This window comes from Cyprinodon tularosa, unplaced genomic scaffold (assembly GCF_016077235.1).
Source record: "Cyprinodon tularosa strain WSP-4 unplaced genomic scaffold, ASM1607723v1 ctg107, whole genome shotgun sequence".
In the NCBI taxonomy this organism is placed as follows: Eukaryota; Metazoa; Chordata; class Actinopteri; order Cyprinodontiformes; family Cyprinodontidae; genus Cyprinodon; species Cyprinodon tularosa.
The window spans coordinates 731,709-803,797 of NW_024037860.1; the positions used below are offsets into that span (position 1 = coordinate 731,709).

Genomic DNA, 72,089 nt, shown 5'->3' on the forward strand with positions numbered 1-72,089 from the left:
AATTAATGGTAAACCAGCAGAAAAAAGAAAAGAAAAAAAAACACTAAATAATGAAATCGAACATTGATCAAGTAAAAGAGGGAATCTATACGAGACTGAAAAAATGAGACTGCTACCTTTTAGGTATTTCTGTATATTTAGGGCTACATTTGAGGATTTTCAGCATTTTAAAAGCAGTTCTGACCAAGCTCAGAAAACAGGATGCTTTCACTGGACGTATCAATTCAGGTATTATGATGCACTTGTGGCGTCAGCTTACAGCTTTATTGAAGCCCAGATATTAAGTTAAAAAGTCCAACTAACCTGATTAAATGTTTGGTGTTTTATTTTGATCTGCTGAAAAGTCCTCCTTACTCCTGAGGGGCAGGCCATTAATATGTAGTACAGTGATTGTGATGACACTGCACATTTACAGGCATTAGCTTTAAGCAGCTGTGAGAAATAAACAAAGCAACTGAGTGGGTCACAGTGTGTTTATTTGTCTAAATGATAATGAACATGTTTACAGTAACTTTTGCTTTACTAAATAAAAAGGACTGAAGATAGAAACACAGTTTTTTTTTTTTCATTCAGACATCCTATAACACAATACTTTAATAGTGGTCAAAAATTTTGAGAATGAAATAACACAATATAAACAGGAACTAAAAGAAGAAGAAAGGATTCGGGACAGTTAGGAAGAAGACTTTGCACATTCTGTGACATCAAGCCTCCTGCCGCTCCCGCATCTTTTTGCCAGATTCTGCAAAGGAACAAAACAAATGAGTGTTTGATGATTCAGGGGGAAATGATGTAGAGGATGAAACACAATAAGTTTTACCTCTGCGGCTCGGATGATGCTGTTTGGAGACTGGAGTGCTGCCAGGTCCGTTAGGATCCTTTTCAGGTCGATGTTGGACGGAGTTTCTGACAGAAGGAAAGGAACCACAGGTCAGTTTCATACAGTGATCAACGAACAAACTGCCTTTATTTATTTCAGCTCATCTGTACCTGGTTCAGGAGATGGTTGCGGCTTTAGCTGGAGGTACGGATGCTCCAACAGTTCTGCAATAGAGATTCTCTCTCTTGGGTTTCGTATCAAGCACCTCTGAAATATAAAAAATAAAATAAAATAGAATAAAGCGGAAGGAACATCACCATGAAAACATTCAAACTCCCCCAACCGTGTGTTTTATAAGAGTTTTACTCCATGCACAGTAGTGCATCTACAAAATTCAATAAACTTTATTTGCATTCCACAAATCAAGCCCATATATGATGTCTCACCTTCAAAACGTCAAGCAAATCCTTCTCTTCGATCACAGGAAACTCAATCTTATGAGAGGGATCGATGATGGCGTGCAGCTTGACGATTTGGTTTGTGATGCTCTGGAAAGGGGTTTTCCCATAAGTCATGGCGTAGAGGATGCATCCAAGGGACCACACGTCACCTTTAGGGCTGATCTGTACAAAACCATTATTATTCCCATGTTCGATTCTTACTTCATACCTAAAACCAGCTAAACAAAGATTGATACCTTTGAGCGAGCTTTTCCTGGTTGAGATGAAGTGTCCTTGATGGCTTCAGGAGGCATGTAGTTCAGGGTTCCAACCTGTAAGATAAAAAAAAAAAGGAATTGAGCCATTTCTTTTAATTCCTGATTGTATTAATTTGGCCCATGGATTCTGCATCATGTTTCTGTTCAAAATAAGTTTCTAACGTCTCATTAAGATGCTGTTTCATCCTGTACATAATCGCAACTTTCAGACGGTGGATTAAACAGACAGAAATATCACCTACTTGGGAATTTTTCATAATGCTTGTTTCGTCGGGCTGGATTCTGTTGGCGATGCCGAAGTCGATCAACTTCAGTGAAGCGTTGACTATGACAAAATTAGCTGGTTTCAAGTCACTGTGGACGATACCTTCACAGAGTACATAATTTATAGGTTAAGACTACAGTGAAAAGACAAAAACAGAGCAACAGAAGCTGAAAATAAGAGAGAGAGGAGAACCATGTTGGTGGATAGTGTGGACGGCCTCCAGCATGTTCTTCCAGTAGAATTTCCTCTCTAGTGGGTTGACAGTTTTGCGGTTTCGTAACCAGGTGTTCAAATCCAAGCTCCCGCACTCCATCACCATGTAGATGCAGTTGTTGGTTATTTCACTGCAAACAAACATGCAACCATCAGAACTCTACAGCAGAGTAAACAGAGCAATCAGTGCAGAGAAAAGGTAAAATGGAGGATATGTAGAACAACAATCTTGTGATTTCTTCACACAGTAGAAACCATTTTCACCTATGATTCATCAACAGCTGTGAACTTACTAATCGTAGAGCTTTATGATTTGGTCGCTGAACTGCTGCAAGTGGTTCAGGTGCTCGATTTCATTTTTGTAACTTTCTATGGTCTGAGCATCTGCGACCTCCAAATCCACATACTTCACAGCAAACAGCCTCTTCTTGTGGTCGAGGACCTGGTAGACCTGGGAGAAAAAAAAAAGAAAAAAGTCATAAAGATCGACCCAACTTCAGATGAGTTATGTTTTACAATCATCTTTAATTAAATGTATATTTTTTACCTTGCTGGAGCCGCCACGACCAATCATCTTCAGGATGAAGAACTGATTTCCTTTTATGGTGATTGATTCGTTTGAAATGGAACTGAAGGGAGCCTTGAAAAGAAAACAGTCCATATATGTTATATTTGAACAGTGAAGAACAGGGGTCTTCAACGTTTTCGAGGCCAGGGACCCCCAAACTGATGACGAGATGGAGTGGTGACCCCCAAATTTTATATATATATATATATATATATATATATATATATATATATATATATATATATATATATATATATATTAGAGTTGTCAGGATACTAAACTTTTCAACTTGATACCGATACTAAGTAAAATATTCGATACTCAATATCATTTTCAATATCACAAGGATAAAAACAACGACTCCAAAATTTTTTCATTAATAATAAATAAAATAAACAATATTTTGAGGTTGTATGCTGTGCACAATATTAAGCAAGCTTGATAAAAAAAAAACTTACAAAATTAACTTTAAGTGTTCCTTCCTTGGCTATGCTTTACACACATAACAATGACACTAGCCAAACCAGTTATAAAACAAAAATAATTCTCAGCAGCTGAACCTCTTACAGAAAAAAGTCTGAAACCGAAAAGTGCACAGAATTATTCAATCACACAGAGTTCAGAAAGTGCATTTTCCTCTAATCTGCGCATAAAATGAATGACTGATTAGGTACCACTGGTGGTAGCACTGTATCGATAGTTTTGAAAATGAGTATTGTATCCGGATACAAGTTTTCAGTATCAATACTTTTTTGAGTATCGATACTTTTGACAACCCTGATACAGATATAGAAAGACACAAAGATACAGATACAACAGAAGAAAAAGACTGTTCCGGAACAGAACAACCGCTTCGAAACAACAGAAGAAGATTGTTCCAAAACAGAACAACCGTTTTGAAACAACAGAAGAAGAGTGTTCCGAAACAACTGTTTTGAAACAACAGAAGAATGAGATTGTTCAGAAACAGAACAACAGTTTTGAAACAACAGAAGAAGAAGACTGTTTCGAAACAGAACAACCTTTTTGAAACAACAGAAGAAGAAGACTGTTCCGAAACAAAACAACCTTTTTGAAACAACAGAAGAAGAAGACTGTTCCGAAACAAAACAACCGTTTTGAAACAACAGAAGAAGAAGACTGTTCCGAAACAAAACAACCGTTTTGAAACAACAGAAGAAGAAGACTGTTCCGAAACAAAACAACCTTTTTGAAACAACAGAAGAAGAAGACTGTTCCGAAACAAAACAACCTTTTTGAAACAACAGAAGAAGAAGACTGTTCCGAAACAAAACAACCTTTTTGAAACAACAGAAGAAGAAGACTGTTCCAAAACAGAACAACCTTTTTGAAACAACAGGAGAAGAAGACTGTTCCAAAACAGAACAACCTTTTTGAAACAACAGAAGAAGAAGACTGTTCCTAAACAAAACAACCTTTTTGAAACAACAGAAGAAGAAGACTGTTCCGAAACAAAACAACCTTTTTGAAACAACAGAAGAAGAAGACTGTTCCAAAACAGAACAACCTTTTTGAAACAACAGAAGAAGAAGACTGTTCCAAAACAGAACAACCTTTTTGAAACAACAGAAGAAGAGTGTTCCGAAACAGAACAACCGTTTTGAAACAACAGAGGAAGAAAAAAAAAAAAAAAAAAAAAATAGATATATATATATATATATTAGGGCTGCAACTAACGATTATTAAAAAAAAAAAATCGATGAATCGGCCGATTATTTTTTCGATTAATCGGACAAAAAATATTTTTTACATTAACCTCTTTATTCCAAAATAAACATTTTAAACAGAACAAACAAGCACACAAGTAAAGGTTGCTCATTAACTGTACTGGTGCAATATGAAAAATAAATGTTTGTGATAAAACTACGCAAACATACATGAGAAATGTGGCTGTACATCCACAAAATATAGGGTACTTTGTTTCATAAAGTGCAAAAAAAAGACATTTTTGTTTTTAAAAGCCCCTAACAATTCAAACAATAGGTCCCCCCATTTCAACAAATTAGTTTTTTTTTAGACTAGAAGAGTTCTGCCTTTTAAGACAGGAAAGTATAGCAGTTAAAGTTGCTACTTGAGAAAATACTGAACCATAGAGATAAAAATAGCCCTGTGATTCAAATTATAAATTGTATTTGGAATAAAAATGAGAGAACTAGGGGTGCTAAAAAACACATCCTCCAAAGACAGATATTTACATGGAAATGTGGCATATAATTAATTGACATATTACTGATCTTGCTGGATTTTATTCTGCTTTACTTCCATAAATTGCAGGATCTTCTTTACTTTATCTTTGCCAGAAGATTTAAACTTTAAAAGCCTTGCCCTCATAATTTGCAAGTTAATTTATTTATAAAGAAAATATAAACGCTGCTTAAGGTAATTCAAATGATATTAAAAGTAAAATAAGTAGCCAACCTAATCACTGTCTGTAACCTACTAACAAGGTAAGGAAAGCATCAGATGAGCTACCTGAGAAACTAACGTTACATTTCCCCACTTTAAAGCTACAGTGTGTAATAATTACAGGGATATAGTCAGAAATGTAATATATTATACATAACTATGTTATTTATCTTCATCTACGAGCTCAGCCTCTTAACCTAAATATTTGCGTTGCCTTACAATTTGTTATTTATAATGACATAGGAGCGGGTCTCGCAGCCATGGAGGCAGACATCTTTGCGCTACGGCAGCGCAGAGCCAACAAACTAGCGATTGCGAGATCGCCCCTTACACTCGAAAGTAACTACGGCAAGTTGAAAGAGATGGTACTGAAATCTATACCCTACACAGACTAATGAAATACTATCTTTAAAATTATCTAAACAAACCTCATCACTTGAGAAGGTAGGTGATGCGGACGTCGTGGAGGACATTTTGTCCCGTAACGCTCGCCGTACTGTTGGGGGGGAGAAGCGGTGGGGGGGGGATGTTCATGTTGCTGCGGTCTGCAGCCTGGACGTTAGATGTCGCTGAAAATTACACTCTGTAGCTTTAAAACGAAACAAACATGGTGGTTCCGTGCCATGTTAATTTGTTTTGACAAAAGTTGCATGTTACGACTTTTTTCACTTTACAAAGCGCAGGCTATTTTAATTATTGTGATCAGTTTGCACCGTCAATCCTGGCGCATTCGCGCTTCATTTGCTGTCTGGACGCTGAGGGTAAACATCCTGCGGCTCTGACTGAAGCGCTGAGAGGGACTCCTGCGGGAGAACGGGGTTGGGATGGGGGAGGCGCCCCACGGCAGAGTAGGAACGATACATGCTTTCACGTAAGAGTCTCCAAACCCCGCCAGTGACACTGAAAAAGTCACCAGATTTGTCGCTAGTCGCTTTTTTGCAAAATAGTCGCTGGAGGGGTCTGAAAAGTCGCTGAGTTGGCAACACTGCACCTGCGGTGCTGGCTCGCTCTGCCGTATTTTTTTTTCTTCCCCCGTTTCAGTCAAGTGGATGTGATGACGGCGGCGGCGGATGACGCATTAATCGCGCGACACAACTAATCGATGATGAAATTCGTTGCCAACGCTTTTAAAAGTCGATTTTTATCGATTCGTTGTTGCAGCCCTAATATATATATATATATATATATATATATATATATATATTAGTGCTGTCAATCGATTAAAATTTTTTAATCGCGATTAATCGCATCAATGCCTGAGTTAACTCGCGATTAATCGCATTTTAATCGCAAATTTTTTTTCTGATTGAAAATCATTTAAATACTCTCGATGACATACAAAAAATACATACAGGCTAGGTTTGTGCCAATGTTCTTTTTTTTAAATGAAAACAGGTCACAGACACTGATTTATGCCATAGAAACATATGGCAAGAAGATGGGGAGGCATGTAGCAAAAAATAACAAATATGTAGCCAAAAAAAAGGCCCTGAAAACAGGCTGATGTAAAAGACAGTCTTTACAGTTAATACAGTCTTTTGAACAAAGACAAGCATTTTACCCTGCTGCTATAAAATGTAGTACAGTTAACATTAGATGTTAATTAACCAAGATAATAATGAACAATTTTCAATCAATACATCAAAATCAATAGACCGACATCACTAGATGGAGGTAGTCTATGAAAGTTACTTTTCAGACTCTTAACAAAAATGAGAACACACACACAAGCACCCACCCACCCACACACAGACACACCCACCCACACACACACACGATACCGACCTGTGACAGCAAGAGTGCCGTAGCAGATTCCATTTCACCTCAGTAATCTGTTTTCTCAGCGTATTTCAGGTTGCTACTAGTTACCAGACACTCAACTTGTTTGTTGGTGGTGGGGCTTAAAGAAAAGGCACTAGCGTCACCCAGTGTATGAGCGTCTTTTTTCCTTGAGGAGCTCCGCTCTTGAAGCCTATGAGAAATGCATACACTGGGGGAAAATAGCCCCGCCTCCCCGCAGGCTGCAGCGGGATGTACTTGGAAAATTTTACCATAAAACCACATAGCGTTAATCTCACGTTAAAAAAATTATCGCCGTTAAAATGGCCTCGCGTTAACGCGATAATAACGCGATAATTTTGACAGCACTAATATATATATATATATTGTATGAAATTGCTTATCTGCGTTAACTGCTGCACACACAGACGACCTGTAGTCTGAGCATAAACCAGGCTAAAGACCATCACCGCTCATCACCCTGATCAAACACACACCATCCTCATGCTAAAATATGATGGCGGCAGCATCATGCTGTGGGAAGGCTTCTCTATTAGCAGGGACAGAGGAGCTGATCAGAGTCAACAAGAAGATCTAAGGAGCTAAAAGCAGGGCATTTCTAGAAGATAAGCTGTTAAGAGGTGGGAAAAGACTTATCATCCTGTAAGATAATGACTCTTTAAAGGGGTCATAGAATGATTCTATAGGGTATTTGGTGCTGGTCATCATACAGTGTATGCCCGGCTTAAGGTGAGGTAGTGGTGCAGGAGCAAAGACTCAGACTGATGCCATGGGCCATACGTCTTCCTCCAGCTCTATTTCAAATAAAAGTGTAAAAAAAAAATGGAAACAAAAACACAAAAACAAAACAAGGAGCCTATTTTTGTGTCCGTTTGCTAGAAACACACGTCAAAGAATTCTAGCTGTGACCGCATGCCAATGTGTTATCCCTACCATCCAACAATGATGCAATACTTTCTAGTTGGCCCATCACAAACATTTTTGGTTTTAACAGGACAAAATGCTTTTCTGATAAAAATTTGTATTTGGATCTCTGTTTTATTTTGAAGGAATTTCTACAAAGGAATATTATATACACGCAAATACTTATCATAGGGGAAGAGTCTGTGAAAGGCCTTAAAAAGCCTCACCTGTGGAGTCTGGAGGCCTGATGTGTAGCTCAGAGGTGTGCAGGGCTGCTGAGCCGCTTCAGCTCTGTGAGCCGATACTGCAGAGGTGGATACCTCAGGCCCTCGCTTGACAACAGGAGTAATGAAGCTGAGAGAAATAGAATGACAAACATTCATTCAAGGAACACTAAAATGTTTCTAAAAAGCACACAATTTCCTTTAAAAACCTAAGCCTACATAATTCAGATGCTGAATGAAGGCAAATTAAGAATTTACTTGTTTGCATATGGGTACTTGAATCCATTAGGTGTCTGACAGACTGTTTGGGGGTTCGCTGTAGATGGAGGATGGATGGAGGGAGTGGGAAAAGACTCCAAAAGACGTGGAACAGGTCGGGGATCAGGAGGTGTAATCCGTTTATCCTAAAGAAGAAAAAGGTTACTCAATTCAGCAGAAAGGATTCAAAAGTGGAGAAGACTAAATGAAATGTCTCCTCGGACCTCTGGAGAAACCCGTCGGCTGACCAGACTAAAGATCTTCTGCTCCGATTCAGGCTCCTTTCTGGCAGGTTTAACCGGTTCCACTGAGTTCTTCACAGGGACCCGAGCAGGAAGCTGAACCTCCTGGTTTCCACCGAAGGTAGGGCAACTTTCTGCGACATCTGCTGCGAAGGATTATAGATTTAAAAGGTAAAAAAGAAAGATGTAGAATCCTGCTTCACAGTTAAGCAAACAGGCGTTCATCTGGTGAAACTTTACCTGTTGGTGAGTCCTCCTCCATAGGGGGAACCAGCTGTTTTTCTCCAGCTTTCAGGTTGCGCATGGCCATTTCTAGGAGTTCGGCTGGTTTGGCATTTAACACCTGAGCTTTTTGCAAAATGGAGGAGGCTTTGGACACATTACCTAAAAATAAATAAGGAGGCAGACGAATGGGAATCTTCAATACACACCATTATAGGTACTAAGAAGAAATCATTTCAGAACCAACTGCCTTTCATGTGTTCTGCTTTTAGAGAAAAAGCAACAAGGTGCAGCATATATGGCTCCTTTTTAATCAGAAATGATACCAACTGTAAGTTACAAAGCTTTAAAGGTAAAAGGTGACCATGACTTTACTGAGTTGGACTGCTTACCGTCGCAGCCTGTAAACACCTTAGCACTACACGGTTTGTGTCTGATAGCCCTAACAGTTAGCACTGCAGACAACATTTTTGTCCCATAGTTTGTAAACACTTTATAACTGCAGCCAACATTTCTGTCTGACAACCTGAACTATCTATATATATATATACATATATATATATATATATATATATATATATATATATATATATATCAGTGCTGTCAAAATTATCGCGTTATCGCGTTAACGCGAGGCCATTTTAACGGCGATAATTTTTTTAACGTGAGATTAACGCTATGTGGTTTTATGGTACAATTTTCCAAGTACATCCCGCTGCAGCCTGCGGGAAGGCGGGGCTATTTTCCCCCAGTGTATGCATTTCTCATAGGCTTCGAGAGCGGAGCTCCTCAAGGGAAAAAGACGCTCATACACTGGGTGACGCTAGTGCCTTTTCTTTAAGCCCCACCACCAACAAACAAGTTGAGTGTCTGGTAACTAGTAGCAACCTGAAATACGCTGAGAAAACAGATTACTGAGGTGAAATGGATTCTGCTACGGCACTCTTGCTGTCTGTGTACGCTGCAGGTCGGTATCGTGTGTGTGTGTGTGTGTGGGTGGGTGTGTGTGTGTTCTCATTTTTGTTAAGAGGCTGAAAAGTAACTTTCTAGAGCATAGACTACCTCCATCTAGTGATGTCGGTCTGTTGATTTTGATGTATTGATTGAAAATTGTTCATTATTACCTTGGTTAATTAACATCTAATGTTAACTCTACTACATTTTATAGCAGTAGGGTAAAATGCTTGTCTTTGTTCAAAAGACTGTATTAACTGTAAAGACTGTCTTTTACATCAGCCTGTTTTCAGGGCCTTTTTTTTGGCTACATATTTGTTATTTTTTGCTACATGCCTCCCCATCTTCTTGCCATATGTTTCTATGGCATAAATCAGTATCTGTGACCTGTTTTCATTTTAAAAAAAGAACATTGGCACAAACCTAGCCTGTATGTATTTTTTGTATGTCATCAAGAGTATTTAAATGATTTTCAATCAGAAAAAAAATTTGCGATTAAAATACGATTAATCGCGAGTTAACTCAGGCATTGATGCGATTAATCGCGATTAAAAAATTTTTATCGATTGACAGCACTAATATATATATATATATATATATATATATATATATATATATATATATATATATATATATATATATATATATATATATATATATATATATGCTCCCAATCGGTAGAATGATTAGACAGCATGGAATTAAAATCCACTGCAGCTAAAACTTGTGTCTGATAGCTTGTACGGTAAACATGTTAGCATTGCAGCTAACAATTGTTAGTAATTCTGATTATGTGCTTATGTTAAACTACTTTTGTTAGTAGCACCTGTTATCACAGCATAGAGGCCGTAGCAGCTGGACCTGACTTGCTACTGGCCCATTCTAGGGTCTCCAGCAGTCTCTTGAAAAATTGAATAGACCTGTTTGTAGAGGAAATGCTTCATGCTCTGTGTTGGGATGATCAAACTAACACTTGTCTATATTAAAAAAAAAAAAATTTGCATTATTTTTCAAAACATAAATTATGGCAGTGAGCGGTTATCTTGTCAACCCTGTGGCATATATATTTTTTTATTTTAAAGATTTTTTGTTTGTTCCGCTTTAGTTTTTACGCTGTTCACAATAGTTCAAACTTTTTAAATCTGAACTTTTATTAACGATTCAAAGATGCCAAGTGGATGGTCTCAAATCCTGATGATTTTTATATCAGGAGTTATTATATTATATATTTAAAAAGTGTAGAAGAGCACTATGATTACATTAAACTGGCGTCTTTAAATATATAACCAAAATAAAACACACATTTTAAAATTTTGTAAAACTTTAACACAAAACCTACATTATGGACATATTTGAAAGGAGTCTAACAATTATATTTGACAGTCTACATCACGACGGGAAAAAAAAAAGAGATCTAAATGATTATGCCACTTAAGAGGTAAAAGCATAAATGTTAAAAGTACATTAGCCTCTTTCATAACTGACCTGTTTGAAATGATTTTTTTCATTAAAGGTACCCTATTTCAGTTGAGCCAAAATTAAGAGAGTACCTTGAGAAATCTCAAACTGGGCATGAGCAATGTGGACAAAGGCAAAGCCCTTGCAGCTGGATCTCGCCATTATGAAGTGGTCCTGTGCCACATCTGGATCTTCAATCCTACAGAAGAGAGAGGAAATGCTTAGTTATTAGCAATGTGTTCCAATCTAAAGACAAGTAGAGAAAACAGACCAAAATGTTCCGAAAATATGAAACAAAGAAATAGCAGGGTTATTTTGCTTATAAAATAATAACAAAAGAAAATGTGCCATATGAGTTGAAGATGTATAGGGATGCAGACTTTTTCACTTCCAATACGATATTGATACTGCCACTTAGAGAATTGACTGATACCCATATTGACCCGATACAATGTCAAAATGACTCATACCTGCTTTTATTACTCATTTTATCGTGCAGTGTGTAGGGCTGGGTATTGTTCAAAAATTTTCGGTGCCGGTACCAATACCGATACCTTCACTTCCTGAACGATACTTTTTTCGATACCAGTTTTATAATATCAATTCGAAGAAAAAGAAAATTACACAACATAATAAAGTACAAATCTTGAGTTTTATTTTAAGCTCTGATTTTTCCATTTACATTTTTCCTCTTACATAAAAAAAAAAAAATTCTGTGTCTAATATTCACTGTTACATTGTGAGGACCTTTTTACTTAGCAGTTTTTCTTTAGAAAAATTAACATGTCTGCTTTCTCAGGAGACAAACAAGCCCGTTGAATGGGATCCTACTGACAGCGCACCGCTGGTATGTGGGGGTCTGAGCGGCTCTGACAGAATATTGGACGGCAGGATGAACTGACTGCACTGTTTAAGTTTTCAGGTGGATTTTCCCACTTAAAAACATAATAAAACTACTTAATTCCCACTGATCACAGCAAATATAGCTGCAAGGCAAAGAAAGGATAGAGTAGCTCCGCCCAACGCGCGTCAGAGCCACTTTTCAACCGCGCAGCCAGAGCAGCAAAGCTGCTTCAGCTGCGCGTCAGAAACAGGTACAAGCAGCAAAAAGGAAGCAGCAGACGCGATTTTGCTGCTCTTGCTGCGTCCGGTGTGAAAGCAGCATGATTCACTCCGCTCTGGCTTTGCTCTGCCCACGGGCTGCTGAGAGGAGGATGGTTGCGGTCCGCTCTTCTTGCAGTCAAACACCGAGCAACTTTCTGCTCTTAAATTGTTTCCGTGCACGATGTATTGAATTGCGCACTATTAGCATCAGTGTTAATAAAGTGGAGCCACACTTTTGATCTGGGGGGCATTTTAAAGGGGTTCCACGACGCTCGCAACCAGTTCACAACAGATACACATAAACCCTGGCTGTAGGCGTGACCACGTATCTATTTTTCCTGGATGACGCAATCACGTTAAGTGTTACAGCCAATCACCGAAACTTGGTACCGAAAGATGAGGCATGTTTCGATACTCTGTAGAACCGAAGCATTTCGGTCGGTACCATAAAAGAACCGATGTTCGGTACCCAGCCCTAGCAGGGTTTTAGTAAAGGCTTGATTAAGTGATATCACTAAAAGTGAAAACAATCTTCAACAACATTAGGTAAGAGAACAATCAACTCATTTGATATTAACGAATAACAGAAACTTTAAACAGAAGCAGAGTGTTTTTATCAGCCTGACAATATCCATGATTTTGGATGCAGGCCTATAAAATCCGATATTAGGTTTTCAATATTGTATCGATATTTGTTAGAATAATTGTATATAAATGTATCTGTGTAGTGTTATCATGCATAAAGCTGTGTGCTATGTGCATGTGTTTATAGCCATCTTTTCTGAAGTATACTGTGATTTGTAGATTTGCTTTTGGGGAGGTGTGGTTGATCTACGAGCAGCACTCGACCTGCTGAACTTTGGTAAACAGCTTCCACAGCTTAAACTTTGACTGATTCCTGAGCTTTAGAGGACATGTTTACTGAGACTGCAAGTCTGAAGTCCTTATGCGTTTCCCCCCCGTGTAGTCTCAGAAGGGACCACTGATTCCAATAAATAGCCAGGAGAACGCTGAGACTGCAGAGTGGGTTAAGATTTGTAAACTCCGCTGTCTCTTCCAACTCTCCTCGCGAGTAAACTAAATTAATTGTCTCTGGACCTTCTTTCTTTCCCTGCATGTATGTATGATGTTTTAGGTGCTTAGACCTGGCAATATTCAAGATTAATAACGACTGGGACATCCCTAAAAATGTATAAATACACAGAATGTCCTTCGTTTGAGATTCATTTTAGGCTTACTAAATTAGACATAATAAAAATTTGAAAGGTCTTTAAAGTCTTTCTATTTTGGTCAAATTGAGCAATGTTTGGCATTCTTAAGGCTGATTTATTCTAAGAAACCAGGTCGTCTGCATGTCTGTCACAGTTAACGCAGATAGGCGCCCACCCCTTCCGCAGACACTCTGCTGCACCTCTCCAAAATTGTAGGTAGCTGCAGACAAGAGGCCTCTGGTCAAATCTACATCTGCTCTACACTATGCACATTTCTTGTTTGGTACCTTACCGGCTTGTTTTGTTTGTATGACCACCATTGTGGAAAACAGCACGTGAAGTTGGACCAGGTAGAAAAGCGAGGTGCGCGAGAACGCTGGGACCCTTTTCCCACCTGGAGCCCCGCTCTTTTTCACCCTCATGTCCCTCCAGTGTCGCACAAACTTGCCCCCACTTCCTCACCACCACGGCCGTATCTAGACCCACAGCTAGTTCGTGATTGTCCCTTTAGACTGGTGTAATATAATGAGTTATTGTGCATTCAGGGATGGACCAAAATAATTCACTCGATAGATATCCATACCCTCCTAAATTGAGAATAATTTATTTTTGTCCATTTTTTTCTTTATAAAACAAAGTGATGAAAAGTGTTGTGTCAAAAGACAAACTGCAGCAAAAGGTGGTTTTAAAAATCAGAAAGATAATGGAAAGCCATGAAAGACTGAGGGAAAACCTGCTTCATCTTATCTACCATGCACCATTCTAATAAGATGTATTTTGTAGCTATAACTGGTGATATCCTGAAAAGTGTGAATACTTTTTCAATGCAAAAAAAGGTGTGTTTAAATAAATGTTTCTAAATTCAGAGCCACTCTGTGTGTTTTAAACCCCCTAGCCAGAACCCCTCATCAATAAAATTAGTTCTACTTACCCCTTCAGTTCTGCATATTTGACAAGTATCCTGGCATAGCTGCTGTTTTTGCTGTACTGTCTGATTGGAAATCGGGCAAAGATGTCCGAGCAGCAGTCTTTGAGCTTATTGAGGAGGCTGATGTCTGTGTGAGGGTTTCCTCTTTTCTCCAGGTTCATCAAGTACTTCCAGCATGACTCAGGAGAATTGGAATTGAGGATTTGTTCAAAAGTGGCAGTCATATCTGCAGAGAAAAATGACATCAGGAAACATGACTCATTTCCACCGCTCCTTCAAGTTTGCATGGAAAGTAAACATGTTGGATGTCAGCATATTGGTAAAGAGGTCGGTTTTTTACCCTCCATTTTTGAAGATTCTCTCACGTTGCGACTTTGAAGGAGTTTTGTGGTGGAATCTGCCTGCTCCTCCCACTGGCTCTGATCCGGACTGCGAGCTGGTATCTTCTAACACATTAAATTCTTATGCTACAAACCATCTTTGAACTGAAGCACAAGTTTGCCCGACCTACAAAAATCAACGTTACTCACCTGATCCCTGACAGCATCTCTGCCTTCAGCACTGTTCCTCGAGAAAGAGATTGCGAGTCCAGAGCTCCTATTTGAACCAGATGTTTGTCTGTAGATAAATAACCAGATAACAGGTTAAAAAATAAAATTTTCTATAAGTAAAACACTGAAATTTCATAAACATTAAATGGAACCATTTTAGCTTGGATCTATTTTTGTATGAAGTGCTTCACAAAACTATTCACAACATTTACAATTTGACAATCTGCAGATTACATTACAAAAAACAAACATGGATATTTTTAGGTGAATAAGCAAAAAGCAGAACAAGAATGAAAATAAAATGGTTTGTTTTTAATTTCCGCACCCACCCCCGCAAAAAAAAAACATCTGTTTAATAGGGAGGCTTATATTAAACTGTAATATAAGATTTAATATTTGAATTTCACTAACAGTCTTTCATTGTACTTCTTCACCTGCTTTCTGCAGAGAACACAATTCTTCTTCTGAAAGTACTTTAAATATGAAATTATTACATACTGTTCAATACATGAAAAGTGTTTTAATTAATAGTAATTTTATTTGAATGTGCTTTACTTGAGGCATCCATGTTTGTCAAGGAACACTACTGCCACCTTATGGTCTATGACATCACGGTGTGGTATCGGCTGTTGAGCAAGTCCCAGTGCTGTATCTGGTGTTTGTCACAACGCGCTATTATCCAAGTCATTTTGAAAACGTTCTTCTTCCAAATGTTGGCTACATATTAAGTGTTTCTTCTCTGGCCAGAAGTTTGATGGCAAATCCTCCCACGTCAAGTTGGCAATTCAACGACGAAACCGCCCGTGGTGGATCAGGAGTCAAAAAGGTGAAATGACACGCTAGCACGGTTCCTCGCCTCCTATTGAGGGTCCAAGATACTACAGCTCTCAAGGCGGGAATTACGCAAACAACAATGGCAGCACCCATAACATTTCGGAACTTATGTGCCTGGTTAGCCGCCCAAATTTCAATGAGAGCCTCGGTCTTGGCATCATCCCAGGTCGCACCACGCTCTTTAGATGCCATTTATTGTTAATAAACTGAGAAGTTTGTGGTGTGCACAGGTGGAGAGATCTTTGAATTGCAAAGCCGGACATGGCAGAAAAAAAAACGCAAAATGAGTCAGCTGACTGAGTAGGAGATCCCTACTGTTGAACCACTAGATTTAGAGCCGTCCGTTTTTTTTTTTGACACAGTCCAGTTCAGTTCCATTTAGAGTCAACAGTTATCTTGGTTACCATGCTCACACCGTTCTCGGCACGGTTTCAAAAAGGTAGTTTAAATGTGGCTATAAATATGCTTTAATCTAAACCTGTTTGTTTCTATTGGATGGTTAACATCTTTCCCCATACTAGGCATTTTAAAGCCATGTACCGTCTTTCTTATTTTTTCTCTGTGTTTAACTAAGGCTTCTCTGTCGATGCTGAAAAAAAAAAACAACAAACAAAAATATCTAGCCGTTTTCTCCTCAAAAAATCTTTAGTATAAACAGAGGTTAAACCCAGTTTCATTCATGGTTGGTGCTTTTTGTTAGTTTATAGAAAAAAACTCAAACAGGGACTCAAAAAAGGAGAAGTAAAATGTATACATAAAAATCCCACCTGGACAAACTGCTGGTACTGGATACATTGCTTGATTTGGAGACTTTCCAAAGGACATCATCATCATCAGGATCATTTTCTGGAATTGAAAATGGTAGGACGGGTACTCTCCCAGGCTAAAAAAAATAAATAAAAAATTAATTAAATAATTATAAGAACATTTTAGTTATTTTTTTTATTTTGCAGAATGACCGCACCAAGCCAACTGCTCTTTTACGATGGGATCCTGATCTCCAACCAGGAAACTGATCGTCTGAAGACCCAGACATTGGCTCCGCCCTGAGGACACAAAGTAATATACATATAGATGATAATAAAATACATAAACTAGAAAAATCAGATGTTCTTCTTTAACAAAACCAACAAAATATAAAATGTGCTCTATTCTTACCCTACATTGAAAATACTGGAGAGCTGCAATTCACCAGTTCCATCAGATATTCTTTGGACTTTAGAGAATTCTGAGCTTTTTTTGACAGCAGAATCCTGTGCATTTTTTACAAATAATACTGGAAGAACAAAGAAATTATATAGATAATGCAGGTCTAATTAGTGAGACAAAAAGAAATAAGCTTTGTAAAAAAAAAAAAAGTTTTAAATTTTTTAAACATTTCAGTATATAATAGCTGAACACTCACATGGCAAGTTCTCTTTATCCTCCAAACAGATCTCGCTTTTTTCAGTCTGCATCCTCTGCAGCGCCGCCACCAGCAACTCTTTTGGTTTGGCGTCCACCTCAACAGCATTCTGAAGTATCTGGACGGCTCTTTTTATGTTGCCTGAAGTAAAAATGGGAAATATGTTGGGATCATAACACTTCAGCAAATCTAAAACAGGGGCTAAAAACAGAACGTTTCTCTACCTTGAGATTGCTCAAACTGTGCGTGCGCAATGTGGACAAAGGCAAAGTCTTGACTGTGAGTTCTTGCCAAGTCGAAGTGGGTCTCTGCCTCGGCAACGTCCTGAATTCTAACAGAATAAAAGAAAAAAAAAGGTTGTTTACAAAACGCTCTTCCCAGATTATTCAGTGCCTACAAATAAAGTGCAATCTTTTTAGCAGTTTGACATAAACTACAAACCTCAATGTATTTTATTTCAATGTACTGTAAAAAAAAACATACAGTAAAGCATAATTGTGGATTGAAAGGAAAAGTATGTCTTTTTTATGCAGAATTTTGTGTTCTAGTAAATAAATTATAATATACACTGGAGGCTATGGTTGCAAAGCAAGAAGCTCTAAATGTGCAACATTTACTCACGCTTTCAGCTCGGCGAATCTGACCAGCATCTTAGCGTAACTTTCATTGTGACAATGCTTCCCTAGTGGCATGCTGAAGAACACTCTGGTATAAAAATCTATTAGTCTGGTGAGGTGGTTCCGATCCAGTTGAGGATCCCTTTTCTTCTCTAGATCCATCAGATATGCCAAGCAGGATTCTGGTGAGTTGGAGCCGATGACCTGGTTAATGTTGTCCGTGTCATCTGAAATGAGTTAAATCATGATGTCATGAGGTTGTAAACAACAAAAAATCAAACTGGAATTGTTCAAGGAGCAGCAGTGAACCTGTTAATTACCTTCATCAAGATATTTTTTGATTTTGCTGAGCTTTTGATAAAGCATGGCCAGCTGCTGCTGTCTGTCTTTGAATGCCTCATCTTCCATCTGCAAAACAAGAAGCTCTTTAACACTCCTACCAAAGATTTGTTCGTTTTATTTAAAATCAAAACATACAGGCGCAAAATATAATTAAGCCACAAATATGAGCTCGTTCACCCTCACCAAGATGTACTATTTAGACAAGAGGTGATTATATACCAGTTTTTTTCTTTTTGGTTTTGTATTCACTTTTTAAATTTACCTAAGAAACAAAGACAAAGTATTTTTATTTCTGGGCTGGAACATATCTTATGTGATCTATATGCAAAAATAATAATAAATTATATATATATATATATATATATATATATATATATATATATATATATATATATATATATATATATATATACACATATATATATGTGTGTGTGTGTGTGTTTATGTTTTCACCGAACAGAACAAGGTATCAACTGGGAATCAGTTTAGTCCACAACCAGCGTAGAATCAATTGAAAGCCATGAAATACTGAGGGAAAACCTGCTTCATCTTATCTACTATGCACCATTCTAATAAGATGTATTTTGTAGCTATAACTGGTGATATCCTGAAAAGTGTGAATACTTTTTCAATGCAAAAAAAGGTGTGATTAAATAAATGTTTCTAAATTCAGAGCCACTCTGTGCGTTTTAAACCCCCTGGCCAGAACTCCCCATCAATAAAATTAGTTCTACTTACCCCTTCAGTTCTGCATATTTGACAAGTATCCTGGCATAGCTGCTGTTTTTGCTGTACTGTGTGTGTGTGTGTGTGTTTATGTTTTCACCGAACAGAACAAGGTATCAACTGGGGATCAGTTTAGTCCACAACCAGCGTAGAATCATTCACTTAAGTTGAAATTGTATTGTTTCTAAACTATAGGAGATTAGTAATGCTCAGGGCAGTAGAACAAACGACGGATTTTTCTTAAATTACGAGTTTTACGAATCGGAAGCGAACTTCAGTTTCGTCTTTAAGAACAACAGTAACGTTAATCTAAAGCGAAGCTCCTAACTTTCCACGAAAGGCAGGACATATCCCATAACGACGAGACACATAAAACGGTTAAAAAAAAGAAGTTTCTTGTTCACAAAATAAGCTAACAAAGTTTGCTAGCCAGTAGCAATGTTGCTAGCGCCGAATAGCATTTAGCTCCAGCAGTACATCCGAGCATGTACTAACAAACTTTATGCCGATAACCGTAAAAAAATATTTCTTACCTCGTTTATGCTGTCTTAAATTAATTCCAGCTGAAATTCTAATATAAAATATCCTATTCACAAGTACTGTGTCCAACGAAACGCATAACAGTTACTGGCAATTTTCAAATGTTGCCACTTCCATTCAATTCGCGTCCCGATTGGCTGGTTCCTGATGTCCTTCTCTTCTTCTGTTTGTTTCATGGCAGATTGCAACCTTGACTTTTAGGTGCATAGCGCCACCTACCACACCGGAGTATGGAACATGAGTCATATCAATGTGATGAGTACCACGCTTTTTTTCCTCTAACCAAACAGGGACACACACACACACACACACACACACATATATATATATATATATATATATATATATATATATATATATATATATATATATATATATATATATATATATATATATATATATATATATATATATATATATATATATATATATATATATATAATCTCTGCACCACATTACTTTTCCATTTCCTATTCTTATGTTTTCCAATGTTTCTAGGCTCAGTGGTTTACAAGGGTTATATAGATTGATCACTGTTAATTTTTTATCTAATTTGTTTATTTAAATGATTATAGATTCTATTTCTGTTGGGTTTACTCCTCTTGCTAATGGCATTCTTACCAACATTGCACATCCACCACCCTCATTACCATCTCTATCATCTCTAAGGGATTCATATCCAAGTAGGATAAAATCAAGATGAGGTTTCAGTCATGTTTCTTGAATACAAACACTATCAGGTTTAACTCTGGATTCTACTACATACTTTTTGAATTCTCATCCATTTTTAATCCAACTCCCAGCATGTACTATATATCTTCAGCTTTAATGTTTTTGATGTCTAAAAACTATATGGCAGCTTCTACCACTGTCTTGATAATATGGCTTTTCCTGTGTTGTCTTGAAGTAACATTGATGACTTTGCATGTGACTGCTTTAAAGCCTTTCTTTTCTACACTGGTTCCTAATGGTGTAATCACCCTTCTCTTCTTCTTCATATATTGTTGTTGGGGGTTGACATCAACCTAAAAGCGCGTTGTGGCTGCTTACTGGAACTGAGTCAAGATCAGGATTTAAGTATGAAAACACAACTAATGTATAGGCTGCATAAATACCTTAAATCCACCAAAACAGGGCATAATATTGAATAAACTGAAATATCAATGGATATAACTTCTTGTTTCCCAATAGTGCTATTTCTATCTTATCATAATAATCTTTTCAAACTTTTGTAAAGCCCTACATATATGCCTAATTTATAATTAAAATGTTACAGATATATAAAAAAAAATATCCTGAGAGGAAATTAAACTTTTTTTAACTCTTATTCTTATAATCTTATACTTAGTTGCAGGGAAAATTATCTCCTATAGAGGTCTGTCTCACAGAGACACACAGAAGCCTTTTACCGACACATTTATGACAGTAATGCTTAATATGCTATGCCGTCTCTTCCTGTTCACAAAAGCAGCAGCTCACTGAGTTTCTTTATTTTCTCATGAATTGACTGCTCTTTAGTGTAGTTTGACCAAATCTGAGTCTTGGTATCATTGCATCTTCTGGTTTTTCCTATCTCATCGACTTCCCTGTGTATCATAAATAGGGCTGGGTATTTTCGCCAAAGTCCTGAATCGATTCGATTTTAATTCATACAGTTCTAAATCGATTCATTTCGATTTGATCTGTTTTTACAATAATGAAAGTGGTTCAACTGGGTTTAAAAAAACTCATGTATATTGTTTTTTCCTGTGACATTAAACACAAAGTGCAAACTTGTAGATCAGACAGTTTAAACATAAGATGTGAACAAAACTGTCTCATAAGTGCAAACTTACCCAATTTTTTTTTACCCATCCCTACTCATAAACCATCTGTTTATTTTCTTTTATTTACTTCCTTACTTCTGTGAGTCTCTCATAAAGGAATAATTTATCCACCACCATTACGTCAGGTATCTACTATGGCGTTATCGAGTTATGATTTGTAAGTAAAAGTCATTGCATCATTCATCACATTTACTAATGTTCAAATAATCACATATAACTAAAATTAAATATCTGGTTATACTAGCCAATGCTTGAAAATATCTCTCTAAATGATTCTCCAAGAATTACTTTATTAATCCAGGTATGTTCTGTTTATGGTATTTAATCCAGGTATGTTCTGTTTTTGGTATTTAATCCAGGTATGTTCTGTTTATGGTATTTAATCCAGGTATGTTCTGTTTTTGGTATTTAATCCAGGTATGTTCTGTTTTTGGTATTTAATCCAGGTATGTTCTGTTTTTGGTGTTTAATCCAGGTATGTTCTGTTTATGGTATTTAATCCAGGTATGTTCTGTTTTTGGTATTTAATCCAGGTATGTTCTGTTTATGGTAATTAATCCAGGTATGTTCGTTTTTTAGGTAATTAATCCAGGTATTTTCTGTTTTTGGTAATTAATCCAGGTATGTTCTGTTTTTGGTGTTTAATCCAGGTATGTTCGTTTTTTAGGTAATTAATCCAGGTATTTTCTGTTTTTGGTAATTAATCCAGGTATGTTCTGTTTTTGGTGTTTAATCCAGGTATGTTCTGCTTATTGTATTTAATCCAGGTATGTTCTGTTTATCGTATTTAATCCAGGTATGTTCTGTTTTTGGTATTTAATCGAAGTGTGTTCTGTTTATCGTATTTAATCCAGGTATGTTCTGTTTTTGGTATTTAATCCAGGTATGTTCTGTTTATGGTAATTAATCCAGGTATGAGATTAATTACACATTGATATGACTCATGTTAAACTAGCGATATCCTGCTTGAATTCATTTTCAGAAACTATTCCCTCCTTTTTCCGACAGCATCTAAATGCATCACGGATGCAGCAGCCAGCAGCAGGCTCCTCCCACTTCCAATATGGCAGCCATGGGAAGTAGACAAGCGTCGCCACGAATTTAGGAGTTTTTTCGCATAGAATGAGAGCTGTAGGAGGCTGTCACCTAGAGTTCCGTGTTGTGGGAGCAATAGTATTTCCCGGTGCCAATGTCCCGTTGGAGGAGCACTTTTAAAGTTTTCAAAAAGACAATGTTTGTCAGTGGGCTAAGCTAGCAAGCAACGGTTAGCAAGTAAATGAACCTGTGTCTTCTGAATAATTAGCAGAAACCATTCGTCCTGCATTCATCCTTCTAGGTGAGCATTTATTTCTTTATAAAGTTGTACAAACTGCAATGCATTGAGGTCACCTAAAGGTTGGGTTTAACTCATAAATAGTTGATCAGAGAATGAACCCAGAGCACCTGCAAATTAGTGTTAAAATATGTATAAGCTATTGTTACGTTAATAGTTTTGTATTAATTGTTGTCCAACCTGTTTATTGGTTTATTGGAGTTTATTGGAGCTTATCTGACCGTCCGTCTCCTAAATGTGCTTCCTTTTCCTGTCCACCAGCTCCCTTCATCATGGCCATCACTCAGTTCCGTCTGTTCAAGATCTGCACATGTTTAGCCAGCTTACTCTCCTTTTTCAAAAGGTTGATATGCAGGTAAGCAGCAGTGACACTTTACCAGTTTGTGATTGTTTTTTTGTTTTTCTCAAACCATATTTTCATTACAAATAAAACCCACAGAGTGTGAGTCAGCAGTCTCTAAATGCTTTTGTTCAGCTTGGGACTGGTTGTTTCTGCTCTTTCTTATTAAAATGACATGGTTCCGTCAATCAATTTTAATATGGTATATTCATGACTAGGGCTGTGAATAATGATTATTTTGCAAATTGATTAACCTGTCGATTACTTTTTTGATTAATCGTTTAATAATTTGATAGCCAAATGTCCTTTAAAGAAGACTTTTTGCTAAATTAAACCAGCGGAAACTAAAACTTTTCCACTCCAGGAGTTCTGGAAAGAGCAGATTGACAGAGGAAAAATATTTTTTTCTTAAATGCAAACAGTTTACTTTTAAAACTGCTTACTGCTCTAAGTGGGTCGTTCTGTCAGCTAAAGGCATGTTTTAGAGTCTCTACACTCCACAGTTAATCGATTACTAAATTAGTTGAGGACTCACCTGATTGTTTCAGCCCTATTCATGACTTTAATTGGACTATGTGACCTTAACATTAAGGCATTCCATGAACCCTCTTTCGTTAAGATTAGTATAGTGACTCAATACTCTGGAATTTTAAAATCCTACTGAAATTTTCCTTAAATCAATTTTAAATACATCTTGGGAGATTAAAAAAATTTAAGGAGCTCATCCTCTCTCTTAACTCTCTGCATTTAACCCATCCCCTTGGGGAGCAGTGGGCTGCTATTGTGCGCCACCCGGGAAGGAATGTGGGGTTATGGGTCTTTACTCAGAGATCCATGTTGGCAGTCTGTGTAATTGGGGCTCGAACCGAGACCCTCAAGATTCCAAGCTCTATGCCCTAACCACTACGCTGCCACTCACCGTAAATTCTCACAACAGCCCTTAAAAAAATGTGACTTGTGTACATGTATTGATATAGGATAGGACTTTATTGATCTATATAGCTATACTAAAATACCATAGCAAGATGTATAACGGTCCTTCACTCAGACACAAACAAAAAAAAACAACACATGGAATAGTATACAAACATCCATGGGGCAAAGCAGCAAAGTAACATTTTAAAAGACACACGACTGAAATCCTTATTGATTGATGTAATAACAGAGGGATATAGTGTTAGCAACATTAGCGGTTTGCCAGTGTTCATTTAGCATCATTTCCTGGTCTCTTAGGCTACGTTCACACTGCAGGCCTTGATGCTCAATTCCGATTTTTTTTTGCGTTGCCGTTCACATTTCAAAATATATGCGACTGGTTTGTGATCTCCTGTGTGAACTGCGTTCATACAACCTAAGTGTCCCGTATGCGCAGTAGAGGATGCAATGACGTGTTTACGGAAGTAAACATGGATGGTAGTGCCGGAGAACATCTAGCGATCTTTCCCAAAATTAAAAACTCAATCTTTCCAAGATGGTTAAACATAAATACTGCTCTCCGCATTATCGTCCACCATTGTTGTTGTTCTTGCCGCTTCTGCGTAACAAGATGCAGAAGAGTGACCATTGTCAGGTATTAATGGCGTTTGGGTCGGATGAATGCGACCTGACCGTTCTGACACAGGTAACATTTGAAAAGATCAGAGTCGTATCGGATTCAGGACCACATAGCCAAGTGGCCTGGGTCGCATTGGAAAAAATCGGATCTGTGTTGTTCAGACTGCCATGAAAAGATCAGATCCAGGTCACATATGGGCAAAAAAAATCGGATTTGGGTCACTTCAGGCTACAGTGTGAACGTAGCCTTACTCAGTAAGTAAAAATTTAAACAAGCAGCAACACTTAATCGACTGCCTTCAATTTAGTCCCTGTCCTTTACTGTAAGAATTATCTATTTTTCTAAGCACTGGCTTGATGTCGTCTTTGCTTGGTATCGTGCTAAATGATTGAAATATTGGGGTGTAAAATGTGCAGCACAGTTTAACATAATCCATTGCTTCCTGGTACTGGAGTCCATGGATGCAGGAAAACCGAAAACTTGAGCTTGTTTAATTTGGCAACCAGCAATAGAGCAGTAATTATGTAAATAAAAGAGGAGGATCAATATTGATTTTTAGGTTGATTTGAAACTTGTAATTATATTACAAATGCAATAAATTGCTCAACTCTAGATTAAATAATAATGTGCTGAAGAACCATGTTCTTTTGGATCATGTGAAAGAGCTGTTAAACTGAAAGGATTTGAGTGTTTGCACACTTTTATTGCTATAAGAAGTTTTAAATGTCTGTGTTGCTTAACTTACAGGTACATTTATTTTTGTTTTTTTTCTGTTATAGACATTTTATCTATATGATGATCAATCCATAACCAATGTAATACGTCTACTGACCTTTCCGTTTAATATATTGTGTGGCAGACACATTTTAAATTAGATTCTCTGTAAACATGGTTTACTTGTTCTGCTTGTTCTGCTCCATCAGTCATGAGAAGAGATCATCTGGTTACAGGAAAGAATGTGTGGAATAGATCAGATTTCATATTAGGAAAACCAAATCCTGTTTATTAGCATTTAACCGAGAACTATAGAGTTATGATCACGTGAGAAATTCCCAACATTACTAGATGAATTAATTCAGTTTTTCTGACCTTCTGCAGCAGCTGCTGCTCAGACAACAAGCATTTGCTGTGTGAAATAAACATGAAAGTTAATCAATACAGCAAACTATTAAATTTGTGGATTAAACTTGCAGCCAGAATGTGTTGATTTAGCATGATGTGTTAAGGCAAAGGCGTGCATCATCATGATGTGGAAAAAAAATACTTCAAGAGCTTTAAAGAATAGAAATCCATAAAGTGAGCTGTGCATTTAACCTTATCCAACTTTAAGCTAGGTTTATACTCGCCGTCTGGAAGAAGGTTTGAGCGTCAGCTGTGACGCAATCGTGTTGTCCAAACCCACAAGTTCCTGTGGCGCAAGGTCCTGCAGCTCTGAATTTTTGTAACTTGGCGTGGACCACACACACAAGCCTCATTCAAGCTGGGGAGATTCAAAGGAGCCCTTGGCGAACAAGTTCTTCTGTACCAACATCAAATGGACTAGTCGTTTCAAAATGTAGTGAAAGGTGCAGTAGGAGATCTTAGAAAAAAACAGTTCCAGCAAGCTATATTTTTGAACATATACAACCATGCCTCTCCCTTCGAACCCCTCGAAACCGTGCCTTCAAAACACATGAACGTGCACGCTGTCTGCAGCGCGTCTGGAGCAGCGCTGATGGTGCAGATCACTATGATCACTCCTCTGCAACAGTTTAACACCTAAATTAACTTAAAATACGGAAATCCGCCGTGAAAACATGTTTTTTTTAATTATCATGGTGCGTGCAGTTTGGATTACGTACATGAAAAACGCCTTCCAGCCGTCGCAACAAACCGGGCAACCGGGCCATAGGCTGCTGAATGGGATTTCTAGTGACAACGCACCGCCGGTGAATGAGGGTCTGAGCAGCTCCAACAGGAAAAATATTTGAAGGCAGGATGGTAATCTGCATGAACTGACTGCACTGACGATGTTTTCAGGTGGACTTTTTCACTTCAAAATGGATTCAACCTGCTTTCTACCTGCTGATCACAGCAAATATTGCTGCCATTGTTCCAGGCAAAGAAAGGATAGGGTAGCTCCGCCCAACGTGGATCAGACCCAGTTTTTGACCGTGCAGCCAGAGCAGCAAAGATGCTTCAGCCGCGCGTCCAAACTAAACTTGTACAAGCATAAAAAAAGAATCAGCACGTATGTTTTTGCTGCTCCTGCTGCTTGCGGCGTGAACATAGCATAACTGCATCAGAGGAGGGTTTCTGGACGTGTCGACTTGACTCCAAATATAAATTCGCTCCATAGTTCCAGCTATAGTATTTAATTGGAAAGAATTTTGAAAAAGAGGTGTGATTCTTCTTAAATGACTGATGTACTTTTGCTGCTTTAATGTGGTATTGTAAAAAATATTCTTTTCGCTTTAAGTGGAAATCACTGTCGCATTCAAGGGTTTTTTTTAAATTGTATTCAATACTTTACCTGCTGGAAAATGTTAATATTTAAAGCAGAACTTCAATTATTTCATCAAGTCTTGTTTTCTAGAACCATCTTTGTGTGTAAAATAAACCTGTTTTTACTGAATAATCCGACTCTGTGACACAGGAGTGGGAGGGGCCGAAAGCTCAGCGGGGATCAAATAACTCTCCCGACAACTGTTGATTTTTCATCATCTTTACCAAAACAGGCGAGTAACTTCATCCCTCGCATGTCCTTAAAGCATTAAGGTAGAATTTAAAAATTGTGTGGGACTAAAAATCCTTGTTTTTCTTGGTTTACACAGCCAGAAATCGAAGAATGGAGCTCCTGGGATGAAGAGGCTCCTACGAGTATTAAGATCGAAGGCGGGAATGGAAATGTCTCTCCTCCTCCGGATGATGCAGACGAAGAGCCTGATTACTTCAAAGACATGGCTCCTACCATCAGGAAGACGCAGAAGGTTGGACTTTGTGTTTAAATAATTCCTCATTTCTCACATTCTGTTTTAACATTTAACTTCCTGACATTAGAGAATAATCAGAACCTTTTTAGGGTAGCCTCGATCTCTGACTGCTCTCACAATTACTATCTTCCCTCTCTCCCCTAATTATCATTTAGCAATAACATCAAGAACTGATCAGTTTTTAGTTTTTAGCTTTTTCTCCTTTTTACTTTCGCAACGTTTTAGATCGTGCTGAAAAAGAGGGAGCCCCTGAACTACCTGGTACCAGATGGATCAGCAGGATTCTCCAGCAGGCTGGCTGCCTCTCAGGATATGATGACCTTCAGCCCGCCCTCTGTGAGATTCACTTATGCTTGTCTTGAAACATTATGGAGGTTTTGGTCTGAGCTGTAAGCAGAATGTTTTGTGAAGTAGTAAAAAGAATCCTGCATCTAATCTTCAATTTGTACATAAAGTGTATGAATTGGTGACTCATTGAGATGGAACAAGACAAAATGTAGATTTTTCTTCACAATGCTGCAGATATTCTAACACACGACGAGTGAGGAGGTTTTAACCAAGCGGGCCAGATTAATAACCATAGGTATGTCATTGAACTTGTCACAGGCTGAACTGGGAGAAATGGAAAACTGGCAGGAGAACTCTAATGCCTGGGAGGACGAGTCTGATGCTGCCTGGGAGGCAGAGGAGGTGCTCAGGTAAATGTGGGCGGAGACATCTTTGTTCACAGCAAAAGAGCAAGAGTAAAACTCACTGCCATGGTCAGAAGTTTGCATCCTCTAATTATGAGAATGTCATTTTTTATTTTGGCCTTTTGACGGATAATTTAAGCTGTTTATTTTCTAGGGAAATACAATGAATTACAATAAAATTTAATAGGGAGAAAATGATAAACAAGCTTAAATGAATCCTGGATTTCTTAATGTAAGCCAGCTTTATTCCTTCTGAATACAGTTTTTATTTAAGCTTATAGTATTTTAATCATCAAGAAGAGAATAAATTCAGATATTTAGCTAAAAATAGAGTCATTAATGCATGTTAGAGTACACAGTCATAAAAGACAGCATTCTTCAGACTGTAATTATTATTCAAAATAAAGTGAAATCAGGTTTGTTTTAACATGTAAAGTAATGATGATGCTTGGAATAACCATTTTAATCTTCTTTTCTTGCTTCTTTTCTACCAGGCAGCAAAAGATGGCTGAGAGAGAGAAGCGCTTCATGGAGCAGCAGAAGAAGAAAATGGAGAAGGAGGCTCAGAGGATGCTGAAGAAGGAGCAAAAGATTGCAGTCAAGCTCTCGTAACATTTTAGAAGCGCTCAGTTTTGAGCCAAAGGGATTGGAAGTTTGGGCATAGACTTCAGATCTATCATTAAACTGTCTTTAAAGTCTTTCCCACAGGATTATCTTCAGTCACTCTCTACTTTATCTGTTTATAAACTGCTCCGTTTCAGTTTCTACCAGCAGCCATTTCAGTTTGTTCTGCAGCTGCACCATAAAACACATCATCAGCCTGGAGAGCTGAGATTAAAATTAAAACACGGCTAGAGATAAAAATTCAATTCCATTTATAAATGGAAAATAAATCTGCTGAAATGAGTGTAATTTATAACTTGCATCACTGTAAATCAGTGACATTCTTTGGTTTGCTAATTATTGTGTTTTTATATTTATCTCTGTAGCAGTCTGTACAATAATTTTCCCAAAATTTGTGGCTTGATTTATTTTTTTATTTTTATTTTTTTCTTTCTTCTCACCCTGTGCTATAAAGCCATTTCTGTATTGAAAATCTTTGCTCAAACTAAAACTGGAGCTTTTGACCTTGATATTAGTAAATATTGCTAGAATAATGGAGTCAAACTATGATTGGTGGCTGTGGGTTCCTATGGCAACCTCCTGGCTGCTGGCTTACCGTCATTGCCAGACATTTATTTCCTATAGAAGACAGATGGTGATCGGTGGATTTCTGTTTTCTGGTCTTAGGAAATCTTGCTTTTTCCTTGTTCTAGTTAATAAACAAACTCTTTTATAAAATGCACAGCACATATGCAATAAAGATCAATTTCCTCACTGAAAGATAGCATTTAGAACTGCAGATTTAATGTGTTCCTGTTTTAAAGAATCCCAGATCATTACCTGAAAATGATTTCTGTTGTCATTAAAACCTAACCATGTGAACAATTAGAAATATGAATGCATGATCTTGTACTTAAGCATTTTAGAAGCTTCATTAAATTAAAAGTCCAAGGAAGCGTTTTTTATTTTTTATTTGCAATGTTACAAAAGCTTTGCAGATTTCAGGTTTTGCTGCCTATTATTTTTCAGGAGATTAAGGGGAAAAAAAATCAAAAATATCTGGATGTTTTTTTTAACCTAAACAATTGGGTGATGGTGGATAGTTTTAACAATTAACATGTGACACATTTATAAAAAAAAAAAGCCTTTTTTTTTTTTTTTTGGTGGGTTTTCCTCAAATATAACTTTAAGCCCTTTTTATTTTATTTTTCTTAATTTTGCATACTTTCCCCAGAAATGAATCATGCACATCTTTTATTTTTTAACTGTATTTATGTTCAATGGAGGTTGGTTGAGCATAAACAAAGACTGTCTCTGGAAAAATGATTTGACAGACTGTAAATCTGGTGTACAAGTCATTTTTTTTTAAATAAAGATATTGATTCAAATGTTTGTTTTTTTCTGATGACCTAAACTATTATCAGTGGGTGAAATTTCTTGCATCCTCAAGCTAAATTCTGATTCGCTGTGTAGGTTCATGCTTTTACTAGCTGTTCACACCAAATGGATTCAAACTTAAAAAAAAACAACTCATGAGGTACACCATTATGTACGAAACCTAAACAGCAATACTTGCACGCAATAGTTATTTGATAATAAAGCAACCAAACCAAATCACGTTGTTAAACTTTTAATTGATCATTTTGATAGTGGCCTGTAACTAGTGAAAACCCCATCTTCAGTTTCAGAGTCATATACAGTAAATTAGAATAACAAAAAAAGATGCTGCCTTTTTTCCCCCAAATTAAATATGGCTTCTAAAAATAAACTTATACTGTTAAATTTCTATATTTTTTTTATTTTGGGTTTGTTTTTTGGTTTGAATTAATACAATTCTCTCAAATGTCTTATCTTAATTAGCTGTATGTTGGAAACATATAATTTAAAAAGTTGTAGTCTGTTTTGAATCTATGTAATATTAAGGATTGATTGAAGTTACTGAGTTACTTATACTTTTAGATATTAGGATAATCTATTGAATGGGTGTATAAGACCAATAAAAGTATTTTATATTCAGAAACAGGCTGCTGAAAAATGTCAGTATGCTGCAGAGTATATTTCCTCAGTTCTTAGTATGATCTTGTATTTATCTTTTTTAGCTTGAATTACTGAATTAAACCACTGAAGAATTCAGCCTTTTTGTTCATTGGCAAATCAAACACTGTGATGTCAATGATATTAAAATGGTAGTTTTAGGAAGTGTGGTCCAGTGCCAAGTCCTTCTGGAACAGGAAATCAGCATCCATATAAAGGTTGTCAGGAAAAGGAGGGATGAACTGCTCCATTCCTGATGGGCAGCTGTGCTCACTAAGGACCAACTTTAGGAATGACAGCTCCTTAATTTATTCCCGACGAGAAATTTCACCCTGAACCTCAAGCCACTGTGCAAAACGAAGCCTTGAAGTGCAGTCCAGCTTCTTTTGGCCTCATCCGATGAAAAAAATGGTTTAGGTACATCTGGACACAAGGAATGCCCACCTGCCAATACCCCATATGCCTGGTGGCTTCTGAATCTCAAAATCCAGTAGCAGTCCAGGGCATGTCATTACTTTTTAGGATGTGGTCCTCCATGCTGGATAGTGGTAATTATCAGCTACAGGTGCTGGTCATAAAATTAGAATATCATGAAAAAGTAGATTGATTTCAGTAATTCCATTTAAAAAGTGAAACTTGTATATTATATTCATACATTACATACAAACTCATATATTTCAGATGTTTATTTTGTTTAATTTTGATGATTACAAATGACAACAAATGAAAATCTCAAATTCATCATATCAGAAAATTAGAATATTGTGAAAAGGTTCAAAATTGATGGCCCCTGGTGCCACACTCTAATCAGCTAATTAACTCAAACCACCTGCAAAAGCCTTTAAATGGTCTTTCAGTCTAGTTCTATAGGCTACACAATCATGGGGAAGACTGCTGACTTGACAGTTGTCCAAAAGACGACCATCGACACCTTGCACAAGGAGGGCAAGACACAAAAGGTCATCGCTAAAGAGGCTGGCTGTTCACAGAGCTCAGTGTCCAAGCACATTAACAGAGAGGCGAAGGGAAGGAAAAGATGTGGTCGAAAAAAGTGTACAAGCAAGAGAGATAACCGCACCCTGGAGAGGATTGTGAAACAAAACCCATTCAAAAATGTGGGGGAGATTCACAAAGAGTGGACTGCAGCTGGAGTGAGTGCTTCAAGAACCACCACACACAGACGTATGAAAGACATGGGTTTCTGCTGTCGCATTCCTTGTGTCAAGCCACTCTTGAACCACAGACAGCGTCAGAAGCGTCTAAAGAGAAACAGGACTGGACTGCTGGTGAGTGGTCCAAAGTCATGTTCTCTGATGAAAGTAAATTTTGCATTTCCTTTGGAAATCAAGGTCCCAGAGTCTGGAGGAAAAGAAGAGAGGCACTTCATCCACGTTGCTTGAAGTCCAGTGTAAAGTTTCCACAGTCAGTGATGGTTTGGGGTGCCATGTCATCTGCTGGTGTTGGTCCATTGTGTTTTCTGAGGTCCAGGGTCAACGCAGCCACATACCAGGAAGTTTTAGAGCACTTCATGCTTCCTGCAGCTGACCAACTTTTTGGAGATGCAGATTTCATTTTCCAACAGGACTTGGCACCTGCACACAGTGCCAAAGCTACCAGTACCTGGTTGAAGGACCATGGTATCCCTGTTCTTAATTGGCCAGCAAACTCTCCTGACCTTAACCCCATAGAAAATCTATGGGGTATTGTGAAGAAGAAGATGCAATACACCAGACCCAACAATTCAGAAGAGCTAAAAGCCACTATTAGAGCAACCTGGGCTATCATAACACCTGAGCAGTGCCACAGACTGATCGACTCCATGCCACGCCGCATTGCTGCAGTAATACAGGCCAAAGGAGGCCCAACTAAATACTGAGTGCTGTACATGCTCATACTTTTCATGTTCATACTTTTCAGTTGGCCAACATTTCTATAAATCCTTTGTTTTTATTGGTCTTCAGTAATATTCTAATTTTCTGATATGATGAATTTGAGATTTTCATTTGTTGTCATTTGTAATCATCAAAATTAAACAAAATAAACATCTGAAATATATGAGTTTGTATGTAATGTATGAATATAATATACAAGTTTCACTTTTTAAATGGAATTACTGAAATCAATCTACTTTTTCATGATATTCTAATTTTATGACCAGCACCTGTAGCTGTAAATGGAAATCCTTATATTTAGCAAAAGTAAAAGCTAGTGCTGAAACAATTATTCGGAATAATCATGATTAATTGATTATTTAAATTATTGTCAACTAATTTAGTAACCGATGAATCATTAACTGGAAAATACTCTAAAACATGCCTTTAGCTGACAAAGCGACCCACTTAAAAATTGTAAAAAATAATATACATACATTTTGCATTTAAGATTTAAAAAAATGTTATGTTTTTGTCTGTCACTATGCTCTATCCAGAACTCTTCAAGTTGAAAAGTATTAATTTCACCTGGTTTGATTTTGCCAAAACTCTTTTTTAAGGAACCTTTTGTTTTCCGATTATTAATCGCTTAATCAAAAAAGTAAACAACAGATTAATCGATTGTTAAAATAAACATGTTGCAGCCCTAGCTTTAAAAATCGAGCTTAGATAAACAAACTGAAGAAATTAGAAACATTCTCTCTGAAATGGACCAATGTCAGCTGGACAGGGGTGCAGTTAATAGCACTGTTGCCTTTGCAGCAAGAAGGTTCTGGATTCTATTCCTGGCCCGGGGTCTTTCTGCATGGAGTTTCTATGTTCTCCCCCTACATGTGTGGGCTCTCTCATGGTATTCCAGCTTCCTCCCACAGTCAAAAAACTGGACTGCTAGGTCTATTGTCCTTAGGTTTGTGCACTTGGTTGTGACAGATCTGTCCAGGTGTACCCTGCCATTTGCTCATAGACTGCTTAAGATAGGCACCGGCCCCACAGTGACAGGAGAAGATGGATGGATGGATGGATGGATGAACCAATGTCTCTTTCATGTAGACCATTTTACTTCTGCACTCTAAAGTTTATCACTTCTGACAGTGCCTGAAGATTTAATATATATCACCTGAATATGTGCGCACTTTTGTTGCTCTTTTATAATACTGTATGTATATATATATATATATATATATATATATATATATATATATATATATATATGGAGGATTTTATTCAGTTGTGGGGTTTTAACAACATTTTATGTACTGTGTCAGATTATTGAGAGCAACATTTCAACAAGCCCCTCATTTGCCGATTTTAACTGACACTTGTTTTACATCAAATATTTATAAGTTTGAATTGTGTCAAAAGTCAAAAGTCTTCTTCTGCTTCTTCTTCTTCTTCATGGCGGTTGGCAAGCAACTTGTTGATGCCCATTACCGCCATCGACTGGAATGGAGTGTGGATCGGGACACTATATATAAATTCTCCTACAAAAAATAAATAAAAATAAATTAGAAAAATTAAGTTAATATATCTGATATTCTTTCTATTAGTTTCGTTTTAAGAATAGGGTTTTTTTCTGAATAAAATTGTTAATTCCCGGCGTGAATATGACGTATTTCCGCATTTCACCGGAACTTCACGGATGTTGAAAACACGCTCTACCGTCTTCTGAGCTCTTTGGTAAAACTGAATGTTTTGGTGCTAAATTATTCGGGTTACTGTTATTTTACTTCTTATCTCTCTGAGTCAAGGTCTATTCAATACTAATGTGCGTTTACTTTATTGTTTTAGAGCCCTAAAAGGTCGTCAGATTCTCCCTCTTTTGATGCAGTTACGCTGCCGAATCTCGCGAGAAGTGGAATCTCTGAGTGAGTGAAGCTCACGATTCAGTTAAGCTAGGCATAAAGTTTTTTTTCTTTAGTACTTAGCTGCTATGAAGTGAATGAAGAGTTGCATCCACTTGATAATGATGTCTCCTCTAGTCTACTTGTCCTATATACTGTTTGTTGGTGCTTTTAGGATTTAACTAACGTGTCCTGTTTTCTTTTGTCCTTCCAGGACAAACACAATGAATAAAGAGTCGAGGCTGAAAGCATCAATAAACCAGAAGTTGACAGAGACGGGAGAAAGAGATAGGTTTGTAGGGTTGAATGTTTGCACAAGTGGTCTAGGTGATGTCTTTGTGTAATGAGTTTCAGCACTCGCTGAATTGATGCTATTCTGCACATAAAATGGACATAATTGGGGAGTGGAGTCAAGGGTGTATCTTTGTAATAAAAGTTGGTGGGGAATGATGAAGCTACAGTTACTCCACTCCAATGCTTTCTTTAGGTTTTTGTATTTTTAAAAAAATGAGCTCAAACTTATATTTATTGGACATTTTCCTATTGTTGAGAACACAAGAGAACCATCATACACGGATATTTATATTTATAGATGTTAGAGATGCCTTTAGTACATTACATACATTAATGTATGGAAAAAATAATGAATAGCAGCCGATTCCGATGAATCCATATATCATGCATCTCTAGAAGTACAATTTCAATTCCTTCCATCCACCCATCAAGAAAAATCTGGATATGCTGCATTTTAAATATGGTATAGTATATTTTTCTTGTAAACATGGATATATATTTTATTGGATATCCCAGTAACTCTGTCTCACCTTTAAATCTGCAGCTCTCCCTACTCCTCTCTGTGCTCTGTTTAAAAAGATTTATGAACCTCTTTACTAATATAATGATGCAAGAAACAAAATTTCAAGATATGTAAAAGCTTTGCAGTCTGATTCTGTCTGTACAATAAGAAAACATGTTAATTTTAACCTGTAACTGGGAGTCATGGTCCTCTGAGAAGCCAAGTTTTTTAACTAGTAAAGAAGAACAAACTGTTTTCTCAAGCTTCTTGCATTATAAAACTAACTTGTATAAATTTACATTCTATTGCCAATTTTAGCTGAAAAAGCTCTGTATGTTTAACAAACAGATTTTTCGGTGGCATCTCTTAATTTTTTTAACCAACCCGTCTCCTAACTTTTACTTAAACGTCGCAGTAGCTGCCGGTTAATACTCACTGAGTGCTGCTGTAGCTACTTTGTATGTCAGTGAAATCTGACCGCAGATGCCTTAAAGCAACAGATCTGATGATGTTACACTGAGAGGCGGGACACGGGAGCAGCGGGAGAGAGGAAAAGGAAAAACGCTGTCTCAAAACACTCTTAACACAGATAGCTGCACCCAACTCTGTTACCTCTGGCTAAAGCAAATGAGCGGAAAGGAGAAAAAAAGATGTTATACAACCGAGCTGACTTTTTTTTTTTTCCTTTTTTCTGGCTTATGCGAGAAGTGGGCTTTATGCTGCCCTGCAAGGCTTTAAACCTGGGTTTGAATGGAGACAAAGCCATGCTCAAGCACATATCAAGGTGCTCATTCTGAGACTGGATCCATATTTATTTTCAATTATGTTCGTGGTGGAGAATCCTGTTTCAAAGGCCTCTAAAGCATGCTTTCAGTAGACAGAGCAACCCAGTTAGAGCAGTAATTATACCACAATTGTAAGGAAAAAATAAAAAATAAAATAAAATCTATCAATAAGCTCTATCCAAAACTTCGCAAGTCGAAAAGTTTTAGTTCCCTTGGTTTAAATCTGTATAAAATTTTTATAAAGGCACCTTTTCTTATTAATCGAAATAAAAATAAGTAAAATTAACAGATTGATTATCAAAATAATGGTTAGTTTCAGCCGTTTACATGACCCAACATTAGTTGCTTAAATTATGTTGAGGTGAAAAAAAAGGCTCCAGAATGACTGCGGGAAGACTTGATAGTTTTTTTTTGACGGTTTTCCTCCAGAATTGGTTTCTTCCAGATCTGCGATCTGTCCTCGTTGCTCTGAAGTAAAAGACAGTCAGTGCTCACAGATCTGGAAGGCTGAAGCCTGACCTCAACCAGAGACATCAGAACTGTGCATAGAAATATCTGAAGGAAGATTTTCCAACTCACAAATGGATTGCTAAGATGAAAGTGGCTATTAATGGACCAGATGGATATCTTAAGGCTGGATCAGTCATTCTGAAAAAGCCACTTCAACTAAGATGCCATTTAGGTTGAATTGGGGTAAATATGAGCTTGCAATGTCAAAATAGACAACTTTTAATTGAACATGTATTTCAAATAAACTCCCAGAGCTACTGCCAATTTTTGAAAGATTCTTAAGCAGTTTTTAGTAAGCTGTCTGAATCTTTTAAAGCCAGAGTGTTTAATAATTACAGGGACTTACTGACAGAAATATAATAATCTATAATCTTTTTGCTGCTGTATTCACCAGAATTTCCCAGTGGTGAGACAATAAAGGGAGTTTTCTATTCTATAATGTATTATGCTTTAGGATGTTATTTATTATCATCTACAAACTGAAAGTCTCAGTCTTTATGTTTTTCGTTTCCTTAGATATTGATATTTATAATAACAAAGGAGCGAGTCTTGCATTTTTGAAACGGTCCACGACTGAACAGTGGGCTGTGGAATCTGCGAAATAGAAAAAATAAATAAATGATGGATATTTAAAGGAATAATGGGTACAGTTTTGTTTGAAAGTAGCTGTTGCAAACGCTTGGCGGAGTAATCTTCAACATGTTCACCTGTTCTTATTGTAGACTGTGACTGCAAAATTCATGGTGGGTGATCAGTTAGTGGCAGGGAAAGTGTTCTGTGCGGAAGAAACTAGGTTATTAAATAATGTTTACATGTTGAATTAGTTTTGTCACCTCATGCCAACAAGGTTTTTTCTATGAGCCCAGTAAATATACCTCTGAACTATGGCGCATCTAATATCAAGTAGAAACTTGAAGGATGAGGCTTTGTTTTAAAGAGAGTAGACTAACTTAAAGAAAAGAACAAAACGGTTCACTATCATCGCTTAAACGATAACAGAACAATCCAGCTTGTTTTTCAAGAGAAAACAAACTTATGAAAAGAAGTCGAAAGTAAAACTTCCCTTAAAGGAATAGTACACCCAAAACATGATTAGCCTTCATTTTCTACTCACCTCCATGCTGAACAACACTCTGGAGTACTTTTTTGATATCTCAAATGCATCTGGAGATCTGGGAGGCTTCTTGCTGTCTGCTGACATTCAAATAATGGAGGTCCATGGCGCCCGAGACAGAAAGGTCCATAAAAGTCCACAAAAACGTGTCAATATTCCTCCATACTGCTCGTCCAATGTAATCCAAGTGTCCTGAGTGGGTAGCATCCAGAATTTACTCGAAACGAAGTCATTTAGAATGTTTTTAGAGCATAAACAGTAGTGTATAGGATTACCTAATAGCGCCCCCATGCGCGCTCGCGATTCTACGGAAGCCGGCAGACCAAACCAGCGCATTCAGCTCGGCAAAGAACTCATGCTCTTCCTCAACACTGAAGTCCTCAGACATTTTTCTTTCGTTGTTTCTTTCTTTGCACAGGTAAACAGCACATTTCTTCTTCTACGCTTGCATTATCGGCAGACCAGACGCTGAATGCGCACTTTCTTCCGGTTTGGTCTGCCGGCTTCCGTAGAATCGTGAGCGCGCATGGGGGCGCTATTAGGAAATCCTATACACTACTGTTTATGCTCTAAAAACATTCTAAATGACTTCGTTTCGAGTAAATTCTGGATGCTACCCACTCAGGACACTTGGAATACATTGGACGAGCAGTATGGAGGAATATTGACACGTTTTTGTGGACTTTTATGGACCTTTCTGTCTCGGGCGCCATGGACCTCCATTATTTGAATGTCAGCAGACAGCAAGAAGCCTCCCAGATCTCCAGATGCATTTGAGATATCAAAAAAGTACTCCAGAGTGTTGTTCAGCATGGAGGTGAGTAGAAAATGAAGGCTAATCATGTTTTGGGTGTACTATTCCTTTAAATGTTTAGATCAAGCTCTTTAAGACAAGTGCTCTAATCTTTGCAGGGATTCTCTAACAGATGCAGGAGGTGAACTAAAAATTTATTTCTGCATTTGAGTGCCTTGATGTAGCTGTTATACATAATTCATTTATTGTAAAGGATGCAGATAATCTATCCTTCCCACTGAAAAAAATCAAATAAATGAAACATTTTGTTGCATTACATAACAGGTGGATGGCATCAGAACAGGTGACACACAGAGTCTGCCTGGATCTGATGTTAATGAAACCATATGATTGAGATAAATTGTAATCTTAAAGGCATTACTAATGTGATATTGGTTATTATTCACCTGCTCTCCTCTGTTTATTTGACCGATAGGCTGAAGGAGCTGCTGAGAGCTAAACTCACTGAATGTGGATGGAAGGACCAAATGAAGGCCCAGTGCAAAGGTAAAAAAGTGTGCAAACACCCTCACACCTAAGGACACTTTTAGCGCGTGCAACCTCACGCCCTGTGCAACCTGTGGCGATCATAAACCACGCTTTATTTCACAGAAGGAGAGGCCTGCACAGGTTGCAGCACTAGTTTTTTGCTGTTATTAAAAATAAAAAGGAATGTTTCACATTTTATGGTTTTGATACCTAATGAACCTATTTATTTTGTTTCCTGTCTTATGATGGCGAATAATAATTGATGTTTATGTTGCCTGCTTTGTAATTCAACATCCGTTTTAGTGATATGTATTTTTTAGCTTTTTTCTTAACATTTCTTTATTTCACCTTTACCCTAAATTTTGAACCTAGCTTTAAACTTGATCACCTGTTTTTTTTTTTCTTTAATCAAATCTGGCTGATTTAAATGTGCTTGTGAATTGATTACGCAGAGGTCATCAAAGAAAAGGGATTGGAGCATGTGACTGTAGAGGACCTGGTGGTAGAAATCACCCCTAAAGGAAGAGGTAACTCACCCTGATTGTGTTGCTTCTTGCCTCCTAGCTGCAAAACAACAGATTCTACTGCAGTCTAGCTAAACTATGTTTTATCTCCATTTTTATGGGTTAGAAATGTGACCGTTATTCAAGGCTCCCAGTCCTTGGTTATTGACAAATTTAAGTTCCTTTCAGGGGCAATTTTCTCAAATCCAAGAACCACAACTAATGCAACCACTGAATGAAGTGATTTCACCAAAATGCTACTTAAATAAAAAGAAATGGCATTTAACTTACTGGATCAGATCTAATAAAAATTAATTAAATATAATTCATACCTATAATATTTATACATGGAAACCTCTAGCAGTTGCGAAATGAAGTTTTGATGGAGCTCTTCAGGAAATGTGTTGCAAAATGGTCAATTTCTTAAAACCTTAAAGCTTCAAATGCTCACTAGTCCCATCTAGTGGTGAAAAAATATTTGACAGCAAAAATCTCTGCCTTAAATGTGTGTGTGTGTGTATATATATATATATATATATATATATATATATATATATATATATATATATATATATATATATATATATATATATATATATATATATACATATATTTGTTTTATAAAAACCTTATTGGGTGAAATCTGACCAATATCTCCTGTGGTCAACTACATCGTCTTGACATTTTCAATTTAAACTAGTCACTGTGCAGAGCAAAAAAAAAAAAAACCCAAGAAAAGAAAACGGTTGTATTTCAATGAGCTATTGAAACTGATCATCATATATTATTACGACATCTTTTTGATTTATCAAGTTTATTTCATGATGCATAAGAATAGGACATAACATATTCAGCACAATTTCATGGTTTAGCGCTCCTATTGTCATCTTTTTGGAGAGCCCTCAGAAAATAAAATAAATGATCCCCAGGTGGAAAAAAAATTAAAAATAAATAAAAGGAGACCCAGAACCAGCTGAATTCAACTTAAATCCCAATTTTTATACTATTCACATCAGAAATGCATCAGAAAATTTGATTTGTTCCAACAGAACAGATAATAAACATAGGATTAGCAGAGGACAACATTCCAAGCTGGTTTTCTTCTTGGTTTGAGGTTTAGTCTAAATGGTGACGGATACCTTAAAGGTAAAAAAACAGAACTTGATATCCCAAAAACTCATCCTCATTTCCTCTCCTGTGTTCCTGCACTGCATGTTTTTGTAACCTGACAACATACCTGGAAAGAAAAGAAATGATGAAGCAGCAACATGAGGAATAAATGGAAACAGTTCAGTTTTATCCTGCTTCATAAAAACAGTTTACAGTTATACTAACCAGCAAGGAAGAGGAAAACAACTCATCTGTGTCTCTTTGTTGCAGCTTTGGTGCCAGACAGCGTAAAGAGGGACCTTCTGCTAAGAATTCGAGCCTTTTTGACGCAGCACGCCTCATAATGAACCGGATTTATTTGGCCTCTCCTAATATTGTTCTAATGATGATTTGGGTTTTTATTTGTTTTTAAGATTTTCATGCAATTATGAAACATTAGTTGGAATTTGTAAAGCCCTTTCTAGTCACCTGGACTATTTAGTGATAAATGGATTTGTATTGATCATTTTCATTGTATTTTCATTGTGTATGAAATGTGCTGCTTAAATAAAGCTTTTGATTTATTAAATATGCTTTGTTTCTACAGCATGAATAGAGCCATAGTTAAGTCTGATGTTCCCTTTAAAGGAAGGCATATGACTAACATCTTTGATGCAGTTCTGCCCCTTGTAGATGTAGGGATGGAGCTTAAACACATTAGCAGCTAAAGAGTTTTTTTACTGTAGTGTATGGAAAGAAAAAGAATATCTGCAATAATCTGAATATGCATGAGTTTGCAGATTTTCTGATCTGAAACGCTCTAGATTAGGATCCAAAAATGTGGGGTGCGTGGTATAAATAAACTTAAGAAATAACTTTTTTTCTGAATAAATAGCAATACTGAATACTATTACAGAAATAAACAGTTGAACTTAATACTTACGCTGTAAAGGTGGAAGTTTTGAGATTTAAGAGACCGTGGCTTATTTTATTATTGTTTTTATACATAGATGGGATACAGAAACGTTCCTGTAAAGTAAAGAAGGACCCTTCAGAAAAGTTTGGGAATCACAGCTCCAGATAAATAACCATGAACTGCCTTTATCTTTACCTCTAATAGAGCAGGGATTTAGCTCCCCCTAACGGTCTTACCAGGGACCTGCAACAAATTGTGTCCACATAAGATTGATATACAGGTTTAAATCCTTTTTTTTTTAAATAGTAGATTAATAGTAAAAAAATTTTTATTCAACTTTAACTGACTATACATAATAATTCATGGGACTTTTTTTCAAAGAGCATTTTAGGACAGACTGATTCAATACTATTGCTCAGTAATTTACAGATGAATATTAATGGTAACTTATGTATCTTAACATTTGAAACTGGTCGGAAAATACTGCAGCTAAATCTTCAGTGAAGTATATAATTGTTCACGTTTCTAGTAAAAGAAACTGCTTCTCTGTCAGCGATTGAGGATTTTGGGGTAATTCTAACTCACTACTTTAGCTCAGTAGTTGGGTTCTGTAACTTGAACCTCATATTTCAAGGTGTTTTCTCCCTGGTTTAACAATTATTAGACAAAGAGAAGTCCATCTTTTTTTTATTTTCCAGTAAGAATGTTAAATCTATTCATATAGCACTTTAAAACAAAGTGCTTTACAGGAAACACAACACCAATTAAAACAGAATGTGAAACACTGCTTCAATTAAAAGCCGAAGAATAAAAATAAGTTTTAAGAAGCAATTTAAAATGATTAATAATTGAAGAATAATTGTTAGCTTTCTAATTCTCCTTCGATGGGTATATGCTAATAAGCTGAACAGATATGTAGCATAATAATTAGAATACCATTGAATTTTATAGGTCCGTCACTCAGGATTTATTCCAGCTGTTTAGTTTGATAATTCAATTTCGCTAATTGAAACCCAAAATCCAGTTTCTCACAAAATTAAAAGTATATCAGACTTATAAAAACAGTAGGTGTAATACAGAAATCTTAGTCTACTAAGCAGTTTAAATGTATTATTACAGTTTTTTTTTTTTATTAAATCAACAGAGAATACATTTACAGAGATAATATACCAACCCAAAAGCCTCCCTCCCACATTCATTCGTCCACAAATTACATTTTTAGAATAAACATTTGAGAACTTCCCATCGGTTTTTATATTTTCTGGCTTCATCATCGGTTTCAACCATATAACTTTCTAAAATTAAATAATGCTGAATAAATTTTTTAAAGAAATTAATACCAAGTGAAGATCTATTTTTGGCTTTAAAGATAAACCTTTTACTAAGTACAATGATTAAATTAACTAAGTCATTACTGTTGATAAACTCTCCCAGTAAAACAGACAGACCAATCCTTAAACACATTTTTTCAACTTCCACCCAAAATAGAGACACAATATGACAATACCAAATCAAATGCAACAGAAATGAAAATTATCTGACTGTCATATTCCACAGCTTTAACATGTACTATTACAGTTTATCTGCAGCATTTAGGCTTCCAGTTTGGTTGCACTGATATGTTGAAGATTTATCTGTTAAATTTTCTGCCTGTTTGCTTTTTTGATTATATGGATAATAAACCACTGCTCCATAAATCAATTTCCAAACAGAACAGTGGCAGTTCTAGACCAAATGCACCAGGGGGCCAGGAGGGGGCCAGTGGGTTTTCATGGGAGCAAAAAAAGGATGAAATAAAAAACAGGGCAAGGGATTCATATATACAGTATTAAGAGAGCTGCATGAAGGGAAATTTCTATTCAATGAGATTTAATAAAAATTCTATGACTTATTTGGTCAATATACATTCAGAATTTGACATATTTTTGACTTAAGTTAAAATCACCATTTTCTAAGACTCAAGAGAAACTGATTCACCTGTAAAAATTAGAGCACATTTTAAAATTTGTTTTGAAAAATGTTTTAGGATATGAAAGCTGGGATCCTATCTCAATACCATTGAAGCTATCACCTTATTTTTTATTTTTATTTTTTTTGTAAACCAGAATTTGCAACAAAAAAGACATGAAATAGATCCAAAGGACCTATCAGTAACCATTATCATTAGAATTTCTTTGAGTATTATGCCTTCATTACAGGGGCCATAACAGCGGCCAGGACATGATCTACAGGAGCACTGGCCCCCGTTGGCCCCTGTCTAGAACCGCCCATGAAACAGAACCTTAAGCAACTTGAACTCTTCAATCTGCAATACTTTATCTTCAAAGATTTGACAACAAAGAGAAGCAGTCTAGTTTGTTTTCTCCCGAGCCTGTTTAAGATTCATCTGATGTCTCTGTAGAGGAGGGTTCATGCCAGAAGAAGCGGTTATAGTAGTTTTCCCAGCTTTTTGAATACAATTTCTACAAACTCTTTATAAATCTTTAATTAAGGATTGACTGTTAACAGTCAGCTTCTTTGACAGCTACCGTTTGTCTGTTATTGTCCATCCTACAGGCAATAAAAATATTTTTTATTGCTCTGTTGTAATAATTCAGATTTCTTGAAAATGTGTGCTTGTTTGTCATTATTAATAAGCGATAAATTATATAATTTTATGGAAATAAAGGCTTAAAATCCACAGACACTGCTCTAAAAGTAGGTAAATATTTAATGAAATAAGTATTTTCCCTATATTACAGATGATAAATAAGATGAGATAACTAGATATGTTGCACTTGAAATAAGACTTATTTTGTCTTATTTCAAATATAAATAATCTTACTCCATTGGTAAATTGTTGTATTTATCTCCTCAAATCAAAGTGAACAACACTTCCCTTAGCAAATATTGACTTTTATTTAAATTTTTGCAGATTGTAAAATGCAAGTCTTGATTTTTGTGAAGGATTACCAACATAAATTTGCTCCTTTAGAGATGCACCTTTGTGGTAAATAAATTGCATTGACTTTAAAGTTAATGAGGACTATCTTTTATTTCCAGGTGGATCATCTAAATAAGTGATCCTCCCAAGTGTCAATCATTCTGGTGATATGTTTATGTAAGGCCGTCCTACATGCTTGTCCAGTTAGCTATCTTTTTCTGAGCATGCGCACTTTCAGGTGTATATCTGAGGTGAGCTAGGGACAGTCATTGAAGCTCACCTTTATTATCGGGGTTCTTTGAATCTATGGCAAAGGGTCGTAAGAGAAATTGTGTCTACGAACTATGTTGCACTGGCCTTCTAATTGGCTGCAGCCCAGGGCGGGGCTATTAATGTGCACACCTGAAGTGCTTTGCTTCACAATGGGGAAGGCAATAAATCACACTTTGGAAAGCAGCTGCCAATTTCTTGAAAGTTGTGTGAGAGACTCGTGCTGAAAAGTAGCTGCAGAGAATTGAGGGCCCATGTCGAAAAACTGAAGAGGCAGCCGGTAAGAAATCTGAATTTTATAGAATCATACTGCTATTGCTCTTTAATTGTGTGTAATGTGAGTGAAGTTGTCCTCATTTGATTTCTGCTCCTTGATTTGAAAATGTCTGCAATGGTGTAAATATTTTGGGAAATGTGTATCCATGTTGTGATTTATCAGGTTGTGTTGTATGGTATTTACGGCTAAATGTCTGGGCAAGGTGCAATATTGTAGTACATTTTGTAAAACTGTCACATGTATATGAAAATTAGATTGATTCAAGTATTTTGATTTAATTTATAGTTTGTGTGCCTTCAATAGTATATTTTCACTAACAAGCATAATTGTCTTTCTGTCCGAAGGTTTTTACCTGACTGCTGTTAAGACTGACCACAAAATGGGGAAATAAAAATAATGGAAAAAGTCTCAACTGCTTTGTCTGAGTAAATCCAGCCAAACTCTTAATGTCATGGGTCCGGCCCTTTCAAACGTGGAGTGCAGCTACTGAAACACTTGACAAACTATATGAGAAGAGGCAAATATATCCTGGAATGCTTTGCACCAAGAGCTTATGGGTGTTGCTGTCACAGCGGCGGCGACTAATAACAAAGAGGCGGAGTTATGTGACCAATGGGTAGTAAACAGTTGTGATCTTCTGTCCTAACGATCAGTTAACTGAGTTCACAATAAAGACTACAATATAGTGGCCGCTCTATATAGTGATTGAGGAATTTAAGGGTTAGGGCAGACTTTCAATTACAGGGTTGTGCATGTACATTTTTTTTTAAAGTGGAGAGGGCGGGTCTACTATATCTTTGATAATTTATTTTCCGCATGTTCCAGAAAAATATTAATCTAATAGTCAAACCAGGAAGACGAGCCATATCTTGCTTAGTATAAAGCAGCCAAAGGAATCCTGCTCTCTGAATCCTACCCAGTGATTGTGATCGGTGAAGTTGATAGATTAGATCATTTCATTATAAGTCTGCTGAACAGACAGCATAAAACAGACAAATAAAGAGTGATATAATTGCATTTATATCTAAATTAACTGATCTATTAAGATAATTATCAAATACCGCAAAAGTAAAGGTTCTTAACTAATTGAACATTTAATAATCTAATGATGTATTAAATAAATATGTGTAAGATTGAAGTATTTAATGGGGTATTTGATTTTAAAGGTATTTATTTCATGCTAAAATTATTTAACGGCAGAGTTATTATTTTAATGGTACATTGACATGTATTCATATATATATATATATTATGTGTGTAAATTGACTAAAGTGCAAATTGACTTTTGCACTGAATGCAGCTGCATTTATTAAGGAAAAATGTTACTGTGCAGTTATAAAACCCCACTAATGTGCACCAAAGTTAGGCTGTTACATAACAAAAAGGTGAAAAATGTTCAAGGGGCATAGATACCTATGCAAGGCACTTTAGTTCCAGAGACATGATGTTACTGTAAGTGAATTTAATTTCACAGTGAGCCTTCAGAAAAAAGGAAATCTTGGCATAATTTTTCACATTAGAGAGTAGAGACTGTTTCTGTCACCCACACAAAGCTGAGAGTGTTTTCGTAGCCGAAGGACCTGCTGTGACATCAGCCTGGGTGACAACATGCTGATGTACAGTTCTGTAGTGAACGCCAAACGTAACATACCCCTACATCCATGCACACACGTTCCTTTAATGGCCTACATCAATTCCCATGTTATCAGCAGCCCTCCCCCGGGAACCCACTTATAAAGCAGGCTATGCACTCTGAACTACACTGCATACCGACACTGGATAGAGTTACGGGTGATTCAGTATATTATCCTAGAGATTTGTATTTACGTTCTCACTCTGTGTTCTCAGCTTTTCTCAATCATCCAGGACCTGCTCAGCTCAGCTGTGGAGCTGTACAATAACCAGATTACCCTCGGACATCATAAAAAAGTCAGACAAGTAAAAAAAACTGAAACAAATGAAAGGAAAATATTTGATGTAAGCCTCCTCCACCCGCTTGCAGGAAGCAAGAAAAGTTTTCAGTGAACCAGGAGCTGATGTTAAAGTGGCCAATGACTTTGAATTACAATGAAGCTCTACACCAGTAGCTCACTCTTTTTGCATAAAAAAGGCTTTCTGATGAAATCTTATTTTTTTTCTGTGTTTTACACTTTTTTGCTCCATTTTTTGTAAAAACAACCGTTTTGTATATTTCAAGAAACAAGACGAAGTGATTGTGGCAGTGGCAGAACCAAAGCCGGAAGATCCAGGATCTCTTCCATGATGCCAGCAGCACCAGAAGGATGTGGCAAGGCATACGGGCGATCACGGACTATGATCTCACCCAGCCCAGTAGATACAGCTAATGCTGAATTCCTAAATAAACTAAACAACTTCTGTGGAAGGTGTGAAGCCCTAAACAGCACTCCAGCAGGGGAGGCTGTTCCACACCAGGGGGAGGAGGCACTCAACCTTGACATAGGTGAAGTGAGGAAAACCCTGAGGAGAGTCAACCCAAGAAAGGCCCCAGGCCTCAATAACATATCTGGGCGGGTGTACAAAGAGTGTGCAGGTCAGCTGGCTGGTGTCCTGACAGACATTTTCAAGCCATAGTTCCATCATGCTTTAAGTCTGCCACCATCATTCGGGTCCCAAAAAGCCTCAGGTCACCTCAATCAATGACTGTCGCACTGAGTCCTATCAAACTGAAGTGCCTCGAAAGGCTGGTTAAAGAACACATGGTCTCCAGTTTCACCTCAACATTCGACACGTTCCAGTTCGCCTACCGATGAAACAGCTCCACTGGCCTACATCAATTCTCAATCAATCAATCAATCAATCAATCAATCAATCAATCAATCAATCAATCAATCAATCAATCAATCAACCCTCCACCTGGAGGAGAAAAACACCCACGTGCGGATGCTTTTCCTGGACTTCAGTTCAGCTTTCAACAACATCATTTCACAGAGTCTGCGAGGGAAACCGGAACAGCTGGGATTCAATACACCCCTCTGCTATTGGCTGCTAGACTTTCTCACCAACAGACCTCAGTCAGTCCGGGTTGGACACAACACCTCTGATGTCATCAGTCTAAGCACAGACTCCCCTCAGGGCTGCGTCCTGAGTCCCCTGCCGTTCACTCTGATGACACAAGACTGCGTCCCCAGGTTCACCACCAATCACATAGTGAAGTTTGCAGATGACACCACAGTGGTGGGCCTCATCAGTGATGACAACGACCTGGACTACAGGGAGGAGGTGGAGCAGCTGGTGGGCTGATACAGAGAAAATAGCCTGAACCTGAATGTGGAAAAGGCGAAAGAGATCATCGTTGACTTCAGGAAGAACCTTTCCAAATCACGCTCCACTGCTCATCCAAAGCTCAGCTGTAGAGGTGGTCAGCAGCACCAAATTCCTGGGGGTGCACATAAAAGACAACTTCCCCTGGACTGTAAACACCACCTCAATGGTCAAAAGGGCACAAAAGCGCATGGACCTCCTGAGGAGAATGAGGAGAGCCCACCTGCCCCCATCATCCTCAACACCTTCTACAGAAGCACGATAGAGAGCATTCTGACCGGCTGTCTCACTGTGTGTTGTGGAGGCTGCAGCATCTCATACCGGAAGAAGGTGAGAAGAATAGTAAGAACAGCAGGGAAGATTATCGGGGCTCCTCTTCCCTCCATTAAAGACATTTCTTCCCAGCGCTGCGTGTCACGAGCCTGTAACTTTATAAATGACCCCTCCCACCCCAACCATGGACTGTTCTCCCTGCTGCCCTCTGGGAAGATGCTTCACAGCATTCGATGCAGGTCCAACAGGTTCTGCAACAGCTTCTTCCCCATCACCATCAGACTGCTGAATGTTGAGAAAACTCTAAATCATTTCACAGACTTTGCATCACACTGATGACACCAAACCAAAACACTGCATATTTGCACCATATATATTTAATACTCTGAACTTCCATATCAATGTGTTTTTTCCCCATGTTTTTTCTCCAACACTATTTACAAACATGCAAAAATTGATCACTTCCAGAGAGGCTAAACCTCTTATGGGGTGTGTGGGGCAGGGGCTGGCGGGGTTCTCAATTTTAAATGTCGGAACATACTTAAAGATTTGATTTACTGCCAAATGAAGGGGAGGTGAGTGATCATACAGTCAGAACTGTTGTTGCTGTAATATAGCGCAAAACTTGGCCCTTTGGAGGATTGTGAGGGGACATCAGATGGTCATCAAAGGATCGATAAATAAAGCATGCATATAGTATCTTTTCATATTTCTGACGCTCTGGTCTTTTTAGTTGGATCACTGACTAACCTTTTATAGCTTAGCTTTTATTAAGTATTATTCATTTGTATTTTAGGTGTGTAGATGTTTTTATTTGTAATGTATTTAATTGTAGAAGCAACTTTGCTTAATGTATGATGCCTAAGATAAATTCTGCTATGGAAATACTAAAGTATAAATCTATATACGTTTATGTATTATTGGAGACTCTGTGTTTTGTTCAGGATCTGTGTCCGAGAGACATTTAACTGCAATTATTTAAACTGCTGCTATCAGGCTTAGTCTGCTGCAAAATATAAATCTGAATCACTAAACTGATTTCTGTCTAAAGCTTTTAAAACGCTGAGCTTAAGAACACATTGGGTACTCGATGGTAATGGATCTTATTTCATCAGTTACTCGGCTAAATATAACCGTGAGTACAAAAGCTTGTATGAAACTGCAATCTCGCAATAATTTTAAGACATGGTCTTCATATAGTGATGAGTTGCCACAAGTCATTTCACATGCTCAAGCCCCTGTTACACCTTGATGATTTAGCCAGCGTATGCCTGACATCCAAGAATCTTCTAAAATGCTGGCATACGCTGAACTTTCTATGTATTTTTTTCAATTTTGGGCATATACATAGCGTATTCATAACAAGTCCAGAACTTATGTCCAACGACAGCCTAACTTATACATAAGACCCGGCAGCGCAATGCCCATGGAATGTCACAAGCCAGTGTCCTGAGGGGGGCAGCAATGCACCAGAAGCAGCCCAGCCTATAAAAAAAGATTTATTTGACATGGTATTAGCCTAGCTGCAATTTAAACCCTGTCATGAAAAGGAAAAAAAAAAGAAAAGAAAAAGAAAGAGGGTTTGCAGTCCCAGACGATTCAACATCATGTCTGCTAGGAAGTTTGTTGGCCGTGTCCATGGGAGTAAACACAGAGTGGATCCATCACACTCGACTTCTTGCTCACCCTATGATGGGGATGAAGTCTGGAGGAAAACTGATGGTTTCATCCTGTGAACGCCCTTTTATACCAAAACGCTGCCAATACACCACTAAACATTAGCTGTAAGTTAGAAACACATTCAGTGGTGGTCTGGAACACATCAAATATACCTGCATATGTTGATATGCATTGGAGATAAGTTCTTGATCAGTTACCCACTAGGTATTCATGGGTTTTGGATAAGCTAGACACCACGACTAATGAGTAACTTAAACTTAACGTATGTCAACGATTAGATAACTCACGGTACCTGTAACTTATGGCCCATGTATAAGCATATGCTGGCATACGTCAATTTTGAGCATGCTCTCGACACACTTGTCGTATTCTGACATGCGCCAACGTACTTCTGTGTACTTCAGCGTGCTCATAACTTATACAAAACTTACCCATAACTTATCCTACGTATGCCTGCGTTTTTGGCAGATATTTCGTGAATCAGAGATAGCTGGAAATATTGGTGTGAAATGCGCTTTGTCGTTTAAAATGCATTTTTTAAATCTAGAATTTTGAGAAGACTTTCCAAGCTTTAACAAAACTTGCTTTTGAAAAGACAAAAAAAAATTGAACATAACCTCATTCCACCAAAATCAAAGTAAAGCTGTGTCCGCAGAGAACTTGATGACATTTCAAAGAAAAAGACCATGTTACAGATGTGTCCACATGTGCTGGACTGTATGAAGAGAAGTGTGCACACATTTGTTCTCCACCCTTGAAACTTCAGCGAGATAGCAGCTGTGTCAATAGGCAAAAGAGCCAAAAAGTGTGGTCCTGTGTGCAGGGTCCTGGTGGAGCTCTAAGGTCGTCTCTCTGGTGAAACTGCCAACATCCAACGATCATAAACACCTCCCATTCTGCACAAACATCTTAAGAAAAGCCAGAGCTGGTTCAAACAATCATTAGACAGTATAACTTTACCATCTTGCCATGCTCTTACAGCCTGGGAAAGAAGTTAGGTTACAAAGTGGAGTGAGGGTGCCTTTTTGAGATCTGTACTTGTCAACAGTTAGATTAACTACATGGACAAACTGGCAATCTTTCAACAGCAACACTTATGCTACGATCAGACCGCGAGCACTGGAAGCAGAAAAAACGTGTGTTGCTTCATTTTTGATGCTTGTACAATTTCAGTTCTGATGTGCAGCTGAAACATCTTTGCTGCTGTAGCTGCGAGGTTGAAAACTGTGTCTGATGCGTGTTGGGCAGAGCTACCATATCCTGTCTTTGCCTGTAAGAATGGCAGATGACATCCAGCTTATTTTAATGAATAATGCTACGTTCAGACCGCAAGCACTGGAAGCAGCATAAAAAGCTTCCACTGCTTCATTTTTGATGCTTGTTCACATTAAGGTCAGACGTCCAGTAAAATGTGTCCAGATGCGTCTGATGCTTCTGCTGTTCCTGTGTTCAATGGCAGAGAGCGGCTTTGCTATATTTTCTGTGATCAGCGGGTAAAAAGTAGTTTTAATGTTTTTTAAGTGAGAAAGTGGCCTGAAAACTTCATTTATGCAGTCAGTTTATCAAGATTACGCCCTTCAAATATAATTTCGCTGTCGGAGCAACTCAGATCCCTGTACACTGGCGGTGCTCTGTCTCTGGAAATCCTGTTCAACAGCAGCCTCTGGCCTGGTCGCCTATTTGTGGTTTTCTGCTACCGTTCGCGGCAGCTGGAAGGTGTTTTTCACGTACTTAATTCAAACTGCAGGCATCAGAATAATAAACTCGAACATATTTTGCTGGCAGGTTTCAACATTTTAAGTTAATTTAGGCGTTAATTAACTGTTTCAGAGGGGGGATCATAGCGCTCTGCATCAGCAGTGCTGTGTCTGTCTCCCTGCCAGCTCCCAGATAAGCTTCTCTGATTGGTTGATGTGGCCGAGCAGCAAAATTTCAATTTTTCCAACTCCAGCAGCTGCAGCTTTTCCAATACGTCGCGTGCGTCAAATGCTCAAAAGCTCATGACGCGCTGCTTCAACTACTCAGATGCGCTGCTCCTGCTGATCAAAGCATGCTGAAGGACATTTGCCTGCGCCCTGATGCTCGTTAACCATTGACTTTGCATGTAAACTAGCTGCCTCTGCTGCCTCTAGTGCTTGCGGGCTGAACGTAAGGTTGGAAGAAAATCAAAGATGTTTGAAATTCAGTCAGCCATTGTAAGATTGCATCAGAGAGTGGGGACAGTGTGAGAACATTCATCGTGAGGTGTGAACTTTTAAACCCTGTGGTTTCGTCGTACAGTCTGAGCTGTAGCTGCATGCAACAATTGAAAATAATGCACAGTGAATGCCCGGCTTAAAGCAGTCATGGGGAACAATGGTCCTCAAAGGCTCCAGATTCTTTTAGTTTGCCATGCAGTCCTGCTCTGACCCCAAATATGAAGGTTTGAACAGTGACTCATTAATTAGAATACAGTGTGTTGGTCCAGAGAAATTAGGTATCCTTGCAGGATGAGGTTCAAGGTTCCACATCGCTGTGCTAAAAGTACCCAAATAAAGAATCAAAATTCTCAGTTTTAGTGCAGGGTTAATCAGTCTTCATCTGGTGGCTTTGCTGAATCATTTACCTTATTCGGAAAGCATAGCTTGGTGAACAGTAGCATGTGCAGCTTTAGCAGCTTTAGCAGCTTTAGCTCTGACATGTTTTCTGTTTAAATTATCTATCAAGCTGAAGCAGCTTCTGTGACAAAATAATTTTTTTATAATTACAGATAATTTTGCTGTGGTCGATAGTCTGTCCTCATTCTTTTTGAAGTAAAATTTTCCATGAATTTCTTCTTCTTTTTTTTCTCCTGGTGTTGGCATTTGGCAAACAGCTTTATCTGTACAACCGCCACCCCCTGCCTACAGTAGGTCATTCAGTGGCCCCAAAATATTTGCATTTGCACTCTGAATTACTCTCAACTATTTTTCATAATGGATTTATTTGGAGTGTAATTAATAAATCCCATTAAACTCAAAGTCTTACAAAAAATTAAAGTGGATCCTGTGGAGTTTCAGAATTAAACACTACATGCACAGACTGTGGATTGTATTTTACTCTAACACAATAAAAACTCAACATTATCTGCAGGTCCAGCCCAGAGGCACCGGAGAATCTGATTTTATAAGACATCATAGACCATAAAATCTTTATGATTGGGGGTTGAAACACACACCAATTTACATTACATGTCTCATCTGTTTTATACAGATAGCACCAGAAAGGAAAAGTGCTGAAAGGTGGGGAGACCAGATTAAGAGCAGGCGTGTGAGACACCAGTCATATTGGCCATATAACCACTTTATGTATACTTTATATACATTTTACTTGATTTATACCACGAATGATGAAGACATTCTTGCTTGATCCGAGTTCAAGAGGCACTGAAACGCTCCCAGCGGGATAGAATTTTTGGCAGAATCCATGATTCTAACGCTTTCAGTGGAACCCCGGAGTAAGATAATAGTTCTTCAGTCTTTTTTGTTTTCATCAGCCTTCATTATTTTTGCCAGCAGATCAGTGGCATCAATAATTGTGACTGATTGATACCCACTGACCCACTGTCAAAATATGTTGCCCCAACAGTAGAGCCTAGATTATTGTCCTGGAAATGAAAGACACCCTGAGCAGCTTCAGGTTTTAGTTTGTTCCTCAAATGGACCAATAGATTGTCGGACTCAGAAGTCTTCTGCTCTACAAAATCTCCAAAACCGGTGTTCTGTCAGAAGAGCAAACCAAGTCAGACCAGCATACCCATAGTCAATACCCATTTATCCCTTTATCTTCTCCCATTTATTCCTTTAGTTTATCCCTTTAGTTTTGTACAAAAAATAGACTTTAAACTACCTCAATGGTGGTGTATCCCTTTAGTCATAAATAAAAAATTATTTAATTACTTACTTTTTTTTTATTTTTTATTTTAAATTGTTTTTTTTGTTGGACATTAATAAGGGATACACGCCCGTCAAGGTACTTTAAAGTCTATTTTTTGTACAAAACTAAACAGATACACGCCATTTTGTTGTCTTGTCATTGCATATTGACTATGGGTATGGTGGTCTGACGGGGTATGCTCATCTGACAGACCTAGAGCTAGAGTCACATGGCGAAGGGGCTCGAAAGCAAAAGCAATGATATTCAGTGGTACTTCAGCTTCGTGTTTGATCATACCAAATGTCTTAAGTATTACTATTGTATTCAACTGGCAGCTGCAGAACCAAACAATGTAAACCAAAGAAACCAAACCGAACAAAATGTAAAATAATGCTATATATATTTTTTATATTTTTGACATTTGTAATATAAATATTGATAATCTCATAAATTAAACCATCTTAGTCGACTGTTTCTATTCCACTTTAAGAAAACCATCAAAGATGCTAAAAACAGAGAGTTTTGGCAGCAAGCCCCCTGCAGTGGAATGTTTTCTATGTATTTACATTCTGTTGTGTGTCCTGGGAACAGTTTTCTACACCATAATGAGGTGGAGGAGCGACTTTCTCACTGTTATTCCTGGCAGTGACGCATCCGTTGTAAGAGTGTGCCACTCTCGCAAGCCCCCACCCTCATCATTTTCCCACTCAGTAGCCCAGTGCAAATAATAAACAAGATGGAATACATCATCCCCATGCTTTTTTTTTTTTTTTTTTTTAGATCCAAGAGCCAAGAGCAGGTCTGCCAAAGGTAACACACAGCAATCTTAGGTAATGATCAGCAAATATGTATAAAGTTTCATAGAGCATGACTTCACATAATTGTTTAGATCAAGCAGACAGGCTGAGCTGCAGTGCTGCTGCAACATGGTGCACACACACACTTGTTGTTGCTGGAGAGTCTAAAGAAGCACTTCTGTTTTATTTCATATGTTGTTGTAACTTATTTTACATTATTTGTGCTATTTATGACTACCGGTCATAAATAGCACAATTTTAACAGAGGCTTTATGAAACGCTCATAAATTTTTATTCTGAAAAAATTTGCAAGATTTTCCATTCATTTGCACAGGACAGCATCACCCCCCGTTCCACCCAGACACTGCACATGCCACAAACACACAGAGGTGTACACACAAAGAGTTGGTGTTGAAACGGGATATGTGGCTCACCTGCCAGGGCGCCGTTCCAACCAAGGGCAGCGCTAACTTTTAAAAGATGAAAAATAGTCTGTTGCACCCCAAACTGTGTTTCATTGCAGCTAAAGTACAATAACAGAATGTTCCGTGCAGGAGGCAAATGGAAGTGATGTTTGCATCTGAAATGAAAATTATTATTACCCCTTAAAGTAATATTTTACCTGCATGAGAAGTTTAAGTAGGCTCAAAACACAATATGAAACTTTAACTTAATTTGTGAACAGCGAAATAAAAGGTAACATGCAGAAAAAGGAGAGGCTCACCCAGGGCACCGTTCATGCAAGAAACGCCACTGCACACATGTAACGCAATGCAGCTTGGCTAAAATTGATGAAAGTTGTTTGCTGATTAGAAAGAATGAAGGAAACTTCCAGGTCTACCTACAGCACAGTTAGAGTGCAGAGGGAGAGCCGGGGAGGTCTCTGTGCTACAATGCAAAAAAACGAAATGCAATCCAGACATTGTTTACCCTGCTCCTGATGTAAAGGCCACTTACTGTCGTGTCCAATGCCTAACCCTTAATTTGCTGCTCCTGCCTTTGAAGTGTGTGCACATTTCTGTTTCCTGACACACTACCTTATGCTCCGTCTCCCTCCACCCTGAGCTGTAGCAGTTGATATTGCAACTGGATAGGCCATGTTTCCATGTGGGGCTCTTTTCAGGACTGCCCTGATGATAAAAAACACAAGTTGGAAAAAAAGGGGGGGTTGGAGGGGGTAGCGTAGGGCGCACAGATCCTCATAGAGGCCCCAGTCCCGTCCCAGACAACGCTGCAGGGGATTAGAGCACACCCTGGCAGCAGAATGGTTTCACTTAAGAATTTCAGTAATCACTTTTAGGAGTGTAATATATAGCTGACCTTCGGCAGCGCCACACGATCCCCCGCTCCCTGAGGTATTTGATCAAAGGAAGCGGCGGTGACTGTGCAAACAGGCGCTATCAGTGGACTCCAATGGATTTACAACCTGCTTCTTCTCTCTTGTCTCCCCTGAGTCGTGTGCTGATACACACGGAAAAACCAGTTTCATCTTACAGAACTCATTTTTCTTCCTCCCTCCCGTACTAATTTACGGGCCAGATTGTGACATTAAGGAACTTAAAGAAGGTGAAGGAGGACGAAAGAGAAAGGCGGTGAAAGGGAGAGGGGTGTGTGTGTTGGGGCTGGGGGGGCCTCTGGGAGGGGAGCAGATAGCAGCTCAGAGCATCTTGGGGTTCCTCACACATTGCCCTGCTGACTGTGCCCAGCATCATCGTGGGAAAGGCTTAGTCGCGGCTTCTTTCTTTGCTTGAGCAGCCAGACACTGTGGCCTGGGTGCTGCAGCAATAACGGCAAGACAAGAGGCCAAAAGGCCGACCCAGTAGGGTTTATATGGGGCCTTAAATCACTGGAGCCTCCGACAAAGAACGAAAGAAGAGAAAATATCAGTATCATAGCAACTGTTAATAACCTGGTTCTTTGGCGGAATATTTTAGTGTATTTTAACTACATTGCATTGTTTTCATAACAACTGATATAATACTGGGATACATGTAAGAAGACCCTCTAATGTAGCTCATGCTTGCCAGGTATGACATTTTAATGGGCTTTTTTTATGGCTAAAAGTGACACAGCTGCTCTATCAGTTATAAACAGGTAACAGCTGATAACAGGCCTGAGTGAAAGGAGAGCAATGTCAACATGTTGACCTTTAACTGGGAGCAATATCCCAGCTGGTTCATTCCACAGAAACCCGGACATAAAACATTGGTGAATTTTTCTAACTTCTTCTAATGTTTCATAAAAAGTTGTCTTTTTTTCAGAATAGTTTTCAGCATAAGTGCATTCAGAACCTGTGGTCAGCAGATCAGGAAGTACCACCTGCAGCCAGCTGAGGGAGTTGAAGCAAAGATCACAGCTGTGTCTATGTAGAGAGAAAGAGAGAGCTCTGCATGAGGAGATATGTGTCTTTTCATTCTGGCAAATATCCCACAGAATTTCAGGTTTAGAGCTTTAACTGAACCCACTGTATGAGGTGATTATGGTTAATAAAAAAAGAAAAAAAACTTTTGATGACCATATCTTTTATATAAAGTCATGTCAGTCAAAATGAATTGCAATTCTGTGTTTTACTCTTGTTTTCTGAAACTTTTCTTGTTTTTGTGCATTACTTTATTGTGTAATGTCAAAAATTTAAATTTTTTAGTTATAATATATACCTCTAAGCAAGGTTTACATGGAATGTCAGAATCTATTAGTTTAGCAACTTCATTACTGAAGGAAATCTTCTCCTTTTATAAGTGTTAAACCAGAGTAATCACAACTGTTGTGTGCCAGTATGATGGGGGAAGGAAGCCTAACAAAAACTGTGTGGAATTTGAAAGACTGACATTCCTTTTTGCTAATAAGAAGTCCATAGCGAATACGCCTCGGCTTCATTTTCCTGTAAAATTGGCAAAGCTATAAGTTACATGAAGGCATGAAAGTTTTTAAACGTTAAAAAAAGATCGGAATCAAGCCTGATAGTTATGTAACACGTGTGTTTATTAAGACGTGATGAGGAGGAAATGCTGGAAATTTTTTCCCAGAAATTATTCCCCTTTCTCCCTATCAGCTGATAAAGTCTGTTGTTCAAATAGTCAACAAAACCAAGGGGTGAACCTGGCTCTGCGGCTCTTGAACCCGGGAGCATTTTTTATACTGTTGTGATCATATTGATAAGTGTGAGATCTGAAGGCTTGCCATTTCATTACCATAATACATCTGGCTGCTGATCCTTAGTGCTGTTAAGTCAGTTACAGTAAGAAATAATAAGTTCTTGCTTTGCTGGAAAAGGACCGGACTGCCTTATTAGTTTCTCGTTCAGCGCCAGCTCCGTTCAACATATGGCTAACACTTGCTGTTAGGAGAACTCTCTTGACCCTTCTGATTATTGCTAATTTTGGGGAGAAGAGAGTGCAGCTTGCTGGGTGGGCAAATGAGCTATCGGCCTTAAAAATGATTAACAGCGTGTCTATTATGATTAGCATCAACTCATTAAAGGCCCTCTCCACTGGCCTTGTGTTTTACAATCATCATTCAGCACCGTCTCTTTCACCCACTTCCTGCATCGGCCAATACGTGGAGGTGTTTGTGTGTTTGAATGTGTGGTTGTTTGAATCAGCTGAGGCTCACGTGTCTGACCTCGCCTTGCTCCCTGCGACCCAGCGGGGGCTCACCAACCAGCTGCAGAGCACCCACCAAACATTCCTGCTTTATTCCTGAGCTCCCCTCCCAGTGTCCGACCGGTCAGAGCAAAATGTGTACCAGCTGCAACACTTTTATGAAAATGGGACTCTCTGCACACTTTTAATGGCCTTATTGAAATGCTAGCTTCCTCATTTGCGTGGTGCGCAGGTGTTCCGCTGCAAAAGAACATAACGGGGCAACACTCACAGCTTAATATATCAGCTTGTTCTTACCTAACGGGTTAATTAGATGCTCAGAAACAATTTCAGGGAGATATATTAACTATTCATAATTGGATTGAAAAGAAACACGCTGCTGTCTTGTTTCTTTATCTCTAGATAATATAGCCTGGATCCTCAGGGTTCCCATTCTCTTACTTTGACCCATATCAGGGCTGTTAAACTAATTTTTTTGTCAGGTTACTTTATGATTTTCAACTCTTTAAAACGGCTGGTTCCTTTGATTTCATAATTTCATGAACAAAGACCACAATGGTCTATAATAACATTAATAACAGTTTTTTTTTGTTGTTGCAGATTTTAGCTACTTTGTGCACTTTTAAAAACTATATCTGTCTATTTTATAATCTTTTTAGGCTTGAGGGCATGCTAAGTTGCTTTGCCAGGCTGCATTGATTTCGACACATGATCTAGATCAAGCTTCAAAGATAATAACATCATCTAGCAAGTATATTTATAATACTTAAATACATTTCCATAACAAACTTAAACTTTAATGTATTTCATTGAATTTCTTTGTGGTAGACCAACATAAATAGGGTATACATACTAGGTGGAAAGGTCTACAAATATTTTCTGAAATAAAAAATAAGATAAATGTGGTGCACATTTGTTTTCGGCCCCCGTAAATCAATAATGATTAATCTTTTGCAACAGTAATTACTGCCTCTGATTATTAATTGGATTTAGATCTGAACTTTGACAAGGCAATTTTTCCATGGTTGACCTCATTTATAACTGTTTTGTTGGGTTGTTGTCCTGCAGGGATGTAAAGTTGTATAAATTTCTCAATGGTTTTATAGCATCTGCCATTTCCTCCTCCAGAGTTACATTTAATTTACAGTTAAAATAAACATTTTTCATACCGCTGGCAGCAAACAAGACAATAAAAAAAGTTATGAGTTCTTTGAGATATCAAACGCCTTTGCCAACATTACAGAAATCAAATCCTTATAACTGCTGCCCAGCTTTTTGCATGTTTACTGGTATTGTGTTGCCTTTAAGGCATTTTGTTAAATAGATAAGTTCATGGGTTAAATAAATAATATTAAAAATGTTTTAATGCTGCTAAAAGTGATTAGAAGTTGAATAGATGTATAATTCATAGTTTATTTACGTTTTTATAGAAAAATACTATCGGTAAAATCTACTTCCGGTTTGCGGTGACGCACTTCCGGTTCCGGGTTTCGCTAGGAAACAGAGAGGTCCATGTGCTGCAAACGGTATGAAAACACTACAGTGAAAAGGCACCATTCGATTATTCATCGCGGTCAAAATGGCTACCAGCAACAAGTCTGCACGCAGCTTTAGGACCGGCCACTCGTCTGGATCAGCCGCAAGCGCTGCCTACGCTCGAGCTAAAGCAGAAGCTGCTAAGGTTAGAGCTCTCTATGCAAGTAAAGAAGCACAATTGAAAGTGGAAAAAGCACGAAGTGATCTAGATTAGGCTAAAATAGATGCAGAATTGGAACTGTTAACGTTGCAAAGAGAAGCTGATGCTGCATTAGCTGAGGCACAAGTGCTAGAAGAAGCTGAGGCAATACAAGAGGAGCCAGAGAGCAGGAAATCATCTGAAAAAGTCAAATTAGAACGTACAAGCGAATATGTACGATCTCAAAGGGACATTGAACAATCACAGTCTGCTCCAGAAATACCGACCACCTCGCGCCCACAAGTAAGCTCACCCAACACCTTTGTAACATGGCATCCCCCAGAAGAAGGCAATTTAGAGCCGCCACCCATTAGTTCTGAACCCAAGCTTACTAAGGACAATGTTGCTGCCTTGACTAATCACAGCATGCCCAGCCAGTTTAGAAGTGAAACCAAATTCAAATTAGAGAAACCAAATACCTCTCTCAACCCATTCAGCTCCCCATTCACGCCTAACTATAACGCACCGGCCAGTATCTCACATCCAGCTGAGCCATTTGCCCAGTATATGGCACGCCGAGATCTCATCACTTCAGGCCTTTACCAATTTGACGATAGGCCAGAGAATTTCAGAGCATGGTGCTCTTCATTTACTAGTGCCACAGCTGAGGTTCAAATCAGTCCCATTCAAGAGCTGGATCTCATGACAAAATGGTTGGGAAAGGAGTCAAGTGACCAGGTAAAACGCATACGCTCAGTATACGTCAACAACCCCACATTAGCCTTGAGCAAAGCATGGGAGAGACTAAACGAATGTTATGCAGCACCCGAAATAATCGAAAAGTCACTTTTCCAGCGATTGGACAGTTTTCCCAAAATTACAGTCAAAGATCATGTCAAACTCCGTGAGCTAGGGGATCTCTTGCAAGAGATTCAAGGCGCCAAGGAAGACGGATATCTCCCTGGCCTACTGTATCTGGACACTTCTCGCGGAATCGGACCAGTCGTAGACAAACTTCCATTCGGACTTCAGGAGAAGTGGATGTCACACGGCTCTCAATACAAGGAGGAAAATAATGGCTGTTTCCCACCTTTTGACGATTTCTGTAAATTCATAAGCAAAGAGGCAAAGAAACGCAACGATCCTAGTTTCAACCAACAAAACAGCCAAACACATTATAAACCAGAAAAACCTTACTTAAAGAACTTTAATACAAGTAACACAAGTAGACCAATAACTGTGCACAAAACCGATGTTTCACCCCCCAACAAGGACATCAACAGGAACTGCCCGCTGCATAACAAGCCACATCCGCTCAAAAAATGCAGAACGTTTAGGAACAAACTGCTGGACGAGAGAAAGGCCTTCCTCAAAGAGAAAGGAATATGCTTCAAATGCTGCTCTTCAGACACTCATCTTGCTAAGGACTGTAAGGCTACAGTAAAGTCCTCTGAATGTGATAGTACAAGACACGACACAGTCATGCATCCTGGTCCTCCACCACAGGCTAACAAGGCTCCTCCACCTGCACAAGAGAATGGCGGGGAGGGAGAAAACAGTCCCGACACAGTCAACGTCACAACAAGCTGCACAGACGTGTGTGGTCCAGGTCAGTGGGGTCGTTCATGTTCTAAGATATGTCTCACATGGGTGTACCCTAAAGGTTACAAGGACAGAGCTATGAAAGCTTATGTAATATTAGACGATCAGAGTAATCGTTCCTTGGCCAGGCCAGAGTTCTTTGAACTTTTTGACATCAAAACCGAACCCTTCTCCTACCATCTTAGGACATGCTCTGGTATTGCAGAAACATGGGGTAAAATGGCTGAAGGCTTTCAGGTTGAGTCACTAGATGGATCAGTGGTTATCCCTCTACCTCCGCTTATTGAGTGTCAGGACATTCCCAACAATAGGAGTGAAATCCCAACCCCTAGTGCAGTGCTATGCCAGCCACACCTTCAGCATATAGCCGAGTACATCCCAGAGCTAGACCCAAATGCTGAAATACTCCTGCTGCTAGGGCGAGATGTTTTACGTGCTCACAAGGTCAGGCGGAGAGTCAATGGCCCCCATAACGAACCCTTCGCCCAACGCTTAGATCTAGGGTGGGTTGTAGTTGGGGAGGTATGTCTGGGTAAAGTTCATAGGCCCACAGTTAGCACTCTCAAAACCGTCGTTCTGGAAAATGGCCGTCCTACAGTTTTCGGTCCATGTGACAGCCTTCTGCAACTCAAAGAAATGTCACACACAAATAATATGCCAGGTAAAGTATCTGAACAAACCCTGGGACAAACAGTGTTCAGTCGGACAGAAAATGATAATAAACCAGCTCTCTCAATACAAGACACTCTGTTCCTAGAAATAATGGACAATGCTATGTACAGAGACGAGGACAACAGTTGGGTCGCCCCGCTTCCTTTCAAAGAACCGCGCCAGCGATTGCCAAACAATAGAGAGCAGGCAGTCAGTAGGTTCTCATTCCTAAAACGCAACCTAAATAGGAAACCTGATATGCAGGGACAATATTTGGCATTTATGGAAAAGATCTTATCCAATGGTCACGCAGAAGTGGCTCCTCCACTAACACAGGGAGAGGAGTGTTGGTATCTCCCAACAATCGGAGTTTACCACCCAAAAAAGCCAAATCAGATCAGGATTGTTTTTGATTCTAGTGCCCAGTACACTGGTGTCTCACTCAACAGTGTTCTCCTCACTGGTCCCGATCTAAACAACACGCTCATTGGAGTCCTTCTCCGCTTCAGGACAGAGAGCATTGCTGTCATGGCGGATATACAGCAAATGTTCCACTGCTTTATGGTGCGTGAGGACCACCGTAACTTCCTCCGTTTTGTGTGGCATAAGGACAATGATGTAAACAAGGAAGTTATTGACTACCGCATGAAAGTTCATGTATTTGGAAACTCACCATCTCCCGCAGTTGCCGTTTACGGACTACGCAAAGCCATTAAAGCAGGTGCAAAGGAATATGGTGCTGACACAGTCAACTTTGTGGAGAGGCACTTTTATGTAGATGATGGCTTGATCTCTTTGCCCTCTCCTGCTGAGGCTATAGACTTGTTGCAAAGAACACAAGCCTCACTCGCAGAATCCAATCTGCGCCTGCATAAGTTTGCGTCTAACTCACAGGCAGTCATGCAGGCCTTTTGCCCTGAAGATTGTGCACCAGTCATTAAGGATCTAGATTTAGGTGGCGAAGAAACACAATCTCAGCGAAGCCTTGGCCTCATCTGGGAAATAACAACGGACACGTTCACTTACTCAGTGGCCACCACAAACAAACCATTCACTCGGCGTGGCGTTCTGTTGGCTGTTAATAGTGTCTTTGATCCTCTGGGCCTATTAGCACCTATCACAATCCAAGGAAGAGCTCTACTCAGAGAACTCACTTCAGAAAACTCGGATTGGGACAAACCCCTTCCAGTGGACAAAAAAGGTAAATGGGAAACAGGGAGAAATTCCCTTCAGGACCTAAAGGATCTACATGTTCCTAGGACCTACACTTCTACCTCACTCAGTAAAACAACGCACAAAGAACTATGCCTATTCTCAGACGCATCAACTAAGGCGATAGGAGCCGTAGCCTACTTGAAAGCAGTTCAAACAGACGGCAAAGTTGAGGTCGGATTCATAATGGGCAAAGCAAAGCTAGCTCCCTTGTCAGAACCTACTATTCCGAGACTAGAACTGTGCGCAGCCGTCTTGGCAGTAGAAATGGCTGATCTCATTCAAGATGAGTTAGATCTACAGTTCGACGCAGTGCGCTTTTATTCAGACAGTAAGGTAGTACTAGGCTACATCTGTAACGAGTCAAAAAGATTCTACACATATGTCCACAACAGAGTACAGCGCATTCGCCAGTCTTCAAAGCCGGAGCAGTGGTATTATGTGCGCACAGAGGAAAACCCGGCAGACCATGCGTCAAGGTCCTTGCCAGCAGCTCAACTCACAAAGTCCACATGGTTCACTGGACCATCCTTCATACACCATTCTTCTGTGGAAACAACACATGTCAGTGAAACATTTGAGCTGATTGAACCAGACAAAGACTCTGAAATCAGGCCACAAGTCAAAACTTACGCCACTCATCTCCAAGTACTAAGCAGTAAACGCTTCGAGATGTTTTCAACATTCAAGTCGTTGGTCAGAGCAATAGCAAATCTTGTCCACATTGCAAAATCCTTCAATGGGACTAACCCAAACAGCATATGCAAAGGCTGGCACAGATGCCACCTCCCACGTACTGCAGAGGAAATAGCTCAAGCAAAGAACGTTATTCTCAAAGAGACACAAAAGGCTCACTTTCAAAAGGAGCTTTCTGCTCTTAACACTGGAAAGCCAGTCTGAAAACAGAGCCCCCTACAAAAGCTCAGCCCAGTCTTACAGAACGGTCTCATTACCGTGGGAGGCAGACTCAAACACTCCGAAATTGAGAACTTTGAGAAAAGCCCAGTAATTCTCCCCAAAGACAGTCACATCTCCCTTCTGCTCACTCGTCACCACCACGAGTTGGTGAAACACCAAGGCCGTCATCTGACGGAAGGAGCAATCAGGGCTGCAGGTTTGTGGCTCATTGGCGGCAAAAGACTAGTAAACTCAGTAATCCACAAATGCATAATCTGCCGCAAGCTGCGCGGAAAACAGGAACAACAACGCATGGCAGACCTACCACCCGAACGCCTCAAAACATGTCCTCCTTTCACCTACGTCGGCCTTGATGTTTTTGGGCCTTGGACTATAACAACAAGGCGTACCAGGGGCGGACAAGCCGAAAGCAAGCGTTGGGCTATCATGTTCACCTGCATGAGTTCGAGAGCTGTGCATATAGAGGTGATCGAATCTCTAGACACATCCAGCTGCATTAACGCCCTACGTCGTTTCTTTGCACTAAGAGGCCCCGCCAAACAGCTGCTATCCGATCGTGGCACCAATTTCATTGGAGCTTCGAAAGAACTAGGAATGGACAAATCAATGCAACAATATCTATCAGATCAAGGTTGTACCTGGGAATTCAATCCGCCACATGCCTCACACATGGGAGGCTCTTGGGAGCGCATGATCGGCGTCGCCCGCAGAATCCTGGACTCCATGCTACTTCAAAATAAGTCGCAACTGACTCACGAAGTGTTGTCCACACTCATGGCCGAAATCACAGCCATCATAAATGCAAGACCACTCCTCCCAGTTTCCTCTGATCCAGAGAACCCCTTTGTCCTATCTCCCTCAACACTCCTTACACAAAAATCTTGCCTTTTACCACCCCCTGGAGACTTCCTGGACAAAGACCTTTACACCAAGCAATGGAGGCAGGTCCAAGCTCTTTCAAATCAGTTTTGGACCCGCTGGAGGCGAGAGTATTTGCCCACACTGCAACAAAGGCAGAAATGGACCATATCCCGCAGAAACCTCCAAGTCGGTGATCTGGTTCTGCTTAAGGACAAGCAGGTCACACGGAACAGCTGGCCCATGGCAAGAGTCACTGCCACTTTCCCAGGCAAGGACGGTCGAGTAAGGAAGATCGAGGTGAAGGCATGGGACCAAGGCTGTGTAAAGACTTTTATGCGACCGGTTACCGAGGTTATTCTTCTAATGCCAAAGGACTGAATGTATAATGTTTGTTTAGTACAGTGGCCTCAGGAGGCCAGGCGGGGAGTGTGTTGCCTTTAAGGCATTTTGTTAAATAGATAAGTTCATGGGTTAAATAAATAATATTAAAATGTTTTAATGCTGCTAAAAGTGATTAGAAGTTGAATAGATGTATAATTCATAGTTTATTTACGTTTTTATAGAAAAATATTATCGGTAAAATCTACTTCCGGTTTGCGGTGACGCACTTCCGGTTCCGGGTTTCGCTAGGAAACAGAGAGGTCCATGTGCTGCAAACAGTATGGAAATGTGAAATCTGATGCCATCCACGCTGAATTATCAGACAGGAATGCCGTAAGTTGCATTATGTTGTTGTTTATGCTGAAATGTCACTTTATTCAGTTTGATGGACTTTTAATTTGTATGGAACGACTCTATGTATAGAGATTGAGTTTATTTTCTGTTATTACAGTTTTCACCGCATTTCGATGAAGGCAATAAACACGCTTGAATCGCACCTGGGTCTTCGTTAGCGGTTTAACTCGGTGTCACCAACATCTTCGTGGTTAAAAAAAACACTACAGGTATAGATGATATATCTTTAAAGATTGGCCCCAGGTCTTTCAGGCTAGACAGCCTCCTATCTATAAATGTTAACTCTTAGCTTCCCTCACAGAGTATGTTTTCAGGGCCCTGGCTGGGGCATTCCTAAATGCCCATATTATCTCTATCAGTATGAAACCTGTTTGTCACATTTAAACATTAAGCCAAACCTAAATATGTTAGTGTCACGATCTTGGCACTGACGGCTGGCTTAATTGCTCATTTCATTCACCTGTCTAACTCTGCCTGGTTACTGCTCATCTGATCCACCTGCTCCTGCCTCTATTTAAGCTGCTTGGTGCCAGCCATCAGTGACAGATTATTCTTGAGCCTTTTGAGTTGAGAGTTTTTCAGTATTGCTAATAGTATTCTGATTGCCTAATCCTGTTTCTGTATTTGGACCTCTGAACTTGCCTGTCCCTGTTCTGATATGTTTGTCTGACCTGTCTTCAGACTCCTGTTGGATTGTTCTTGCACACTGTACCCACATCTTCCTCTGGACTTCGCCCTGCCTTCGTCCATCTGCTTGGATCAGATCTTCTGTCAGCTCTGCAGCCTTCTAGGCTTCCATGTCTGGAAATCTCTGGCAGTGTTTGCTGCATCTCATCAGCCGAAAGGCTGGAATCATCCTTGTTCTCTGGGCACGGACTGAACTCTCAAACCAGGTTAGTGACTCACATGTTCATAATCATCCTCCGTCAGATTATCATGGTCACTTACCTGTTTTTCTCTCCTGTAGAGGTTCCTGCCTTAGGCGTACTAGCCACAGCCACTGCAGATCCGCAGAACCCTTGTTTCTTTAATGAACGCTTTTAAAGTTATCCCACTGTATGTCTGGCCTGAATACTGGGTCCCTCTGTTCTGAGTGATTACAGTTAGGGATGTAAATAAAGTTTGGAATTGACATTAGCTTGATCTATTCTCAGCGGTGATAGCTTATCTCTCCCTGTTGAATTAAAGTTAGGTTAAAAGCATGATATTCCCATGACTGTATTTCTTGATAGGGATACTGGCTCCCAGGTCGTGTGGAATGTTTAGTTTCCGTCATGTTTCTTTGCCTTTCTTAAATTAGCCAGAGATGTACTCTTATTACTATTATTTAGTTATTTTCACTGGATTTGATCAAGTGTTATCAAAATAAAAGAAAATGCAACAAATTCCACCACACCTTGAGATTTAGTTTGGCCAAAAAAATCAAAAAGCAATACAACCTTTTTCTTCCACTTTACAATTATGCACTGCCAGGAGTGGAGCTAAGGGGTGGCCTGGGATGGACATGGCCAGCGCTACCAAGTATTTATTTGTTCTTATGACATGATATACCAACTCCAGCTCAAGATGTTCTTCTCTAAACCAGGGGGAGGCAGCTATGGCTGAAAAAATTAATCGGATTAATCAATTATTTGTCATGATCGGTTCACTAGGTTAAACCCACATGCAGAACACTAACGGAGACAGAGGGAAGTTTAAGAATGTTTATTTGGAGAAGAACACACAGAGTTAATAATACTGGTTCAGGTGCTGGTCCAGGACAGGTCTCACAGTTATCTGAAGGAGATGAGAGTTTGATTAGCCAGGGACTTATATGGCTGGACTGGTGAGTTGAATACAGATGATACCTTGAAGAGGTTCTGATAGATCCTTGAGAGGGGGAACCGGTTGGGTCCAGAGACAGAGGGGCCACAGAGAGTTCAGCAGCAGCAGCGTCTAGCTTCTAGCTAGGGATTGACGGATCTGAGTTGTTTCCTAGCTCTTCCCAGAGAGCTGATTGGAGTCCAGGCTGAGATCTTCAGGTTTGGCTTACTTGGGCAGGCAGGCAATCTTCCAGGTTAAGCTCCTCCAGAGCTTCAGACCTCAGTCGGCTTTTTCTATGAGCGAAGAAGACAAAAACAGGTTAGATGAGTTACTCTCAAGAGTCCACTAGTGATCAAAAGATAATCAGAGGCTCAGGTTCGCTAACCAAACTTGGTCAACACTGCGGCGTTGAAGGAAGGTCTGACTGCTGCTTAAGTAGTGTGGTCTTCTGATGAGCTGATGACTCCCAGGTGTGCTGAGAGCTCCAGCTCAGGAATCCCACAGCGCTCTCTGCTGGCGACAGGTGGCAGATCTCCAGATCCCAACATTATTGAAATAATCGTCAACTCATTTAGTAATCAATTGAATCGTTAACTAGAGTATAGAGATTGTAAAACATGTCTTGTTTTGTAAAACATTTTGCATTTAAAATAAACATTTTTCGTCTGTCAGTATGCTCTACCCAGAACTCCTCAAGTGGGAAAGTTTTAGTTTCACCTGGTTTAATTTAGTTAAAAATCTTCTTTAAGGAATTAATGACTATCTTATTATTATTGAAAAATTGGAAAAATAATCATACGATTAGCCCTGCGATGGACTGGCGACCTGTCCAGGGTGTACCCTGCCTCTCGCCCATTGACTGCTGGAGATAGGCACCAGCACCCCTCGCGACCCCACTTGGGACAGGCGTGTAAAGAAAATGGATGGATGGATGGATCATACGATTAATTGATTTGCAAAATAATCGTTAGTTACAGCCCCAGAGGCAGCAGCGATACTTTCAAGTGAAATATCCTACTTATTAATTACTTATTACTAATTTTATATGGCAATTGTTTGTAGCTATATTAACCATTAACTGACAACAAACAGCAAACTGGCTATCTAGGATTTCTATGTAGCTAGATAACAACAGCTCAACCAATTTAATGGGTATGATTAATTAAATATGATTAATGCGTATGTCATGATTCATTCAGACAGCCCAGATGAACAAATATGAGGGATTATTTATTATCAAGGGCTTCAAAAAAATCTTATCTGTTCTCAGTGATTTATTAAAAAAATATTTCTGTTGGTACAGTGTATTTTGACCCTGCATTGGTTTTGTAACTGTCAGTTTTCAGTCACCCTTCAGTGCACAATGGCCCCTGCCTCCCCACTCCTTTGGAAATGTTCTGGCCACTGTGCACTGCCTTGTGATAGTCTATCTAAAAAATATCCAGATAAAATTTGTTTATGGCTGCAAGGTGACAAGCAGTTCAAGGCGTATCAAAACATAGTAAATCACTGCCTATTCTTTAGAAAAACAGCTGGAAGGAGCATTGAAATTATATGCTGCCAGATTATTTACTGCCCTCTGAATGCTGTTGTATCTTTTTGGTTCTTCTTTCTCAACTCGGAAGACAATAACCCAGTTCCCTCAAACCTGTTTACTCCAAAACATGCCCATACTCTCAATCAACAGCATAACAGAAAATATAAGTAAGAGCTTTTCCTGTGATGCCTTATGTTCTTTGTAATATAAGCATTTGCTGGAGTTTCACTGCCAATTTTCTTAATACAGGAACTCTTCTCCATAGACTTACTGGATTTCAAAACATCTCAGATTGCAATACGACCCCCCCACACACACACACCCTCCTGTCCACAAAGGCATCAAACTGCTCTTTATAAGGATATATTTGCTTAACTTAAAGTATGTCACCAGCTGATTGATGGTTAAATTATAGATTTTCTATCGCTCCATCATCATCATTATCATTGCACTCTGGGGACAGAAACCAGCACAAACTGAGATCTGCTGAAGACCAAAGGGTCCACATGAACTTTTTTGACGCACTCAGCCACACTGAGAAGGACACACCCTTCCCTGCAGACTGCCGTCACAGCACTCCAAATCCAGCTGTCAAAACTCAGGAACTTCCAACACAACAATAGTAAGATACCTTTGGGGGGACCAGGATGAGGACACATTTTTACACCTCAGTTACTTTGGCTTCATATTCCCCTGCTTTTCTTCTTTCCTCCCCTTTCTGTCACCTGTACCGTTCCTCTCCTTCCAAGCCCCCAATGAGCCGTCTCTCCACCCATCTCACTGCTGCAGGCACGGACCACTGTTGTCTTACTTCAGCTTTCATAAGAGCTCCGGGAAGACCTCCCTCAACCTCACGCCTCAACTGTGAGTCAACATGTCCAGGAGGAATAATAACACCAAAATCCTCCAAATCAGGTCATGTCAAATTAAGAGAGGTTTTTCAGGAGGCCACCCAAGTCTTAGGAGAGGTCAGTTGAAAGCTTGCTTGGGGCCATATTTGCATGAGAAAATACACTTGAACTACATTTAAAAAGAAAGGCTTAGAGTGTGCTAGAATCTCTGAGGGGCTTTAGCTTTGTTTCCATGAAGGTGTAAACATGGGGGAGAGCCTGTTGGCGCGCAAACACTGGCACATCAAAACTCTTGATGCAATTGGAGCAAGCACACGTTGCTCAGTTGGACTGACAGTCATAATATTTTTCCAGCATTTGGTTTGCAAATCCTTTTTGAGATGAGAAAATGAGTCTTTGTAAGCTTAGTGGGTTTTTATATTTGCCCTTTTTGGACACTAGAGCCTTAAGCCTACCTGCACTTGTGTTTTATAACACAGTTTCGGGCGACATCTTTCTAATACCATGTTGCTCACATTATTCACACATCCTCTCATTTACTGTACAATACTGTCAGATTTATGTTTTTATGTTCAGACACAGTGAGGTGCTTAATTTCATTAAATGAAATTTAAATGTAAGGCAGATGTATACTAAATAAATATGGATCTTTTGGGTAAATATTTGTTCTTTTAAAGCAGGGGTAACCTATTAAAAATCAGTAGCGTGCAAATAAAGAAAATCATCAACCAGTAAAGGTTCCGGAGACATTTTAAATTATAGTCTGTAACTTTAAAAAGCATTTAACAGTGAAGTAAAATTAGGCGTCTATGCATCCATGTTATACATTGACTTTTTAAAGAAACAAAAAATGTTGCGTTAGTGTTAGTGTTTTTTTAAAGTAGGGAACAACAATCTTTCAGTTTGGTATACAGACAATTTCCTGATTCACATATTTTATAAAACACCTGAACTGACATTTTTTCTTCCTTTTTTATGGCTTAATGAGAGCAGTGGGCCTTACGCTGCCCTGCAAACCTGGGTTTGAATGGAGACAAAGCCATTCTCAAGCACATATCAAGGTGCTCAGTAGTGAGACCGGATGGATATTTATTTTCGATTCTGTTCATGGTGGAGAATCCTGCTTCACAGCAGTAGGTTGAGCCAAACATACTCCAAATGTGCAGGTTCATCTTCGATCACACCATTACACTTTTTTCCCCCCATCGCCTGACTTGCTGCAGGTTTCCCTGCTGTGTCTAAAAGTAGCAGCAGCAGCAACCCAGACTGACAGCAGCTCATTGGATAATTTGTATCACATGTAGCCTGGCAGAGGCGTGCACAGACATTTTGGGGGGCAGGTGCTGGGGGGGGGGGGGTGGGGGGGGCACTTTTTAGCGCAGGTGTAACACTTAATTATAAAAAAAAAATAAACGTATGTTGAATGAAATTTGACTTTTATTTGTAACATTCTCTAAACGTGAGTTTTCAATGGAAAAAAGTCACATCACCAACAGAACAGACTAAAGCATACTTCTTTCATCTGGCTCATCTCCCTGTTTTCCCTCACCCATCTGCTCTCCCCCATCCTGGTCTTTTTCTGTCTCTGTCTCTTCCCTGAACTCTTCCTCATCTCCTGTCCTGTTATATGTTGATGGTATAGAGCTTCCCTGCTGTGACTGGCTACAATATATTAATAATAACCATCATGACAATAATAATAATAATAATGATAATAATAATAATAATAATAATAGCTTTAACAAATATGCCACATTAGTTTAAATAATGGGCTATTAGGGCAACATGACTGGA

General features: G+C 38.8%; 3 protein-coding genes across 7 annotated transcripts; 2 read left to right on the forward strand and 1 right to left on the reverse strand.

Annotated features, from left to right (window-relative positions):
* Nucleotides 1–455: 455 nt before the first annotated feature.
* On the reverse strand, nt 456–19,473 carry ttk (ttk protein kinase). 4 transcript variants are annotated; one of them, XM_038288678.1, is made up of 25 exons: nt 19,324–19,473; nt 18,043–18,130; nt 17,727–17,949; nt 17,330–17,436; nt 17,106–17,246; nt 16,859–16,976; nt 16,665–16,746; nt 16,468–16,583; nt 14,846–14,933; nt 14,656–14,758; nt 14,319–14,541; nt 11,165–11,271; nt 8,679–8,822; nt 8,421–8,584; nt 8,197–8,342; nt 7,942–8,068; nt 2,564–2,656; nt 2,310–2,467; nt 1,996–2,147; nt 1,781–1,905; nt 1,518–1,592; nt 1,267–1,443; nt 991–1,087; nt 821–906; nt 456–742 (listed from the first exon to the last, which is right to left on the reverse strand). In XM_038288678.1, the coding sequence occupies exons 2-25, from the start codon at nt 18,128–18,130 to the stop codon at nt 674–676; spliced, it is 3,009 nt and encodes a 1,002-aa protein (XP_038144606.1). In that variant the 5' UTR covers nt 19,324–19,473; the 3' UTR covers nt 456–673. The 4 variants fall into 4 exon arrangements, with proteins under 4 accessions (XP_038144606.1, XP_038144614.1, XP_038144622.1 ...); XM_038288686.1 differs by having other exon boundaries at nt 8,421–8,581; nt 14,656–14,761; XM_038288694.1 differs by having other exon boundaries at nt 8,445–8,584; nt 14,656–14,761.
* Nucleotides 19,474–22,195: 2,722 nt separating this feature from the next.
* Nucleotides 22,196–29,783, forward strand: ebag9 (estrogen receptor binding site associated antigen 9). Of its 2 annotated transcripts, none has more exons than XM_038288713.1 (7): nt 22,196–22,492; nt 22,748–22,844; nt 27,020–27,101; nt 27,198–27,353; nt 27,582–27,692; nt 27,963–28,054; nt 28,543–29,783. In XM_038288713.1, exons 2-7 carry the CDS (start codon nt 22,762–22,764, stop codon nt 28,658–28,660), a joined length of 642 nt encoding a protein of 213 aa, XP_038144641.1. In that variant the 5' UTR covers nt 22,196–22,492; nt 22,748–22,761; the 3' UTR covers nt 28,661–29,783. The 2 variants fall into 2 exon arrangements, with proteins under 2 accessions (XP_038144641.1, XP_038144635.1); XM_038288707.1 differs by having other exon boundaries at nt 22,751–22,844.
* A 4,409-nt stretch (nt 29,784–34,192) lies between these two features.
* On the forward strand, nt 34,193–41,125 carry eny2 (ENY2 transcription and export complex 2 subunit). Its single transcript, XM_038288728.1, has 6 exons — nt 34,193–34,293; nt 34,405–34,481; nt 34,672–34,749; nt 38,892–38,962; nt 39,397–39,471; nt 40,828–41,125. The coding sequence occupies exons 3-6, from the start codon at nt 34,682–34,684 to the stop codon at nt 40,899–40,901; spliced, it is 288 nt and encodes a 95-aa protein (XP_038144656.1). The 5' UTR covers nt 34,193–34,293; nt 34,405–34,481; nt 34,672–34,681; the 3' UTR covers nt 40,902–41,125.
* The last annotated feature ends 30,964 nt before the right edge of the window (nt 41,126–72,089 follow it).

Excerpts from the sequence above, each read along its gene's own strand:
- ttk (XM_038288670.1), bottom strand. The coding sequence starts at position 18,130 with ATGGAAGATGAGGCATTCAAAGACAGACAGCAGCAGCTGGCCATGCTT. Across the intron at positions 1,444-1,517 it reads CAGGAAAAGCTCGCTCAAAG|ATCAGCCCTAAAGGTGACGT; the intron begins GTATCAATCTTT and ends GGTTTTGTACAG. Across the intron at positions 743-820 it reads GCATCATCCGAGCCGCAGAG|AATCTGGCAAAAAGATGCGG; the intron begins GTAAAACTTATT and ends GTTCCTTTGCAG.
- ebag9 (XM_038288713.1), top strand. The coding sequence starts at position 22,762 with ATGGCCATCACTCAGTTCCGTCTGTTCAAGATCTGCACATGTTTAGCC. Across the intron at positions 27,102-27,197 it reads CATCATCTTTACCAAAACAG|CCAGAAATCGAAGAATGGAG; the intron begins GCGAGTAACTTC and ends TGGTTTACACAG. Across the intron at positions 27,354-27,581 it reads CCATCAGGAAGACGCAGAAG|ATCGTGCTGAAAAAGAGGGA; the intron begins GTTGGACTTTGT and ends GCAACGTTTTAG.
- eny2 (XM_038288728.1), top strand. The coding sequence starts at position 34,682 with ATGAATAAAGAGTCGAGGCTGAAAGCATCAATAAACCAGAAGTTGACA. Across the intron at positions 38,963-39,396 it reads AATGAAGGCCCAGTGCAAAG|AGGTCATCAAAGAAAAGGGA; the intron begins GTAAAAAAGTGT and ends TTGATTACGCAG. Across the intron at positions 39,472-40,827 it reads AATCACCCCTAAAGGAAGAG|CTTTGGTGCCAGACAGCGTA; the intron begins GTAACTCACCCT and ends TCTTTGTTGCAG.